General features: G+C 47.2%; 3 protein-coding genes across 3 annotated transcripts in view; 1 reads left to right on the top strand and 2 right to left on the bottom strand.

Annotated features, from left to right (window-relative positions):
* Nucleotides 1-988, bottom strand: part of EI90DRAFT_2205154 (uncharacterized protein) — a 1,271-nt gene extending 283 nt beyond the window's left edge. The window contains exons 1-2 of the mRNA XM_039052691.1: nucleotides 850-988; nucleotides 1-754 (exon numbers count right to left, since the gene is read on the bottom strand). The exon at nucleotides 1-754 is cut by the window's left edge and continues 51 nt beyond it. Coding sequence (XP_038911970.1) covers nucleotides 1-669 — 669 coding nt within the window. The 5' untranslated portion in view covers nucleotides 670-754; nucleotides 850-988. The remainder of the gene's footprint in view (nucleotides 755-849) is intronic.
* An 832-nt stretch (nucleotides 989-1,820) lies between these two features.
* On the top strand, nucleotides 1,821-4,422 carry EI90DRAFT_3074043 (uncharacterized protein). The gene is made up of 6 exons (XM_039061473.1): nucleotides 1,821-1,940; nucleotides 1,990-2,325; nucleotides 2,374-2,737; nucleotides 2,785-2,944; nucleotides 2,997-3,611; nucleotides 3,664-4,422. The coding sequence occupies exons 1-6, from the start codon at nucleotides 1,929-1,931 to the stop codon at nucleotides 4,379-4,381; spliced, it is 2,205 nt and encodes a 734-aa protein (XP_038911969.1). The 5' UTR covers nucleotides 1,821-1,928; the 3' UTR covers nucleotides 4,382-4,422.
* A 19,557-nt stretch (nucleotides 4,423-23,979) lies between these two features.
* On the bottom strand, nucleotides 23,980-25,060 carry EI90DRAFT_3019303 (uncharacterized protein; the record flags this gene model as incomplete). The annotated part of the gene is made up of 2 exons (XM_039057344.1): nucleotides 23,980-24,525; nucleotides 24,581-25,060. 2 exons carry the CDS (start codon nucleotides 25,058-25,060, stop codon nucleotides 23,980-23,982), a joined length of 1,026 nt encoding a protein of 341 aa, XP_038911968.1.
* Nucleotides 25,061-72,089: the final 47,029 nt, after the last annotated feature.

The raw sequence follows: 72,089 nt of genomic DNA, 5'->3' as shown, positions 1-72,089 counted from the left end.
CCCTTCGGAGCTTACATTAGCTTCCGTCTCGGCAGCCGCATCTCCAACGTAGCCTTCTGGGGTTGCACGTTGATACGGGGACTGGCGCACAGGAACAGTTTCAGATGTAGGTGTAGGTTTCGCAGATTCGGCCTCATCATCGGAGTCAGAAACGAGGTCAATCACAGAAGGCGACCTTGACCTCTGTTTTGGAGTTTCGGTTTTAGAAGCACGACTATAGTTAGAACTCGCATCATTGGTTTGGTTGAGATCCTTAAGTTGGAGTCCGGTGTTGGAGAACTCTTGGCTTCGGGTCGACGAAAGAGGTAGATTGTAAGTCGTATGTTTAAATTGAAACTTTTGACGGATGAAAGTGTCTTCCTCCGTCGCTTCTGTATCTACGACAGAAGATGGAGCTGGTGAAGGCGTCACATTCGAGGAAGGATCAAGCATAACCAAGTGTCTACCGTTGACACTCTCACCACTACCAGCGACATCGAGACTGGGAGCGATAGCTTGTACATGGGAAGATTTGGCGATAGGGGCCGGAGGAAGACTAGGGTTCAATGCATTCCGAATTGCGGCTGCCACATCAGTCACAAAACTGTCAAAAGACGCAGCATCTAATTGATCGAATGGATTGAGGATGGGTGCATTTCGGGAGCGGCGCTCAAGTGGTGGTGAGGACATGTGAAAGCAGTGGGACGCTAAAGGATGAAGGGGAATGTAGAAAATATGTCCAGTGTATGCCAAGTTGGGTGGGTGTGCAAATGAGCTTGAGGTTTGAGTTCAATGCAGAGCGTCCATGATAAGCAGTGAGCAAAGTTCGTCATCAAAATTACTCGGGATACGGAAATACGAAGGGTTTACCTTTTAATGAAACTGTTAAACTATGCGCCTCAGCTGATTGATTAGTGGTGATACACAACCAAGACAGCGAATTCTTGAGGGGAAATGGAACAAGAACGAATTGGTCGCGTTACTGATAACGTCACGCGATGGTGGGGGCCGCATTCAAGACCCGCCAAGCGGCAAGAAATATTACGGCTTGAACTTCCTCCACGCAGGAGGAAGCCATATCAGTGTATCCAAGCACCAGAGAAGTCTGGGAAATGGAAATATGTCTGTTCGGGGTCACTACGGCTTATTCAAACCTTAACGCCGTTAGGTCCGTGACACAAGGTTGGCTTAGCTGCGGAATTTTCCGACTTGATCTGTCACACAGGTTCAACGATGGCTGACAAGATGGAAGATGTGAAATATTTCTCTCCTGCAAGAATAAGTGACAAAGATTTAGATGCGATCCGTCAGGCCAGTGAGCCATTCAGTCCAGCATGGTTTATTCTCCTAGAGATCGCCGAGGCGGATCCAGCAAGGTGGAATGTTCTCCTTGAAAGCATTCTGGGTGCTCTTACTATCGGCCTGGAGAAGGCGTTTTTCGATGTTGTTCCAAACGACGAACAGACCTCGTCGACCATGGAAAACTTTAACAATGTTGAATGTCGGGGATTGATCACTGATGCTCTCAAACAGAATCAGTGGAGGCCCTTGATTGAGTATGGTATGTGCCAACCAGCATTCGAGGCACTGATTGTCATTAATTGATGGTACAGTGGAAGCGAGACTGCGACGCACTAGGGATACCAATTCCCCAAATCTTCGATTGATCGCTAAGTATGCTTGTTCAACATCGACCTTACTTCTTACTCACGTAGCTCTGTTTACAGGCTTCTCAATGAACAAAGTGAGTCTAAAGTTTGTATTTTTTCTAGGGTTCTGATTAGCCGCCAGAGCTTGCTGCCGCATACCGTGCCCCTTTTGTTGGTGGTGCGCCTCTCACTTTCATTAGGCACCTTGACCAACTCGACCGGGATCCGGGAAACCGCAACCGACCACGTTATGCCAAAGCCATCTCAGTAGTCCAAAGCTCTGGGGTTGGGAAATCGCGTATGCTGACGGAGGTGTGTTTGTCCTCTGATCCTGAAAAAGGAATGACCTTATTTGCTCTAGGTTGGTAGACGAATCTTTACCCTCCCTATATGTCTTCGTAGACCGGATAATCCTGGTTACCCGTTATCGGACGAGCCCGTGTCCACCTATTTTGGGGAGCTCAAGACCAAGTGCGGCAACAATAGCATTAACATCAGTACACTTTCGGGTATCGCTGATTTCCTTGCAGCTGCGCATGAGACTATGGTAGGGTCTCTCGAAGATATTGTTGTTGAGCTTGGACAAGAGAATTACACAAGGGCAGAGGTTCTTGGTCGTTGGCATCAGAAAATGGAGGAGGAAGGCCAACGAGATTTTCGGGTGGAGTTCTACAAAAGGGTGATGGAACGCGTCCAGGTAAATTTCCGTTCTTGTCCTCTCTGCTGAAGCTGATAGATGGCTTAGCTACATTCAAGTGATGATGCAAAACCAGGGAAAAGTCCCAAGCTCGATGGGGTAACAAAGGAAGGAACAGAAAAGGCCGTCGGGCTCGCCCCGACCTATTATGAGCGTGCAAAGGAAGCGGTTGAGAACCTTATGGCGTTCATCAAGAACCTTCCCAGCGAACCACCTTCCGATGATCTACCCTACGACGGCCTCCCCCAGGGCCCACTGTGTGTCACATACTTTGATGAAGCTCACGAGTTGGGAATGTGCTTCTGGATTATGTTACGTTTATTGCAAAACCAAGACGAGTCCGTAAGAATGTGGTATGTTTTTATGGGGACGAAGGCAAGCGTAGCGTATTTTGCACCTCGTTCTCAAGACAGTGAGTGTTTATGTAGTTACCTAGCTAGACCTTATTGTTTCGCACAGTGGTTTCCGCAAGACTCAGAGAGGAACAACTTCGCCTAGACCCCCCCTACTTTGCTCTTGGTTTTGATCAGTATGCCAGCGAGCATGCCAAATCCCTGACACCTGCTAAGATCGGTTATTTCGAAACAATGGAGCATATCAGCCAATATGGGCGGCCATTGTGTGTCCTTTCCTCCAGATCACGAGGGCAATTACCCACTCACTTCTGCTAGGTGGCGCGCCATGTTACCCAAGAAAGGCAATGAACTGGTGAATATTGCGGCTTTCAAGCTCACTGCCGGTGATAAGGGAGGATTCCATCCCCACGATAAGCGCCATGTTTTCGCTGTGCTTTCACAGCGGCTTTGCCTTGATCCTGTTATAGCGAATCGTGAGGCCGTCATGTTAGCCAATCGGAGCGTCTCGCATCACATGAGGCTCCTCACGGGCCTCTCGGTTGACAACGCGTTATACTACACTCATTCACCCTCGGAACCGGTTCTGGCCTTGGGTGCTGCACTACTCTTGTACGATCATCCTGGGCAGTTACCTTTGGCTCTGGATACGTTGAGCCAAGATTTGTGCCTTGCTGGTCTGGTCGAAAAGGGTCTTATGGGTGAACTTGCTGCCCGCTTCCTTCTCCTCACCGCGCGCGACTATGCGGCTCCATTTGACGCCGAGGGGCATCGAAACCTGCTGAAACCTGTTCATCTGTTGGATGTCCTTCAAATCCTTTTTGGCAAGGACTGGTGTAATGATGATGATTTCAAAACGGCTTTCAGTGGCGCATTTGTCAATTTCACACATTGGGGTGCCAGAGACTTTTCCTTACCTGAGCCGCCTCCTCGGTAGTTATTCCTTGCATACTCCTTCACGTGTTCGCTGACCGAGGCTCCTCAGAAATTTACTTTCTAACCTCTGGGCTCGGGGGGTCATAATGCAGTGCTGCTTTAATCAAACATCGATCGATTTCTTATGCCCGGTTTACTTTGGTTCCGTGGATCCTGGGGCTAATTTTGATTGCGACCAGCTGTCGGGATTTGTTATTCAAGTCAAGAACAAAAAGAAAGGAGATACTGATACTGGTGCCCAAAGGAATCTGCGACCCAATGGAATTATCCGTGATCCTGAAGACCCACTCCCCTATCTTGCCTTGCTGATGGAGCTTGGTACCGACTCCCAGTATCGAGAAGCAGAGTTCATCACTTACTCCCTCCCAAAGCATTCTAAGTCCTTCCAATATGGTGCCTTGAAGAGGGAGCACCAGAGTGCTCTAGATAGGCTATTCACGCATAGAAACCAAATTCCCAAGGGCAAAAAAAGAAATCCTGAGGACAACAAACAGTTGAAGGTGCTGGAGGTGGATGTTCAAGACAAAGAGCTGCAAAAGGATTTATATAATCGCTACTTGATCTCTGCCCGAGGTGCAAGCCCTAAGACCTATGACATACTTAGGAGAGCAGGAATTGAGCAGCAGTTTGAAACCTTTCTTGGCATTGTCCTGCCTCAGGAATTGTCTCATGGGGATGAAATTGCTCAAATGTGGCCCCTGAATCACATGGAGGATCATGACTCGTGGATTACCAATTATGCAGAGAATATGTCTGATGAAATGTAGATTAAAATGTGATTCCAAATGTATTTTTGCTTATTGACCCCTTTGTCTTCCATGCATGCAATACAATCACATTAGATATCACACCCAACCCTTACACACCACGCTTTTATGTATATATGTGTAAGGTGGGTGTCCTAGAACCCAGCTGTGAGTATCAAATATATGTGATTCACAGTGGGTAGGATGATAGTGACCAAGGGGGGTCGATCTGGGAAATGCTGAACACCATGTTAGGGGGGGGGGTCTGCCTTGATGGTGTAAGCAGGCTAGGGATCTAACCCAGCAGGCAAACAGGAAAGGATGGGGACCGGATTGGTATCCAGCAGGTCAGGGAAAAGTGGTAATAGTATTGGTGAATATGGTCCAGTGCAGTGCATGGGTGGCTCTAATCAATCTCTCACCCCACCTCTCTGGGTGACACTAAAGTGAGGACTGATCTAGAGGTCTTCTTACTGATCTTCTTTGTCATACTACTAGTCAATGCATCAGGTTTGGCACCGAGTTTTCCAGGGCGGAAGTGGACTATCATGTTGAATTGTGATAGAAACTCAGACCAACGGGCTTGACACCACTGAAAGAGGGCTTGCGGCTCTCTATGCTGACTAAGCTCATGGGAGCCAAACTCCCAAAACTCTACTAAACTTCGCTATGCTCTTGATCCTTAACTCCAGTGTGGGTTCTCTGGGATTCCGCAAGGTTCAGGCTCAACTAATCTACTACCCACTCGTTGTGGGCTAGACAGTTGCCCTTATTCCTACTGTTGGATTCCTAGCACTCACTCCAACTCTAGTACATCCTAGCACCTTAGAGAAATTGGGGGAGAATTGATGGGAAATATTGGTACCATATGGCACCTGGGTACCTTATTAGGCGAAATAATAAAAAAGGTAACAGTAACAATAAAGAATATCAATCAATAACTGAAATGATGGTGAAATATGAAAATATAAGAAATAAGCGATATCTCAACGGATTTACGGAATTAAAAGCCAAAATTGAAAATGAAGCCGGAGATAACTCTCATGCAGCCAATAAGCATTTTTACCAATTTATTAGACGCCATGGGAACGAGTGAGGCTGGAATTCTGGGTTGCCGCTTGAGATTCCCATGCCTGCACATGCCTGTGACTAGCTTGCCCAACATAGGACTCTGTCAAGTCTCCACCAATTGGGACTTTCTTGGTATCGTCAGAATCGTACGAATTAGGACTATTTTTAGGTACCAAATCCGTACCAAGTCATCGTGTGAATAGAAGTGGTTTTCTAATCGTGGAAGTGGGTATCTGAGCCGGCTCTGCATGTGGGTGATTATCCCACCTACACCGCATCAGGAGCTTCATAGTGGAAAAGTATTTGAGGTTCTTGTGATTGGTGACAACGTTGATTGGATCTCCAGATTCTTCTAAATAATGACGCCAGCCCTTAAATGCCTTGTGTATAGTGAGGAGCTCCTTATCATGTGTAAGGAGTGGTAACCCCACCCTTTACTTTCTTATCTTATTGTTCATTTGTCTCACGTTAAACATGTACAAACAATGTAATTACAATAACATGGGAATTTGGGAAAAGGGAATGAAGCTTTTTTCCTTCCCATTGTTGAATAATCATAGCTCTATACAGCTTAATATTTGACAAACTGAGGACTGAGGCTAACTGGGGTTGGAACCTACACCAACCCCTTACATTGTGGGTGTCATAATTCAACTCTGGCAGGGACAATGTACACAAGTGAAAAGTGACAGGGTGTATCTCACCATCAGAACAACAGATGGAGAGGATCCCTGATACTGCATAATTGGAAGCATCTGTCTCCACAATGAGCAGAGCATCAGGCACCCAATGAGTAAGGATGGGGGCAGAGGTGAAGGCATCTTTAAGAAGACAGAAAGTGGAGCAACATTCGTTGGAGAAGAGCCATGGAGTATCCTTATGCATGAGCCGCATCAAGGGTACTACAATGTCAGAATACTTGTGGATGAAACGCCAATAGAAGTTTGCAAAGCCGAGGAAGGACTGGACATCCTTAACCTTACAGGGCTCAGGCCAGTCCTGAACAGCCTTAACCTTTTCTGTTGACATGGTGAGTCCAGCTGGAGATAAGCAGTAGCCGAGATACTCCGTAGTATCGGTGTGGAATTCACATTTCTTTGGATTGGTGTAAAGGCCGTTAGTGTGGAGTCTCTGGAGAACCTGTCAGGGCATGCCGCCGCTGCCGCTGCCGCTGCCACCTCCTTTCCTTTCATCTCATCCTCTTTTTCTCTCTTCTTTCCATCTTCTCTTTTTCTATCTTTATGCAGACAACCTCTCTCTTTCTTTCCTACACTTGTAGCACAGATGCGCCCAACACTGAGCACCCCGTAGGGGCACCACCATGCTGGACACGCTGCGCACTCCTACTTGTACTTCCCCTCCAACACTCAGGATTGACTGTGGAGCCACCTGCGGTAACCTGGCTTCGTCCGAAGGTGACGTGGCACTTCCACGTGACCCATTCACACATGTATATAAACTAAGCTGAAGCAGGACCGAAGAAGTAACCTTCTTCTCATTTCCCGCTTCAGGCAAGTACCCTAGTTTAGTCTAGCTTCCCACCCTAATAACAATACATTTCCCGCTTCAGCCTAAGAAGCCACACAGGGACGTAAGCCCGAGTGAGGGCTGCCCACTATACGGTCTTACCGCCCCACCACCGTCTGGGCCGCTAGCGCCGGGCGCTATGCCGCTACCTCTGCCTCCCTCAAGCCGTCCCTGACAGCAGAAGAAGGTTTCAACCTAATCTCCCCCACCTCCTCCAGCATGGTGACCGAAGAGCAGTACCAGGACCTGCTGACTAGGTTTCAGGAACTGCAGGCCATCCTCGAGAGCCATGTTGCAGGCAGGATAATCGCCCACGCACAGACTCGGCTCGGATACCCACTTCCACGATCAGAAAACAACTTTCATTCACGCGACGACTCGGTACAAATTTGGTATCCAAAAATAGTCCTAATTCGTACGATTCTGACGATACCAAGAACGTCCCAATCGGTGGAGATTTGACGGAGTTCCGTGTTGGAGAAGTTAGGCACAGCAGGTCACGGGCATGTGTGGGCGTGGGAATCTCAGGCAGCAACCCAGAATTCCAGCCTCACTCGTTCCCATGGCGTCTAATAAATTGGTAAAAATGCTCATTGGCTGCGTGAGAGTTATCTCCGGCTACATTTCCAATTTAGGCTCTTAATTCCGTAAATCCATTGAGATATCGCTTATTTTCATATTTTGCCATCATTTCAGATATTGATTGATATTCTTTTATTGTTACTGTTACCCTTTTTTATTAATTTGCCTAATAAGGTATGCAGGTGCCATATGGTACCAATATTTCTCATCAATTATTCTAAAAATAATTGTTCCTTATATCCTGTACATACCGGATTTTGGAATAGAAGTTCTCCCCTCCCCCATTTTCTCTAAGGTGCTAGGATGCGCTAGAGAGGGTGTGAGTGTGTGGAATTCCAACAGTAGGAATAAGGGCAGTGATTTAGCTCACAACGAGTGAGTAGTGGACACTGAGCCCGGACCTTGCGGAAATCCCGGAGAACCCACCACAGAGTTTTAGGATCGAGCGTAGCGAAGTCAAGAGAGAAAGTAGAGGTTTTGGAGAGTTTGGCCCCACGAGCTTAGTCGGCATAGAGAGCCGCGAGCCCTCTTTCAACGTCCAGAACCCACTGGCCCCCCCTGCACCCACACCCACACCCATGCCCAAGCCCAAAGCACCCAAGGTTGCCCCCCCCCACCGCCTTCGCTGGAGCAAGCGAGGACCTCGACCGCTTCAAAGTGGAATGCGGAATCTACTTCCATGTCCGTGCCACGGAGTTCCCCGACACCCTATCCCAAATCCTTTTTGTCCTGTTGTACATGAAAGGAGGAGCTGCAGGAGCATGGGCAACACAGTGCACGATCACACTGCTGACGGCAGGATCCCCTGCGATCACTATGGACGAGTTCATGGCAGAGCTAGATGCCATGTTTCAAGACCCCAACCGGGAAGCCACCGCCAGGCAGAAGCTCGCCGCTTTACAGCAAGGCACTGACTCCATGGATAAAATCATCCAAGAGTTCGAAATCCACGGTCCCGCTTCATGGCTAGGTGATGTAGGGTTGGTAGACTGCTTCGAACAAGCGATCAACGCCCGGCTCCGTGAGAGCATCTACCGTCTGCGCCCCATGCCAAGGACCTGGGCAGAATGGAAATGAGAGGCCACCCTCCTCGACAACCAATGGCGGCGCTTCCAGGCGACTCAACCCCGACTCCCCCTGTTCAAGTTGCCCCTCCCCCCGCCAGACCGTCGCTGTCACTCTCTCAGACCCCCCTGTGCCCGCCACCAGGGCCACTGCCATGACCTGCCACGACCCCTACTACCCCCACAACTACAGCCCTGCTGCCTCAGCCGATGGACCTCGACCGCTCAAGGGCAGACCGACGACGAGGGCTATGCCACAATTGCAATGCCCCCGGGCACTTCGCACGAGACTGCCCCCTCCTGAAGGTCCACCAAGTGCACCGCATGCACCCGGAAGACCTCCGTGTACTCGCAGAAGGGCTGAGGAGCCAGCTGATGGGGACACCTGAGGGGAACGAGGAGGAGAGGGAGGAAGGGAACCCCTCTGTGGATTTTCAAGAAGGCGACCGGTGAAGGATGCATCCTGGCCGCCTGCAAGCAATGATACCCAGTGTAAATACAGAGATACGCGTGAGTCTGCGCCGCTGTCCAAATTCCACCGGGTGATTGCTAAGAAACAGAGGAAAATCGCACCCTCGACCAGAAAGAGCACCAAAACCGCTAGCCTACCCTCTGAGGTGGCCATCTCCCCACCTGCCATCTATGTGCTTGCCAAGCAATCCCCCGCTCCCTCAATATGAAAGTGAAGGTGACTGCCCTACCGTCCCTTGCTGCAGTCACCATGTCGGCGCTGCTAGACTCCGGTGCGACCAGGAACTTTGTGAACCCAGACTTCATCCAGAAGCATGGGCTCGAGATGACCCCGCTCCCCCAACCCATCCCAGTTCGCAATGTGGACGGGACACCTAATGAGAATGGAGCCATCACAGAGGAACTAGAGGCCTTGTTGACGTTCGGCCAACATAGGGAGCGCACCTGCTTCGCCGTGGCGAACTTAGGGCAGCAGTCCCTCATCATTGGGCACTTGTGGCTGTTACACCACAACCCAGAGGTCGACTGGGCACAGCAGAAGGTCATCATGTCCCGCTGCCCCTCCTCCTGCCAATTGCCGCGAGCGGATGTCAGGCAAGCCCTCGAAGTAGAGCCCAGTGACGGAATCTATGCTGCTGTAATCCCACCAGGGTGGGGACACAACCTAAGGGCAACCACAATGCCATCCCAACACCTGGCGGAGGAAGCCCAAGACACAGAGGCAAAGCCGCTGACGCTGGAAGAGCTAGTACCTGAGCATTACAGGGACTTCCAGGATGTGTTCTCAAAAGAAGCCTTCGATGTCCTGCCCCTGTGAAAGCCCTGGGACCATGCCATTGACCTGACCCCTGATGCCAAGCTACCCAGAGGCAAGACATTCCCCCTATCCTGGCCGGAGCAGAAGGAACTAGACGAGTTCCTGCGCGAGAACCTGCGGAACGGGCACATATGCCTGTCGAAGTTGCCGATGGGCGCCCCCGTATTCTTCGTCAAGAAGAAGGACGGGTCTCTGCGCCTGGTCCAGGACTACCAAAAGCTCAATGAGATAACGGTCAAGAACTCATACCCCCTCCCACTCATTTCTGACGTCCTTGCGCACCTTCGCAATGCAAAGTATTTCTCGGTGCTGGATTTGCGCTGGGGGTTTAACAACGTGCAGATCAAAGATGGCGATGAGTGGAAGGCAGCATTCGTGACCAACCGAGGCCTGTTTGAGCCCATGGTAATGTTCTTCAGACTGTGCAACTCCCCAGCAACCTTCCAAACCATGATGAACGACATTCTTCGGGATTTCATCAACTGAGAAGTCGTCATCTGTTACATGGATGACATCTTGATCTTCATGTCCACCCTAGAGGAACACCGGAAGGTCATGTGGGAAGTGCTGGGAATGCTGCGGAGGAGGAAACTCTTCCTCAAATCAGAGAAGTGCAAGTTCAAGTGATGCTGCATTGAGTACCTCAGACTTGTCATCTCCGAAGGCAATGTGGCCATGGACCCAGTGAAAATCCAAGGAGTCCTTGACTGGCCGATGCCGATGAAGGTGAAAGAAGTGCAGTCCTTCTTAGGCTTCATAAACTTCTATCGCCGCTTCATCAAAGACTTCTCCGAGACAGCGCGCCCGCTCCATGTGCTAACCCGCAAAGCAAAGGTCTGGGAATGGGGAGAGAGTGAAGAAAACGCCTTCAACACTCTTAAGAAAGCTGTCACCTCTGCCCCTGTCCTTGCCTTCCCTGCCAACAGCGGCCGCTGAAGGAGGAGAACAGAAATCCTATAAAAGGCTGTTCTTTCTTCTGATACTTATATGTTAGTATTGGTACTTTAACTCAACCACTGTAGCGTTTTGGTTGCTTTGTGTATTGATATTTGTATGTGTTACTAATTGTTTGTGTGTGTATGTAACTCTCAGGGTTCAATTCACTTGTCTACCTGATTGTTCCACATGAAAATCGCACTATAGACCTACTATTTTTAGTTGTTTCACCTCTGTCTTGTCACTTTTAACTCGGAGCAACTCCAACTGACTTGACTCAACGTCACTATTTCTTAACTTCTTCTTAACTTTCTACTGAGGGTTGATCACTTTTACTCAGATGTGATCTGAACTGCACACTTATACTAATAAACTTAATTTTTATTAGGACGCCTTATGACCTATGAGCCAGAGCATGTAGGGGAGAGGAGTAAAGAAGGAAGAGGGGTCAGACCAGAAAATGTGGTCTTTTATACCTTTCCTAAGGGCTCTGTTTTCACATGTCACTTTACTATTTACATTGCTGAGTAATCTTATATTGAGCTTAGCAATCCTCTTATGTAAGTGATCAGCATCCCATTCTGCTTCTAGAACTTTCTGGAAGTTTTGGTGTGGGAATTAGCCAATTGCATTGCCTAACACCCATCATGACCTTGTTTACCATTGTTTACTCACTTTATTCTAAGTCACATGTCATGGGGTTATTTGTTAGCTTAAGGGTGTAGCTTTCCGTCAATATAAACAACAGTAAACTACGAGGATTATTTATGAAGATATGAATTTTTCAAGATTTAATTTTGAGGTTCTCCAGATTGCTTTGGCATTAGCTCATCCATTTTCTTACAATTAATTCTGGATAAATTATGCCTCGTTCCTGGACTCAAACTCTTTAGTTTCGCATTTCTAGCTCATCCGTTTTAACCACAAACTCAGGATGTTTGAGCCAGTCTTCTCTGCAAGTGTGTTTTAATCTTGTTAAATCCATTTCTCCCTCAATTCTTCAGATTTTAACATGAAATCTTTTCGTACACAGACCTATACTTCACCTCTTTAAGACCGACAAAGATTCATATTTTTTCCTATTTTCCTCGTATAGATATTTCCAATTCTTTCATCTTTTCCTCGTACCCGACCATTTTTCATTATGTGAATTCCTTGATTTTCTTCCGATTTCTCTTTGTCATTCGTTTCGTACGTTCGTAAAACTATTTTCCCACGTTGCCACGAATTTCTAATATTTTATTTGATACAGGAAACCTTGTTTTTGTTTTCATGTGAGTTTATTTGCTGTTTTTCTTCATTTTCTGAACCATCTTTTAATCCCTAGACTTGAAAGTTCGCGTAGATACTCAATCCATCGACTCTGTTCTTCAGTATTTTTCCGATATTTTATTTCAATTCATTTTGTTGAGTTATAATTTTATTCCTATTTTTATTTCTGGTCCGCAGAGGTTGTATGATTTTTATCCAATTTTCTGTGATGGTTTCTGGTTGTTTTAGTGTTGCAACTTCTATATTCCTACACCACTACAAACTCGAATGCAACGCCTCCAACTTCGCCACTGGCACCGTCCTGTCCCAGCTCCAAGCCGATGGCGAATTCCACCCCGTAGCCTTCATGTCCAAAAGCTTCACTGAGGTAGAACGAAACTATGAAATCTACGATAAGGAAATGCTCGCGATAGTCCGAGCGCTAGAAGAGTGGCATCACTTCGTAGAAGGAGTGGAAGAAAAGGTCGATATCTACACTGACCACCGTAACTTGGGCTATTTCTGCACTGCACAGCGGCTGAATCGCCACCAAGCATGGTGGTCACTCTTCCTATCCCGCTTCCACTTCACCCTCATCCACCGCCCAGGAAAGCTCATGGGGAAACCGGACACCCTCTCATGCCGCGCTGACCACCCGAAAGGGAAAGGCGACAACGAGAGCTTGACCCTCTTACAGCCAGAGTGGTTTGAAGCCCGTGTGATGGAGGCTGTCACAGTGGAGGGAGAAGAGATGACCATCCTGGAGAGGATATGCATGGCGAAGGACTGCGACAAGAAAGTGGTGAAGGCACTGAAGGAACTAGGAGACAGAACGCTCAGGTCAGATGAATGGAGCAAAGACGGCGAACTGGTCCTCTACCAAGGAAAGGTGTACGTCCCGAAAGACATGCAACTCCGCCACGACCTGGTGTGGCTACACCATAATGCGCGGGTGACAGGACACCCAGGGCGATGGAAAACTGTCATGACTGACAAATCCCGGGGCTCCGTCAGCAGTGAATCAATGCTGACAGGCGATTCCTCCGACCCGAACCCATCCATACCAGCCCCAACCCGATGTCTGTTCTATCGACCATGCACCACTTCCGCACCTTCTGCAACCTCTGTCCATTTCTGGTTGTCCTTGACACCTCTGGTCAGGTCAACACTCCCCTCCATATCTTGCTGGCCATCATGCTGTCCTTTTATGACAGCACTGACAGACCACCTTCTGTTGCGGACTCATCAGCACCATGCTGATTCCCACATCCCTTTGCGGACTTGTGTTGGCATCGCACCAACCCCGCATCCTGATTTGCGGACTTGTATCGGTGCCGTGCGCTGACCTCCGCTTTTCCTCTGGCCATTTGTCACTTGGCAGCTTATCATTCATTCCTTGCTGAGTGCCATTTATTGTTTGCTTCCCTGCCAATATCAGCATTTGATCCCCTCTTTATTGGCACTAGGTTATTGATCTCATTCAGTTATTCATCAATAACCCTTGCCACTTATTGTTTATTGATCTGTTCCTTGTTCCAGTTCCCAGGCTCTTGTCCTTATTTAGTTTGACAATCCCCGCTTATCTCCGCGCCGGACCGCGCCGGACTGACCAGCCTTTCTATATTCCCTCTTGCCTATTTATATACCTTGTAAATACTTTTGGGGACCTCAGTCTGAAATCAACTAGAGTACCCCCCTGTCTGTTCTGAGTCCCTCCTTCTGCAAAGGGGGCTTCCCCCCTCTGAGTCCGTGCTTGCAGAGTCTGCGCTCCTCCTACAGGTCCGCTCTGCCCACAAGTCTTGTTCGAAGTCCACTGTGAGTGTCAGTCTGTAAATACAGGATCTCCCCCAAATGTCAAGCTCAGGGCACAGCACTCCACCTGAGTCGCTGAGGCCGCGATCCCACTCTGCTAACCTTGAACAGCGCTTCTGGACGTGCCGCATATTTCTGCCCGCATATCTGCGCACGCGCTCCAACAGACCTCTGCATCACCTCCGACCTCAACTCAGACAGAACCCAATCCGCCTTCCATCCGCCTTCTGACAGTGTTCCGACTCTGACAGTATTCCGACTCTGACAGCATCCCAGTCTCTGACAACATTCCAGATCTCTGACAAAAACCCTGGAACTCATCTCCTGCGACTACTGGTGGCCCCGGATGGCAGAGTACATAGGCCGCTACATAGCGGGGTGTGACACCTGCAACCGAGTCAAATCGTTCCCTTCACAGAAGGTGGGGAAACTCATGCCGAACAAGATCCCCACCTGCCGCTGGCAGGTAATCTCTGTAGATATGATCGGGGAGCTCCCCGAGTCAAAAGGTTACAATGCCATCCTGGTTGTAGTAGATCACCTCTCCAAGCGCATCCATGCAATCCCCACAGTCATGATGGTGGACTTGGCGGGAATTGCCCGACTTTTCCTTGAACATGTCTGGAAGCATCATGGCCTCCCTGAGGAAATTCTCAGTGACAGAGGGAGTGCCTTCGTCTCCCAGTTCTCCAAAGAACTGGCAGCCCTGCTAGCGGTCAAATTGACCCCCTCGATGCCCTACCACCCACAGACAGACAGGCAGACAGAGCGGGTAAACCAAGAGATAGAAGCATACCTCTGAGTGTTTGTTAACCACCATCAAGATGACTGGGCAGATTGGCTCCCGCTAGCAGAGTTCTCCCATAACAACCGCATCCACGCATCCACCCACCGCACCCCCTTCAAGCTCGACACCGGCCAGCACCCCAGAATGGGGACAGAACCTATGCGCACATCAGAAGTCGAAGCCACAGATGCATTCACCTCGAGGATGATGAAAATGCAAGAGGAGGCGAAAGCGGCACTCGAGTATGCAGCAGAGGAGATGGCCCGCTACTATGACCGGAATCGGGAAGCGGCGCCTGAGTACAAAGAGGGTGACCAAGTCTGGCTCAGCACCCAAAACTACACCACAGACCGCCCAACCAAGAAGCTGGACCACAAATGGACAGGCCCCTTTAAAATTCTCAAGGTTGTATCCCCCACTGCCGTCAAGCTCCAACTTACAGCACGGCAAAAGGGAGTCCACCCAGTGGTGTCAGTAATGAATATCCGACCCCACCGCCCAGACGAAATCGCCGAACGACCTGCCGACCCTCACCCAGGCCCCAAAATCATAGATGGGGGGGAAGAGTACGAAGTTGAGAAGGTCCTCGACTCCTGCTGGCGCCGCAGGAAGCTCTGGTATTTGGTAAAGTTCACAGGCTGGCCAAACTCCGAGAATGAATGGCTCCCCCTTGACAACCTGGCCAATGTGTGTGACCAAATCGAGGAGTTCTACAGAGCACACCCAGACGCCCCCAGGAGAGAACGAGGGAACCCCCTAGCCACTTTGAGGCGAAGTGGCTTAAGGGGGGGGTGATGTCAGGGCATGCCGCCGCCGCTGCTGCCACCTCCTTTCCTTTCATCTCATCCTCTTTTTCTCTCTTCTTTCCCTCTTCTCTTTTTCTATCTTTATACAGACGACCTCTCTCTTTCTTTCCTACACTTGTAGCATGGACGTGCCCAACGCTGAGCACCCCATAGGGGCACCACCATGCTGGACGCGCTGTGCACTCCTACTTGTACTTCCCCTCCAACACTCGGGATCGTGTCAGGGCATACACCCTGACCTAGCCCATACCGCATCCACACCCGCACTCGCACCCGCACCCGTGACTGCACCTGGCTGTTGCACTCCCCGCGCGTGCCCTGTGCCAGATGCTCAGTGCGGCCGGATGGCCCGGACCTCGGGTCTCGGGTCTCATGTGACTTCCGGATATCTCCGGAAGTTTTCGATGTATTGTGGCCACTGTGGGAAGATGAGAAGTTAACTTCCTTCTCATCTCTGACCCACAGTAGGCAAGTTGTATATACTTGCCTCTCTTTTATATATCATCTCTGACCCACAGTAGGTTGTGCCCTGGACAGGGCTAGTTACACCTAGGACTGTGGACCATAGGGGAGGGTCATGGGGACCCGGGAGTCGTCCCCTGACAGATCGACTGCGGAGCCACCCGTGGTAACCCGGCTTCATCCGAAGGTGACGTGGCACTTCCACGTGACCCGTTCACACATGTATATAAACTAAGCTGAAGCAGGACCAAAGAAGTAACCTTCTTCTCATTTCCCGCTTCAGGCAAGTACCCTAGTTTAGTCTAGCTTCCCACCCTAATAACAATACATTTCCCGCTTCAGCCTAAGAAGCCACACAGGGATGTAAGCCTGAGTGAGGGCTGCCCACTATATGGTCTTACCACCCTGCTGCCATCTGGGCTGCTAGCGCTGAGTGCTAGGCCGCTACCTCTGCCTCCCTCGAGCTGTCCCTCACAGAACCTCACAGACATGCTCCTAGTGAGAAGCATTGTCCTCAGAGTAAGTGAGGATATCATCCAGATACACAACCATGGAAACGTCCAAGAGGTCAGCAAAGATCATGTTGACGAATCGTTGGAAAGCCGCAGGGGCATTAGTCAGACCAAACAGCATGACTAGCCATTCATAGGATCCAAGGTACTCTCCAAAAGTGTAATCCTGTGTCATGAAATCATGAGGAGTCATGACATGTCATGACAATTGAATTGAATCAGACATTTTTTACATTGAAAATTTTGGATTTCATGACAGTTCATGACAAATTGTCATGAACTGTCACCAAATTTCATGAACTGTCATGAACCGTCATGTGCTGACAAGGTTCATGACTGCTGGTGACACAATATGACATGATGCCTCATGGAGGTTCATGAATGGTCATGATATTCATGAGTGTTCATGTTGTTATGTAGCTCTCAGCGGGGACACTCGGATAACAGGGAACAACCAACTTGATATTGTAACCGCACAGCGGTATAAGTAGTTAAAGTAATAACACAGATATCAGACAAAAGTGATAAGAAAATGAGATACGCGACAGCGCTACATGTGGAAGACAATCAACAGTGAAACATGAAACACATGGTAAAAGGGTATCATATTGGATAGCCGATATGGGCATGATATGCATACCTGCGCGTCGTCATGTCTTGCTCAAACAACAGTTCATGAACCTTCATGACCTTTCATGACAGATCATGAAAGGTCATGGAGTGTCATGGAGTGTCATATGTTTATTTTGACCTTCCCCCATCATGTAAAATGCTATAATGTCCCATGATGCATCATGGACATTCATAATGCTCCATGAACATGTATGATGAGTCATCAGCATGCATGAATATGCATGAGATGTCACAAGCACTTATGTGACAGACCTTCAGCACTGACTGATCAACCTCCAACTCATGGACTTGTGTTGGCACTGCACTGAACTCCACTTTTCCCCCAGCCACCTTTGCTGCTTGGTGTCAGAAACAGTGTTCAAGGGTATTCATGGGAAGTGGAGTGGAGTATGGCATTGTGAGTGATCACTTAGCTGATAGGTTACTCCATTGCCAGGTGTCAGGGGTTGGGATGTTGGTCCCAATGACTCAGTGGGAGCATTGTGCCACATGCTCTAGGCTATCCTGTATTTCAGGTGTAGTGGGGGGAACCTGGTGTAAGTACCTAATACATTTATCTATTCACTTAACTCACCAATATTGGCACTTGATTTGTTTACTTATTCATTTTTCACATCCCATTACCTGGGTTCTTGTCCTTGATTCAATTTAACAATCCCCACTCATTTCTGCACTGGACCAACTGGCCCTTCCCATGATTTCTCTCCCTTATTTATACCTTGTAAATACTTTCAGGGACCTTAGTCTGAAATCAACTAGAGCAACCCCCCCTGTTTGGCAGAGTCTCAACTTCTGCAAAAAGGGGGCTTCCCCCCCTCTGAGTCTGTCCCTGTCAGGGCTTGGCCTTGGACTTGGGGGCTCCCTGACCTCCTCACACTATGTGGGGCATGAGATGAGAAGAAGGGTAAAGGTCTCATCTCCCCACATGGTTGCTATATAAAGGGATGGGTCACATGCCCACAACTATACAGTTCCTAGAGTTGTATAATATGACCTGGAGGGAACATCCAGGTGGCAGTGCCCAGAGTGTGGGAAGATTCTGGGCAAGCTGCTTGCTCAGAAAGTTCCCATACTACCCATGTGCATGGATACACAACACACAGAAGCAACAACAGGGCAACAATCAAGGAATGGGAGGAAGGGAGTGGTTGGGGAGTCTGGGGCACCCTAGGGCAGGGTGCTGAACCCTGACAGTCCCCACTGAGTTTTGCCCTATCTCCAACAGGCCTGCTCCATCCACAAGTTTGCTCAAAGTCCACTGTAAGTCTCTGCTCCACAAATAAGGGAACTCCCCCAGATTTCAAGCTCAGGGCACAGCACTCCCCTTGAGTTGCTGAGGCTGCAATCCCATTCTGCCAACACTAAACAGCACTTCCAGACACACCACTTGCTTCCACCCATACCTCTGCACATGCACACTCTGACAGATGGAATTCATGACTTTCTTATGTGATGCTTTCATATCACTTTCAACTTAAGGGTAACATGTAATTAACCATTATGCCCCCAATTGTCATTGTTGTACCAAGAATCCTAATTTATGATCAATCACAATGATTCTTGGGAAGACTCATAGTGATTCATGGAGGTCCATGAGGGTCCATGAGGGTCCATGAGGGTCCATGATCCTTTATGAAGCCCCATGAAGGCTCATGACACTTCATGACACTTCATAGACAGGCATGTAACCACTCAACACCTGCCTGGAAGAACCACTTAAGTCATGAGCAATCATGACCCCCCATGTAAGTTCATGACATCTCATGAAATTCCATGATGGTTTGTCATGAACCAGCATGACTGTGTATGACACTTTATGCTGCTTCATGAAGTTTGGTGACCATTCATGAAATGTCATGACTTCCATGACAGTTCATGAACCACCATTACACTTTTTGCAAGTTACTGTAGGATCCATAGTGAGTGTGAAAAGAAGTCTTCCACTCATCGCCTGCAGCAATATGGACCAAGTGGTATGCATGGTGGAGGTCAAGCTTAGTGTAGACTTGGCATGGCTAGGAGCATCAAGGAGGTCTGATATGTGGGGAAGCGGATAATGATCCTTCTTTGTGATCTTGTTCAATCCTTGGAAGTCGACGCAAAGGCAGAGTGAACCATCCTTCTTGTGGACAAAGAGAACTGGTGCTGCATGGGTGTCAGGGACTGACCCGGGGTTGAGAGCGTCTGGGTATATCGCCTGGGGCTGAGGGCCCGGTAGGGTGTGGCACAGGCATGCATAACAATGGGCCCGAAGCAGACAAGGATTGGGAAGTGTGTTATTATTATTATCAAGGGGAATGTAACCTACTTGCCTAAAGTGGGAAGTGTGAGAAGAAGGTTGCTTCTCAGTTCCACTTAGGCTGTGTTTATATACATGTAGTTAAGGTCATGTCATCTGCACACACAGCCATGTCCATCCAGGTATCTCCACAAGAGATCCCAGGAGCACCCAGTGTGTGGGAGGCTGCCCGGCAGGTCTGGGTGTGTTGTACTGTAGCCGGGCCAATGGTACACTGATAGGAGGGAAGTCGTCCATGTAATAAGTGAGGAAAGAAAGAAAAGAAAAGAGAAAGGAGGGAGAACAAAAGGAAGAGAAAAGGGAAGAGGAAGTAGGGAAGGAGTGGGTAGCGGGGAACTGGGTCAGGTGGGTGTGCCCTGACAATGGGAGGATGTAGCAGGGCGGATGAAACTGGAAGCCAAGTGTTCCTCCAAGAACACATGAAGAGCTTCAAGTTCCAGGGGAGAGAGGGAGTAAAGGGTTCCTAGGGGTGGTGATGTGCCTTCCTCCAGGTCAATCTTCAAGTTGTATTCATGATGCAGCGCTAGTATGGAGGCTTTGCTCTTGCTAAACACATCCACAAAATCATGGTACTGCTCTGGAATGGCCGAAAGGTTGACAGCTTCGGAGGCTGAAGAAGCAGCATGGAGCTTAGCTTCTATTGGGAGTGTGCTCAGGCTATATGAAGTAGAACCTTTGAGTTTGCACAACTTTGCGAATGTGGAGTGGCTAATGAACTCGATGGAGGGAGCCTGGCAGTCAAATGCAATCAGTATAATCGGGGTAGGGGAGTCGACAGGTGGAATGAGTTCCAGATGTGATGGAGGGGTGTGTGGAGGTAGGACTGGTATGTTTGGAGGTTCAGAATGAGATACTGCTCTTTACCCAGTCAATCAATGGATTGTGGCAGGTGAGCCAGTTGTGTCCTAGAACCATGGAACAAGTACCATCCAATGAGGTGACATAGAAACTCATCTGGGTGATGTTACCGGAAGCAAAATGGAGTTTAATGTCTACTGCTTTAGTGATGACGGAATTTGTGGTCCCATCAAACAAGCGGAGAGACAAAGGTAAAACTGGATAGGTCGACAGGTTGTTCTTAGTCATGAACTTTTTGTCAATGAAACAATCCGACGATCCTGAACAACAAGAGCTTGGTATTGCTCATCGGGGGTGTTTTTATTATTGGGAGGGACAGAAGTAACAGGCAAAGGAGAAAAAGGAAGTGAGGACAGAGGAATTGGAGCAACAGATGATGAAGGAGGTAGACCATTTGGAGAAAACAGTTTTCCTGGATCAACAACAGAAGGGAGAGAAGGAGGAGGAGAAAATAGACCATTTTCAAACAAAAGAGAAGAAGAAAAACAAACAAAAGAAATGGGAATGATGAGGGAGGATGTTTCAGATATTGAGGCAGCACTCAAGCAAACCTCTTTGATAGCATGCAAGGGAGTAATGCAACCCCGGGTTCGTGCTGAGTCCACAGAGTTGTGAACTAATTTTTTGGCTCTACAGGAGGAGCCATAGAATGCACAGTTTGGGCAATTTGTGCCTTAGAAGCATGAGAGGATGATTTTGGGCAGTCCTTGACCATATGCCACAAAACATACAAAGATTCCCATTGAAACGGTGCTTACACTCTTCCAGCATTAGCTTGCCATTTTCACCAAGTTTTGAAGAGAGGTCCGGTTTGGCCACAGGGCATCCTTCAGACTTCTTCAGGAGGCTTCACAACCACAGCGGAGGTGGAGGTGGAGGGAATAGAGGAAGGACGTGTCATATCCACCTATGGCCATTGCCCTCCACTACCTCCAATCCTTCTGGACTACCTCCACTCCTTTGTCACTAACCTCAGAGCCCCTGTATTCCACAATCACCTCCAACTCCCTCAATGGTCACCACCCCCTCAATTCAATATATTACCTTCCCTAAGTACGGATCCCCAAAGGCCTCCAAACAGTTCCGACATCCACTAGCACACTCCCACCCCCGCTGGGCAATTCACTTGCTTGCCCTGCAAGTCTACCTTTGGGCCTATCCCTCCTTTCCATTTCTGGGTTATAGCCCGCCATTCCGCTAACCCTGTAACCCGACTTGTTGGTAATATTCAGTCAGCTAACGTTTAACTCCATTAGCTCCACTCCACTTGGTCCCACCATTCACAGGCCCGCCCTCACTGTAACTATATATATATAACTTGTAGATAGGTTACACCCTAGTGATAACATTGACTAGAGTTAATCCCCCTTTTTAGTTCTCGCTGCCAGTAAGTAAATTAGGGCACAGATGTGTAACTAGGCACAGCACTCCTGGTCTGAGTTGCTGAGGCTGAAGCCCTCCACCATGGAGACATTTCCTTCATCTCACATCCAGTCTCTAACACCTTAGCCAATTCACGCACCCTTTGTGCAGGAGGCCCAACCACATTTGTAGATTTATGGATGGTTTTCTGGTGCTTGTGCTCCTGCAGCCATTCCTGAATCTGGCACTTGGGCCATGACATCTCAGCAATGGGAATTGAGATCGCATTCTGGTTGTCAGGTGTGCACTAAACAATTTCTCCTTGTTAGAAACAGTGGTGATCTCAGCAAACTGACATTCTCCACCTTCTCCCTACTTGCCACCACCTCTGCTTTGCTCACTGCCACCTCCACTTTGCTTGCCACCACCTTCACTCGGTGTCAGTGCTGTCATTTGTGAGCCAATGTCCGACTCCTCTCCTCCCAAGGGGTGTCACTTTGGGAAATACCAAAACCAAAGCTAGGGAGGGGGGGTTGGCTTGATGTGTCAAAACAAGTTTTTGCCATGTCAAAATTTTTGATTCAAATATCATATATACAGGTCTAAGACACCTTGATTATACTCTATTTCTGTGCCCACTTCGTGTTGCATTGCTTGTTGTGGGACCCACAAGTCCAATTTGGCAGTATGTAAGTATCGAGACCTTGACATAACCTGTGGAACTAAGGATATTTATGAGTCACAGCTGCATTCTCCATATGCTGAACTTACCCAGACAGTCTCGCATCCAGCTGCAGTACACCTGAGCCATCCTTGATCTCTGCTGGAGACTTGAGAAGTACAACACATGAGCAGACTGGTAGCCTGTTTGGGTGTGAAATGCATTGGGCAGCCACTGGCACATATTGCTGGTTGTACAGAGGCATCAGCCACATCGGGAATGTGTAGCATTGCAGCTGTAGTAATTGGATCATGTGGGAGTTGGGTGGGGGAAGCTGGCAAGGTGTCGTGATCCATATCTGGACCGCTATTGCCAATATCACTGACAAGTTGTGAGTTTTCCAGTGGAGACTCATCTAAGTCTGTAGTACTGGTAGATAGTTCCATGTTAATTCCATTATAAAATATAATGTGAGACATACTGAAGGGAAAAGTGGGAGCTGTGGGCATCAGAGATGTCCAACTTCGCTGCTACAAATCTCCTTCTCTGTCATATCCATACAATCCCGACCTCTGCTCTGGCTCCCGGAACTCCGAACCTGACTTCCGTAGTCCTACTTCCCTTCCGTCACCTCCTCCTTGCCAACTCCCAAGAGGTTATCCCACCTCTGGCTCGGACACCACCTTCGGTCTGACTCCGGAACATTCCGGGTCTGACCCCAACCTCGACACCTTCCAGATGAGTACGCAAAACCTATGCTCCCAACTCTGGACCTCCACTCCGGAATCCCATTCACATCTCTGTCTCCGGAACCTCCGGTATTAGCTCCGACCTCGGACTTTGACCCCACCTCCGCTTATACCCATTGTATTGGTTAGCTCATTCCATTTAATTACGTTTGCCAATATTCCGGAGTTTAGCTTCCAAGTTCGGACTTTCTGGACTTATGTTGGACCTTGCAACTATTGCATTGCTCCATTCAATTCCGCTATTCTCCCTCTTGGGCTGCCGCTTCCTTTCTATTCAGTCAACTAGCCATTCCCCACTCCCAACCTCCTTCATTCCTCCTTGGGCCTTGGCCCTTCATTCCTCCTTTGAGAAACACCATTGAGTCAAACCCTTGACCCTTGGTGTTGTTCCTCTTTCCATCTCCTTTGTCTCCTTTTGTCCTACCCTTGCTCCTTTTGATCCCGGACCCCTCCTTATATACAATGTACATAGTAACTTGTAACCTCAGTCTGAAATCGACATGAATTCCCCCCAAGAGACTTTCCCTCTGCTAGATCCGAAATTAGGGACCCCTAGGACAACCAGCAATGGCACAGCGCTCCGCCTGAGTCACTGAGGCCAAGGTCCTTCCACGCTAAGTCTCCGATTCCACTCCGGAGTCGTCCAAATCCACCCGGTTCTAACATTCTCCTAGTTTCTGCTTGGTGGAGGTGGCAAAGGTGAGTATTTCTTGGCATAGTGGGCTGTCATATTATACTTCCACACCGAGTTAGCCCCCTTGGGACACAGAGGGCATTTGACTGGGATATTAGCACATGGATTTGAGGGCAATGGTTGACTGGCAGCAGCATAGGAGAATTTTACACAGGTTGAATTTGGATAATGTGGGGGTATTCCCAAGTGCATGTTGGATTAACTGAAATGGCAACTGCCATACCTTGGCAGCCCCTGAATGAATTGAATAGGGAGGGGGGTCCTTTCAAAGCTGCTGAAACCTGAAAAGGGACATCAGGTGAGATATTTCCCTAAGTGACCCCCCTTGCTCCTCCCTCTTTTCCACCACATGTGACCTTTGCACCTGTGCTTCTTCAGATCTTTCAGCAATTCTCTTGAGTTCAACCAATGATTGCCCCTCATATTCCTCACGACTTGCATGGCTGAAAAACCGCAGCAGTCCATGCCCCTCATCCCCCTCCTGAAAGGTGAGGTCCAGCTTCCATTTTCCAATTGGTTTTTTGGCATCAGGGTTGGGCAAAATGGTTGTCGGGGCCAGGGTGCCTGTCTGCACAGTAGGTTCTACCACCATTGGCTCCATTCTTGGTACTGACATCACGATCACCTTGATTGGCATTGTTGCTACTTGGGTAAACATTGTTGATGGGCTGGCCTTTGCTATGGGGATTGTTGCCACTGGTGGCACTGTCACTCTGACTGGCATTGTTGTTGCTCCAATGGCTGCCACTGGGGTTGCTACCACTGGGGCAGCTGTTGTTATTGGTGTGATCACTTCAGGGCCAGGTGTTCCCTGGTTATAAGGTGGTGAGTCTCAATTTTGTCAATGTTGCACTCAATTCACTTACATGTGCAGCATGATGATCAAGGATTGACACAAGAAGCTTGATGCATATCATCACCATATCATTGCCGGTGCTGAGGGAGTATTGGGATGGAATGAAATGGTGCATCAGTGCATTGAGTGCAAAGATGCTGCATGAGAAGAAGTCCTTCTGGTAAGCAATTGGCAGCCTCACAATCCGGAATGGAGAGACTGATTGATTTGAACTCAAATACAATGCGTTGAGCCACCACTGAAGAGTAGCGGCTGCCTCCTTGACTCTGGCAGGTGGCCCATTGTTCCCCATTGGCCAGTGTAAGGAATCAGCGATGAAGATGGTCGATTCCCTAGAGGAGATGACAAATGCAGTCCAGTGGTTGTTAGTGTGGGTAATTCCACCAAATTGAGAAATGGATCCAGATGAAAGCTCAGAGCCAAATTGGTGGAGAGTTTTGCAGGTACGGTCATGGCAATATCTTTTCAACCCATTTCCATCTGGTTGCATGGCACACCCTGTCAGGTACTGGATGTCAAGAGGGCTGAAAAGTCTAGCCTTTACATCATTGGCATCCAAGGCCCTTTCCAGAAGTTGGATATGGTACAAGATATTGGTGGTCACAAGGCTGTCAGGGACCGACCCGGGGTTGAGAGCGTCCGGGTATACCACCTGGGGCTGAGGGCCCAGCAGGGTGGGGCACAGGCGTGCGTAACAACGGGCCCGAAGCAGGCAAGGGTCCCTGGCCACTTAGACTAAAGTGGGAAGTGTGTTATTATTATTAGCAGGGGAATGTAAGCTACTTGCCTAAAGTGGGAAGTGTGAGAAGAAGGTTACTTCTCAGTTCCCACTTAGGCTGTGTTTATGTACATGTGGTTGGAGGTCATGTGGGGAGTGCCACGTCATCTATGCACACAGCCACGCCCGCCCGGGTATCTCCGTAAGAGGTCTTGGGGGCGTCCGGTGTGTAGGGCATCACCTGGTGTGTCCGGGTCTGGGCGTGTTGCACATTAATGGTACATCGAGCAAGGAAGTCGTCCGTGTAGTAGAAAAGGAAAGAAGGAGAAAGAAAGGAGAGAAGAAGGAGAAGGAAAAGGGAAAGGAAGGAGGAGAGAAAGGAGGAGGGAGGATGGGGGCAGTGGGTGAGGATAGTGGGATTGGGTGGGGTCGGACCGGGTGGAGTGGGGTCAGGCGGGTGTGCCCTGACAAAGGCATGAGAAGGTGAGGTGACGGAGCAGTCCCCCAATGGAACTCGATGTTGATTTTGAAAATCCAAGGACTCTAGCATTCCAGTTGCATGATAAGAGCTGCTTTTGGGTGGTGATGACAGCAACATGGTGAGTAGGCTGACAACCTGCCAATGCTTCAACATGCGCCTCTGATTCTTTCCACATTTTTTGGATACTTTGTATCTGAAATAGGACTTCCCAGATTCATAGAATGTTGATAGGGACATAATGTGTGCCAATTTTAATGGAGCAAGGAGGGTTGAGATCATTGGGATCATAGTTGTAAATTAGACTTTTGATTACTGGGCAGGGAGGCAGAGCATGCTATGGAGGTCACTCTCTGTCAATTCTTGGGTGGATGGTGGGCAATGACTGAGACATGCAGATATTATCTGTAAATTTCCCTGGAGTGATGGAAGCTTAAATTTGAGAAAGTCGGTGACCAACAGGGTTTCATTTGGGAAATAGGGTCCAATAAGAGTGCTTGGGATACCACTGTATAAGACAAGCTCATCTGTGCAAGAGCAGATATGTCATGCAAGAGCAAACCTGTCCATGGATGGTGACTGGGAGTAAGAATTTTTTTACAAGGGAGTACAGCAAACATGTTTTCAAATTTCCCATCCACCACTTTCCTTTTGAAATAAAATACATTTGGCTAACTCCGGTAAATAGAGTAGAGGCCTGGCCGGTCAGGTGTCATGCATCAAAATGAGCCAGCAGTCCATCACACATGTATCCCATGCAGGACCCTGGCAGTTGTTGGTCAGTGGAGTACAGTAACCATAACAACAAGGGCATCGGAATGCCACTTCAACAGTACCTTGTCCTAGCTCCAGAGCAGACTCATGAAATGGTGAAGGCCTGAGGCTGTGCTTGTCCGTGGGAGCAATATGGGCAGGTAACCAGCCTTAGGAGCAATATTGAAGCAGCATTGTCAGGGGATGACTCCCGGGTCCCCATGACCCTCCCCTATGGTCCACAGCCCTGTGGTGTAACCAGCCCTATCCAGGGCACTGTCAGGGATGCCACTCTGCTCTGCGCTGCACCCTCCCATTGCTCCTCTTTCCTTCTTCTCCCTCTTTCCCTTTCTCCTTTGTCTTCCTTCTTTCCTTTCTTTCTTTATATGGACGACCTCTCCCCTTACCCATGTAGCACGGACATGTCTGGCACTGAGTACCCTGTGTGGATACTGCACTGCTGGATATGCTGTGCATCTTCATTTGTACTTCTCCCCTCTGACACTTGGGATCACCTGCAGAGCCATGCACGATAACCCAGCTCCACCCAGGCTGATGTGGCACCCCCCATGTGACCCATTCCCACCTGTATATAAACCGAGCCAAAGCAAAACTGAAGAAGCAGCCTACTGCTTCAGGCAAGTGTCTTACTTTGGTTTAGTTTAGTCTTTCATCCCAATAATCACTACTGCTTCAGCCTAAGAAGCCAGACAGGGACACAAGCCTGAGTAAGGGCCACTCGCTATACATTCCCGCTACTCCACCACTGCCCGGGCCGCTAGCGCTGGGGGGCTACGCCGCCGCTGCTGCCTCTCCTGTACCGTCCCTGACAGGCACAATCTACTGTGGGTAAGAAGATGTATAAGATAAAGCAGTAGGTACATGTGAGGTCTCTGGGGTGGCTCAGCACACAGAGCCATAAGTGATACAAATGTGTGTATTTTATGGTAGTGTGTAAGCAGTTACCTGGAGGTTCCTGCTTACCCATGTGACTATATGTATCTAATTACATGTGGCTTGGGGTTCAGGGCTATTGCCCTGACAGTACACTTGCCTACTGTGGGTAAGAAGATGAGAAGGAAGCTAAGTTCTCATCTTCCCACAGTGGCCACCATATCAGGAAAACTTCCGGGGATACCCGGAAGTCACATGAGGAATAGGAACCGGGCCCGGAGCATGTGGTGCATGGAGCGTGTGGGGTGGAGCACACATGTGGGTCCGGGTCCGGGCTAGTCAGGGTGTGTGTGCCCTGACACCTTTTCTGGTTGGATGAATGGCCTGTTCTTTTGACCTGAATCCACAATGAACCTGTGCTAGACCAAGAATATTGTATCACTGCCCAATCTGGGTTGCACATGCATTTGAAGTGGCCAAAGGTGTCATATCCATCCACAGCCATCACCCTCCACTACCTCCAGTCCTTCATCACTAACCTTGGAGCCTCCAGATTCCGCAACTACCTCCAACTCCCCTGATGGTCACCACCCCCTCAATTCAATATATTACCTATGCCTCCCTAAGTATGGATTCCTGAATGCCTCCAGATAGCTCTGATGTTGTTGTGGGGACAACTCCGTTGTAGGAGAAATAATATTCAAAGAATAAAACAATGATCTATCAGAATAGTCAACGAACAGGTGACAAGTTCAGATGTTTAACAGATCTCATGATCTTTATGAGACTGGACAGACATTAGAGGATCATTATAAATTATCTACACCCATGTAGCATGAGATTTAATCTACTACAAGCATGCCTAGAACCTGGCATAGGTGTAATATTCAAAGAATATATCCCTACAACAAGAAAATAGCACATAGACAGCAGAATAAGAAGGAACATTGGGAAGGAAATGTAAATATCTCGGGAACCAGTAAACTTTTGACTGTAATATTTTGACCATCTGAAAGGACTGTTTCTAAACTTTATCCACGGTTTTGTTTCATTTTAAAAGCTTCAAAACTGACGGAGAAATCGCTCAAACGGCGAAACACCTTATAATTCATATATATTTATTTGCTAATTTTTATAAAAAGTAATGTGACTCAAGGGAAATATATTGGCGCCCGGAAGTCTGGCAGACCAAATACCATATGACAGAGTATTCCCCGGCGCGGGCGGACAGTTTTTGATCGCATCAGAAGAGGAGAAAATGCTAAAAAACCGGATCTTGTATATTTTCCCATGATTCATCAAAATCTTTTGATTTTAAGCTCAAGAAAATCGGAACAAAGGAATGATTGATGATCTGGATTTTGTATCATAAGCATGAAGTGATTCAGAAGTCCACGGATCAGTTAATTAATTGGGAAAGCTCTAGAACATTAGTAATGATGTGGCTTCACAAAAAGGGGTCAATTAGAGAACAGTCTAGAAAGTTCCTTTATAGCCGAGTCATTTCTAAAGATAACCGTTCGTAATTAAGGCAGTGTAGATCATAGCTTCAGCGCCACAAGACCCCGCTAAGATCGGCCCAAAAAACAAAGAACTGAATTACTTATTGCTGAGTCATGTCCTAAGTCCATTATTAAGCTTACACAGCCCAAGCCCCTATATCATTCTAGAACTATCTATAATACAAATGTAGCACATGTAACTAGTGCAAGGCGTGGGAGTAGAGAGGCCTCTGAAAAGCATAAAAGGCCGCCGCTTCTGCCCCCTCTCAAACCTCAGGTAGAAATAAAAGTTTAATTCTCCTCACCAGTGGTTGGTTCGTTTGCTCCAAAAGATAAAAGCAAATATTAGTTGTTAGCTAATATAAAACTAACATGTCACTCTAAGCGTGAGTTAGGGTCAGTTAGACACAGCTGAACAAAAGTGTCATAGTGAGAATTAGTGAGAATTTGGTGGAGGGACTTCTTAATTGAATAATCTCTCAGTTATCACACCACAGAAGAAAAGTGAGCAATCCTGAACCTGCTAGATAACTAGCACGCACTCCAAGCGATAGAAAGAGCAGTTTGGTCACTCCTGTATTGAGTAACAATTATTGCGGAATTATTTCATTAGTAGTTTTCCTTCAGTAAATTATCAGGAAAATCATGTCCTACTGAAAAGTGGTAAATCTAGGTGTAATATTGACTAGAAATCATAGTAAAGTCAATATAGAATTTAATCCATAGACAATCTATACAAAAGGTGAGATCGTTGGGGGGTGTTTATTGTTGTTTAGACAGTGAACAATTATATATTTGGCAACCAAAACACGGTCAGTATGCAGATCAGCACAAACTCTAATATTGTTATTGGACATAGGAAACTGGTTACATAAGGTGATCCAGCTCCGCTCCTTCACTGTTGAAGGAGAGAACGAAGGAAGGTCAGTTGGGAGGCTCAAATGAGACCACCACCAAGCTGTTCCCTGGTTCTTTAGTTAGGATGGGGAAGTGTACTAGCATTATTTGTTGGAAATATAGTACCAATCCGAGTGTTTTGGCTAATTATATTTTTATGGGTTAGTCTAAAGTTTCTGGGAATTGACTTACAGATAAACTGGGCCCTGTGGAGCTGTTTCTTTGTTGAAATTTCTTAATTTGTCTAGGTGTAATTCAGTGTAGAGTTGTTTGATTTGGAATCTAACTTGAATTAAATCTTCTACTTGGTGAAGTTTCAAAGATTCTACTCAGTTAATGGATTTGGATTGTGTCTGGAGTGTCCCTTGAGTTTGTTTTATTTTTGTCTTATTTTATTGCCTGTTTTAACAGTAGCAAAATAACTGTTTTGTGTTTACACTTTGAAATCTGGAGTGTTAACCAGCTCTCCTGTTGAAATATCTACTTAATATTTCTCTCCTTAATTGCTGCCTTTTACTACAGTGGCAATCTTAACTGTATATCACTTTTTCGCACTGGAGTGACAACCAGACATGTGTGAGAAAAATAATACTCTATTTTCTTACTTCTCTAAGGGGGGTGAAAAGTCACAGAAAGGGTCTCCCTTTTATACTCCTTGGGTTGCCTTCCTTTTTCATGCTCTACCTCGTATTTACAGGATTTATTTACAGTGTATTTTTTCTCAAACTGAATAAAAAATGAAATTTTCATGCTATAGTTCTACTGCGGTCAGACTGCGCCTAGAATCCTTATTGTCCTCCCTTGCCTAAGCTATTTTAATGGTTAATTAGAACTTGACTGTGCTGCATTTGTCGCAGTTACCTATTTCAAATCCCTCATATATACCATTAAATTTGCTATGACTCAGTGATTCTGAATTCAAACTTTGCATTACTATGCGTACAGCTGCACTGAGACCTTCAGCTGATTTATTCCATTTTTATTCAGCGACATTTAGTTAAAATGAGACTTGAAATGGTAAATGAGTGAATTATTCAGGTTTAAAACCAAAAGAAAAAGTTGCTACTAGTCAAGAATTACTCAAACGAATGTATTGTAGCTCTCCACTTCATTAGAATATCGTTCCCTAAAATTCCCACCATGGTCCATCATTGTCAGGGCACACACCCTGACTAGCCCGGACCTGGACCCGCATCTGGACCCGCTTCCACCTGCCATGCTTCCCACATGCGTGCACGCTCTACGCACCGCATGCTCTGGGCCCAGTTCCTACTCCTTCATGTGACTTCTGGGTATCCCTGGAAGTTTTCCTGATATGGTGGCCACTGTGGGAAGATGAGAACTTAGCTTCCTTCTCATCTTCTTACCCACAGTAGGCAAGTTGTATCTTACTTGCCTTCCTATCTATTACATCTTCTTACCCACAGTAGATTGTGCCCTGGATAGGGCTGGCCAGACCTGAGGCTGTGGGCCATAGGGGAGGGTCATGGGGACCTGGGAGTCGTCCCCTGACAGTCATAGTTTAGTGGTTTTCATGAATTTCGTTCATCTTCCCTGATTCCCCTTTGTATTATCACATCCTAATCCTCCATATGTATTGTTCGTTGTTATAGTAGGTCGTCCTTGAAGATATCATATTTTTATTTGTTTTATTTAGGGCTCTGGACCTCTTGAAGCTGTCTTCCCACGCATTTTCAGGTTTCTAACTTCATGTCCTTGTATCTCATTCATTTCTGGATGGTTTCTCACGTTCTTGGTATCATAAATTTTCATTTATTCCCACCTTTCCAATGGTACTAAAGTTGTGTTTTATTTCCTGGTATTCGTTGAGTTAGCAAAAGTTCGCACGCACATTTGGTAATCACATGCATCGTTCCCATAGTCGTTCGTATGCGGGCGCTGTTTCCATTTAATTGTTCAGGATTTATGGTATGCGTGGGTGTCTATATCTTTCATATGGGCTTCTGTGATTTATTTCAGATTTTTCCCTCATGATCTAAGGTTGTTTTGCACTTTCCATGCTTTGTTTTGACCAGGCTCTTCCTTATTTGGACGGAAATTGGTCTTCGGATCTGCCAAAGTGCGGATCTCAGTTCCGATGGCCGGTTCCCTTTGCATCACCACCCTCACATGTCATTAAACATGATGCGGATTTCTATATTCCCGTCATGGGTATAACTTCACAACGGCTGGACCATTTGGGCTGAAAATTTGCATAACTATAGTTCCCTATTTTTCATAATTTCCGTGTAAATTTCGTTGTATGTTTTAATTACGGATCCTACGTAAACATCATCTTTTCCCTGAGCTCGGACTTTTGATGTCGCTATTCCCATTATTGGATATCTCATTAATGCATGATCCTTTTATTATGAAAATTTGGGTGGATTAAGATTAGATCCCTTCCTTTTCAATGGGATATTAAGCTCGTCTCGGTCGTTGCTGGTTAGTCTTCGTGCTTGCTTTTTAAATGTTATCCTCATTCTGCAGGAGTTTTAGTCATATCTCCGTCGTTTATGGGTAGTTTTCCCTGTAATTGCTTTCATTGGGTTCGTTTGGGGGACATTTACATTTCCTATTATAGACACGACTTTGAATTTTGCATTAGTTCCTGAGGAATCCTCATTCCATGGCACTTCCATCCTTGGCTACATGTGCAGATGTGGGAAAGTAGTTTCTGTGGAGGTTCTCTGATTGTTTTAATAGTCAAATCTTGGTCGAGTGTCCTAATGCTTTGTTTAATATTTGCTATAAACTCCCCCAAGAATTCCGTCTTGTTGATGCTAAGCTTAAAGTATTTTTGCTAATTTTCTTTCTTTCAATTTATTGCGTATGGTCATAATAATTCGTAAAAATTCGTAAAAATTCATTAAAATTCAGGTCCTTCTATTTTCTCATATCTACTTGTCGTATGGGGTTTTGTGATTTATCTGGCATATTTCCATAATGGGTTTCCATAGTGTGACCGTTATTTCTCCTACACCGTGCACCGCAAAAAGTCAGATTCTGCGGAATTTGGCCACCAACATACACCACATACCCTCTGACGCTCCCAATGCTCATTCCATTACTATCCAACACTCCATAAACTCATTCCTTATTTTTCCTTATTTTCCCCATTGTTCCTGACAACCCCAAGCAAAATTCCCATGCCCAACCACACTGCCAATTTCACCCCCTCTCCAGATCTCCATAACCACACATACAACCCAGCCATTTTCTACCCGATAGTGATGCTCTACCATCCCTCTTCACCCCCGGAGCATTTCCCAGAATGGCAATCCCATACCCAGATGGTTCAGCATGGAGTAGACTCTCATGTGGTCTTGACAGCACCTGTCAATGGCCACATCTCAAGAACTACAGACCAAATGGGACGAATAAGGGCTCGTTGGAAAGCTGGAGACAAGGAGATTGCCGACAGGAGGATAGGTGGGCGCTGTGGCGAAGTGTTGCGGAGTTAACCTTCACAATTCCCATTTCGGACCCATTGTCACATTTTCCGATATTCATCATTTACGGTTACCTAACAGCCCATTTATCCCCCATTCCATTCATTCCATTTCAAACATATATAAACTAGATAACAGCTTGTACATAACAAGTTAGCACTGAATAGACCCGTGAAGGGACAAGAAAGAGTTACATCCAAGTGGCAAAGATGCCATCCACTACCCTAACGCCCCCTCTGAGCTAGTTGCTTACGTCTAAGACCCCTCTCATCATAATACTCAGCCTTGACGTCCAAAAGCGACATAGGTGAGTGTTTGTTTGAGGTTTTTGCAGACTCAGTAGCACCCACAGACCAAAACCTGGCCCCACAAACCACATCCATGCACACTACCACCCTCCCCCTTCTCTCTGTCTTGAGTCTAGGTGATAGACCTGTTACAACGTCCACTAGCACACTCCTGCCCCCACTGGGCAATTCACTTGCTTGCCCTGCAAGCCTACCTTTGGGCCTATCCCTCCTTTCCATTTCTGGGTTATAGTCCGCCATTCTGCTAACCCCATAACCCAACTTGTCGGTGGTATTCAGTCAGCTAACATGTAACTCCGTTAGCTCCGCTCTGCTCAGTCCTGCCATTCACAGGCCTGCCCTCTATATACATAACTTGTAGATAGGTTACACCTCAGTGTTAAAATTGACTAGAGTTATCCCCCTTTAGTTCTCACTGCCAGTGTCATGACCAACAAATCCTGGGGCTCTGTCAGCAGCGAACCAATGCTGATAGGCAAATCCACCAACCTGAAACCTGTCCTAACCAGCCCCCAACCTGATGTCTGGCCCCCTGCCTTATTGCGTGAGACTTGGCCAACAATCAGAACTGTCATATCCATGCATACCCGATCCCAACCCGACTTCCGGACCTCCTCCTTCCCCACCTCTGGAGTCCTACCCTACCGCTGTCCATTCCGATACTCACCTTCGGTCCTGGCAACACACCTCCTTTTACCTCCCATGCCACCTCCACTCCTCCTTCCCTCTCCGACCCTATCTCTGTCCGCTCCAATACTCACCTCGGACCAAACACCGCCCCTCTCGCCACCCTCCTACTACTCCTCCTCCTACTCCTCCACTCCTCCCTCACAACACCTCCACCCTTCCATCATCCTCCTACGCTTCTCCCATCTGCTCCGATACTCACCTTCAGACCTGACAACTCTCCTTTCCACCACTCCTTCCCTCTTCCCTTTCTCCTCTCTCTACCCTCTGGTACTCTTCTGCTGACCTCCTGCCAAGTTACGACCTTCCACCGCTGTCCTGTACTCCATACTTGGGCACCGCTTGTACCTTGCTCTGAGCCTCCGTCATAGTCCCTACCTTGGACTTTGGCTCCACCTTGGTCTTAGTCCATTGCATTGGTGACCTCATACTACATAAACACCATTGCCAATATTCCTCGGACTTCCAACCCTGCCTCTGTAAGCTCCGCAACCTCTGAGCTTTGCAGATCATCTTCGGCACTTTCACTGCTTGTAATGTATCTCTCGCGTTTTCCCCTCATCCCTATTTGGACTGCTGCTTCTTCCCATTCTAGCCAGTTAGTCATCACCCCCACTTCTCCTCATCCTCCTGCCCTCCCTACCTCCTTTCAGACGTATCACAGGTTCTGCCTTATGACCTTCGGTACCGCTCCACTTCTGTCTACCCTTTGTTCCCATTTGGACGTCTTTGTTCCGATTCGGACCCCCTTCGTTTCCTTGTGCTTTTGCCCCCTCCATTATATATATCGGCGCTTGTACATACTCGTTTTGGGCTCAGTCCGAAATCGACCTGAATGCCCCCTAGAGACTTCCTGCTTGCCTACTGTGAAATTAAGGACCAAATGGACAAACAGCAATGGCACAGCACTCCACTTGAGTCGCTGAGGCCAAGGTCCTTCCATGCTAAGTCTCCGATTCCACTCTGGAGTCATCTGTATCCGCACATCATCATCTCTAACAAGAACCTAGACCCTGCCAGCATTCCAACCTTACCTCCAGTTCCTGAGCCCTTGGTGCTCCCAGCATTCAGTCCCTTCAGTTCCTATGCCTGCCTTGTCTCTATCTGAACCACACTCATTGCTTCCTGCTATGTGGTCACAGCCATGCACCACTTCTGTGCATTCTGCACCCTCTGCCCACTTCTGGTTGCCCTTGACACCTCTGGTCAGGTCAACACTCCCACTCCCCTCTGTACCTCTGTTGGCCTTCATGCTGTCCTTGTTTGACAGTACTGACAGATCAACCTCTGTTTGCGGACTTGTGTTGGCACCACACCAACCCCACTCATTTGCAGACTTGTATCGGTGCCACATGCTGACCTCTGCTTTTGTCCTCTGGCCATTTTTGTCACTTGGTAGCATACCATTCATTCCTTGCCGAGTGCCTATATTGTTCATCCATTCATTCACTTAACTTGCCAATATTGGCACTTGATCCATGTGCTGATGCACTCCTTATTACCTGTCAATATTGGTACTTGATCCACTTTTGCTTTAGTTCATTTCCCAGGCTCTTGTCCTTCATTCAGTTTGACAATCCCCGCTTATTTCTGTGCCAGACTGCGCTGGACTGACCAGCCCTTCTGTGTTTCCCTCCTGCCTATTTACAGTTCTCCAAAAAACCATGTTTGGCACTTTTCACTTGATGGGCTTATAACATTATGGAAACACATTTTAAATTCGCATAAAATCATGGGATATTACCTACTATCTTATTTACAGATCTCCAAATTATTCAAGCAATATGTCCATTTTTGGTAAAGTTATTTAATTTACAAGGCACCCATGTCATCGAAACAGTTTTTTGGAGTGCACCTGGCACAACCTAAAAAACAAAATATCACATGTCAAGTCATGCGACATTGTTTACTGTACACACTAGTAAACAGACTGACATCGCTGGAGCATAAATACCAAAGGATTTTGCATTATAATGCCCCCAAATCTAAAATGAAAGCCTTATCTGCTTCACAAACTGCACAAGTCCTTTCCCTCATTGATTCTGGTCACAGTGCTCGCCAGATTGCATCTACTACTGGCCATGGAGCTTCCACTATCACTCAGCTCTGGTCTCAACACCGTCCTGATGTCCCTAAGCCCAGTGGTGGGCATCCACACAAGCTGTCAGGGACTGACATTCGCCATGCCCAATGCCTCATTAACTCTGGCAAGGCTGACAACTCTTCCCAAGTCACCCAAATGCTCCAAAAAATTACCAACAAGAGCCTCTCACCTGAGACTGTCTGCCTGCACTTGAAGGAAGCTGGTTGGAAAGCAGTGGTGAAGAAGAAGCAGCCTATGCTGAGCAGGGAGCATAGAAAAAACAGAATGGACTTTGCAATCAGCCACAAGGAGTGGACTCTGGAGGACTGGAAGAGAGTGGTGTGGTCAGATGAGACCAAGGTTAATCACCTGGGCTCAGATGGGAGGAAATGGGTGTGGGAGAGGGTGGGTGAGCCTCTCAGTGACAGGCTGGTGCAAGGGACCAAAAAGTTTGGTGGTGGATCAGTCATGGTGTGGTGATGTATGATGTGGGATGGGGTTGGGATGGCATGCAAGATTGATGGGAGGATGGATGGGGAGCTTTACTGCCAAATCCTGGATGATGAACTCCAACAAACCCTATCATATTATGGCAAGAACCCTGCCCATGTCCTCTTCCAACAGGACAATGATCCCAAACATACCAGCATAACTGGTTCAACAATCATGGTATTAGGGTCATGGAGTGGCCCTCCCAGTCCCCAGATCTCAATCCAATCGAACACTTATGGAATCATGTGAAAAGGAAGCTTGGGGAGTTTGAAGAACCTCCAAATAGTGTTCATGAGCTGTGGGATCAGTTTCAGACAAGTTAGAGCCAAGGATTTGTCAGAATTTGATTGAAAGTATGCCTAGGAGAATTGAGGCAGTGATTAAGGCAAAGGGTGGCTATACCAAATATTAATAAATGCTATTTTCTTCTCCCAAAAATCAACTCCAAAAAACTGTTTCAATGACATGGGCACCTTTTAAATCAAATAACTTTACCAAAAATAAATATATTAATTAGATAATTTGTACATCTGTAGATGAGATAGCAAGTAATATTCCATGATTTTATGGGAATTTTAGAACATGTTTCCATGATACTATAAGCCCATCAAGTGAAAAGTGCCAAACATCGAAACTTTTTGGAGAACTGTATATCCTGTAAATACTTTCGGGGACCTCAGTCTGAAATCAACTAGAGTACCCCCCCTGTCTGGTCTGAGTCCCTCCTTCTGCAAAGGGGGCTTCCCCCCCTCTGAGTCCATGCTCACAGAGTCTGCACTCCTCCTACAGGTCCGCTCCACCCACAGTTCTTGTTTGAAGTCCGCTGTAAGTGTCAGTCCATAAATATGGGATCTCCCCCAGACATCAAGCTCAGGGCACAGCACCCCACTTGAGTTGCTGAGGCCGCAATCCCACTCTGCTAACCTTGAACAGCGCTTCTGGATGCACCGCATATTTCCACCCACATATCTGCACGTGCACGCTCCAACAGACTTCTGCCACAACCCCTGACCCTGACTCAGACAGAAACCAGCCTGTCCTCTGACAGTATCCCCATCTCTGACAGCCAGTTAGTAAATTAGGGTACAGATGTGTAACTAGGCACAGCGCTCTTGGTCTAAGTCGCTGTCAGAGTTGGGAATACTGTCAGAAGATGGACTGAAGATGGATTGGGTTTCTGTCTGAGTCAAGGTTGGAGGTTGTGGCAGAAGTCTGTTGGAGCACGCTGAAGGAGAGAATGAAGGAAGGTCAGTTGGGAGGTTCAAACGAGACCACCACCAAGCTGTTCCCTGGTTCTTTAGTTAGGATGGGGAAGTGTATCAGTAATATTTGTTGTAATTATAGTACCAATCCGAGTGTTTTGGCTAATTCTATTTTATGGGTTAGTCTAAAAGTTTCTGGGAATTGACTTACAGATAAACTGAGCCCTGCAGAGCTGTTCCTCTATTGTAATTTCTTAATTTGTCTGGGTGTAATTCAGTGTAGAGTTGTTTGATTTGGAATCTAACTTGAATTAAATCTTCTACTTGGTGAAGTTTCAAAGATTCTGCTCAGTTAATGGATTTAGATTGTGTCTGGAGTGTCCCTTGAGTTTGTTTTATTTTTGTCTTATTTTATTGCTTAAAATAACTGTTTGTGTTTACACTTTGAAATCTGGAGTGTTAACCAGCTCTCCTGTTGAAATATCTACTTAATATTTCCCTCCTTAATTGCTGCCTTTTACTACAGTGGCAATCTTAACTGTATATCACTTTTTCACGCTGGAGTGACAACCAGGAATGCTTGAGAAAAACAATACTCTATTTTCTTACTTCTCTGAGGGGGGCAAAAGGTTGCAGAAAGGGTCTCCCTTTTATACTCCTTGGGTTGCCTTCCTTTTTCATGCTCTACCTCATATTTACAGGATTTATTTACAGTGTATTTTCCTCAAACTGAATAAAAAGTGAAAATTTCACGCTATAGTTCTACTGCGCTCAGCTGTGCTGAACTGCGGCTCTACTGCAGTCAGACTGCGCCTAGAATCCTTCTTGTCCTTCCTCACCTAAACTATTTTAATGGTTAATTAGAACTTGACTGTGCTGCATTTGTTGCAGTTTCCTATTTCAAATTCCTTATATTTACCATTAAGTTCGCTATGACTCGGTGATTCTGAATTCAAACTTCGCATTACTATGCATACAGCTGCGCTGAGACCTTCAGCTGATTTATTGGATTTTTATCCAGCAACATTTAATTAAAATGAGACTTGAAATGGTAAATGAGTGAATTATTCAGGTTTAGAACCAAAAGAAAAAGTTGCTAGTAGTCAATAATTACTCAAACAAATGTATTATAGCTCTCCACTTCATTAGAATATTGTTCCCTAAAATTCCTGCCATGGTCCGTCGTAGTTTAGTGGTTTTCATGGATTTCATCCATCTCCCCTGATTCCCCTTTGTATTATCACATCCTAGTCCTCCGTGTGTATTGTTTGTTGTTATAGTAGGTCGTCCTCGAAGATATCATATTTTTATGTATTTTATTTAGGGCTCTGGACCTCTTGAAGCTGTCTTCCCGTGAGTTTTCAGGTTACTAACTTCATGTCCTTGTATCTCATTCATTTCTGGATGGTTCTTCACGTTCTTGGTATCATAAATTTCCATTTATTCCCACCTTTCCAATGGTACTAAAGTTGTGTTCTATTTCCTGGTATTCGTCGAGTTTGTCACATCCTGGAATCCTGACCCCTGTCAGGGCACACCCGCCTGACCCGGGTCCACCCGGACCCACCCGGCCACACCACACCCGCTCCCCACTGTCTATCCCCCTCCCCCCTCCTTCCTCCCTCTCCTCCCCTTTCTCTTCCCTCTTCTTTCCCCTTTCTTTATTTCATTCTTCTCATCTTCCTCTTCCTGTTTATTTCTTTCTATCTACACAGACCACCTTCCTTTGTATCGATGTACTATTGACCCGTCCGGCCCACACACCCCGGATGGCTTCCCGCTGTGCCCAGCACGCGCGCATGCAGCGGACGCCCTCGGGATCCCCCACGGGGACACCCGGATGCCTGCGGCTGCCCCCGAGGATGACGTGGCACCTGTCATGTGACTCAAGCTGCATGTACATAAATGTACCTGAAGTGGGAACCGAAGAAGTAACCTTCTTCTCACATTCTCCACTTCAGGTACATAGTATAGTTTTCCCCTTTAATAATAATGACACATTCTCCACTTCAGTCTGAGTGGCCAGGGACCACTGTCCCGGATCGGGCCCGCCAGTATGCATGCCCGCTCCACACCCCGCGACGGCCTCAGTGCCGGACATTACCCCCGGGCCCTCTCGACCCCGGACGCGTCCCTGACAACCCCGCGCACTCCCACCACACCACACCTTCCTAACAACTTCACCATCCCCTACACCATGCCTTCCTACTCCCCAAGTCACCTCCCTTCCTAACTGTCTCAGCTCCAGTCTGGTTGCAGCACACTGAACCTTGGCCACTCCCACCCTGGAAGCTCAGTCCCGAGTCGGAACATTTGGAGACTCCGGATTTGCTCTGATATCCTGACGGACCTCCAACATCCCGTGACATACCCCTAAACCATTTCTCCACCCATTTCATTTATTGGAGTCACCCAACATCCTTCAGATACACAACTCCGCTTTCGGAGCTACCCGCATCCTTCGGTGACCCCTCTCACGTCATCTCTTATTAGTCACCTTTCATTCTTAGCACAACTAACTTCTTCTTACCATTCAGTCAGCTAACCCCCTCTTACCCATTTCTCATTCCCACTCATTTTCTGGCCTCTTACTCCACCCTCCTCAACCTGACACCTCGGTTCCCCATTAAAGATATCATTTGAGACCTTTCAGTACCTCTCGGTATCATTCGGCACCTTTTGGTGTTCTTCTATTATCATTCAGACTTTGACTAAGTCCTTTCCATTCCCCCTTATAAATACCTGTAGATTAGAACCTGTAGTTTTCCTCAGTTCTAATCTCGACTAAAATGCTACCCAAAGGCCCTCTGAGTGAATCCCATTCCCTTTCTACAACATACCTCAGACATAAGAAACACAAGGACTAACTGAGACGTAATGGAGGCACAGCGCTCCCTCTGAGTCGCTGAGGCTGCGTCCTTCTTAGAGCCTCTTGTACCATCCAGCAGAACCAGGCTTCCTGGAGAAGCTTCGGTCCACTACCAGAGCTCTCAGATCCCCCTCTAGTTGAGCCCTGCCTGCATTCGGACTCACACATTTTCCCCTATGATCTGGGTTTTTGACAGAGTTAGCAAAAGTTTGTGCGACATTTGGTAATCATGTCCATCGTTCCCATAGTCATTCATATGCAGCCACTGTTCCTGTTTAATTGTTCAGGATTTATGGTATGTGTGGGTGTTTGTATCCTTCATATGGGCTTCCGTGATTTATTTCAGATTTTTCCCTCATGATCTAAGGTTGTTTTGTACTTTCCGTGCTTTATTTTGACCAGGGTCTTCCTTATTTGGATGGAAATTGGTCTTCGCAATCTGCTGAAGTGCAGATCTCAGTTCCAACAGCCGGTTCCCTTTGCATTGCCACCCTCACGTGTCTTTAAACATGATGTGGATTTCTATATTCCCGTCGTTGGTATAACTTCACAATGGCTGGACCGTTTGGGCTGAAAATTTGCATAACTATAGTTCCCTATTTTTCATAATTTCCATGTAAATTTAGTTGTATGTTTTAATTATAGATCCTACGTAAATATTGTCTTTTCCCTGAGCCCGGCCTTTTGATGTTGTCATATCCATACAATCCCGACCTCCGCTCCGGGCTCCTGGAACTCCGAACTCCGACTTCCGGAGTCCTACTTCCCTTCCGTCACCTTCTCCTTGCCGACTCCCAAGAGGTTATCCCACCTCCGGCTCGGACACCACCTTCGGTCCGACTCCGGAACATTCCGGGTCCGACCCCAACCTCGACACCTTCCAGACGAGTACACAACACCTATGTCCCCGACTCCGGACCTCCGCTCCAGAATCCCGTTGGCGTCTCTGTCTCCGGAACCTCCGGTCTTAGCTCCAACCTCGGACTTTGACCCCACCTCCGCTTATACCCATTGTATTGGTTAGCTCATTCCATTTAATTACCTTTGCCAATATTCTGGAGTTTAACCTCCGAGTTCGGACTTTCCGGACTTACTCCGGACCTTGCAACTATTGCATTGTCCATTTCAATTCCGCTATTCTCCCTCATTCCTATTTGGGCTGCTGCTTCCTTTCCATTCAGTCAGCTAGCCATTCCCGACTCCCATCCTCCTTCCTTCCTTCTTGGGCCTTGGCCCTTCATTCCTCCTTTGGGAAACACCATTGAGTCAAACTCTTGACCCTCGGTGTTGTTCCTCTTTCCATCTCCCTTTGTCTCCTTTTGTCCTACCCTTGTTCCTTTTGATTCCGGACCCCTCCTTATATACAATGTACCTAGTAACTTGTAACCTCAGTCCGAAATCGACTGGAATTCCCCCCCAAGAGACTTTCCCTCTGCTAGATCCGAAATTAGGGACCCCTAGGACAACCAGCAATGGCACAGCGCTCCACCTGAGTCGCTGAGGCCAAGGTCCCTCCACGCTAAGTCTCCGATTCCACTCCGGAGTCGTCCGTTTCCGCCCCATTCTAACAGATGTCGCTATTCCCGTTATTGGATATCTCATTAATGCATGATCCTTTTATTATGAAAATTTGGGTGGATCAAGATTAGATCCCTTCCTTTTTAATGGGCTATTAAGCTTGTCTCGGTCGTTACTGCTTGTTCTTCACGCTTGCCCCTTAAACGTTTTCCTTGTTTTCCAGGAGTTTTAGTCATATCTCTGTCGTTTAGGGGTAGTTTTCCCTGTAATTACTTTCATTGGGTCCGTTTGGGGGACATCTACATTTCCTATTATAAACACGACTTTGAATTTTGCATTAGTTCCTAAGGAATCCTTGTTCCATGGTACTTCCATCCTCAGCTAGGTGTGCGGACATGGGAAAGTAGTTTCCATGGAGGTTCTCTGGTTGCTTTTATAGTCAAATCTTGGTCGATTGTCCTAATTCTTTGTTTAATATTTGCTATAAATTCCCCCGAGAATTTCGTCTTGTTGATACTAAGCTTGAAGTATTTTTGCTAATTTTCTTTCTTCCAATTTATCGCGTGTAGTCGTAATAATTTGTAAAAATTCGTTAAAATTCAGGTCCTTCTATTTTCTCATATCTACTTGTCGTATGGGGTTTTGTGATCTATCTGGCATATTCTCATAATGGGTTTCCATAGTGTGACCATTATTTCTCCTACAGCGCATGCGCGGATATGTGGGCGGAAATATGCAGCACATCCGGAAGCACTGTTCAAGGTTAGCAGAGTGGGATTGCGGCCTCAGCAACTCAGGTGGAGTGCTGTGCCCTGAGCTTGATGTCTGGGGGAGATCCCATATTTACAGACTGACACTTACAGTGGACTTCAAACAAGACTTGTGGGTGGAGTGGACCTGTAGGAGGAGTGCAGACTCCGCAAGCACGGACTCAGAGGGGGGGGAAGCCCCCTTTGCAGAAGGAGGGACTCTGACCAGAACAGGGGGGGTACTCTAGTTGATTTCAGACTGAGGTCCCTGAAAGTATTTACAGGATATAAATAGCAGGAGGGAAACACAGAAGGGCTGTGTCAGGGCACACACCCTGACTAGCCCGGACCCAGACCCGCGTCCGGACCCGCTTCCACCCACTGCGCTTCCCGCATGCGCGCACACTCTGCGCACTGCATGCTCCAGACCCGGTTCCTACCCCTTCATGTGACTTCCGGGTATCCCCGGAAGTTTTGCTGATATTGTGGCCACTGTGGGAAGATGAGAAGTTAGCTTCCTTCTCATCTCCTTACCCACAGTAGGATTGTGCCCTGGATAGGGCTGGCCAGACCAGAGGCTGTGGACCATAGGGGAGGGTCATGGGGACCCAGGAGTTGTCCCCTGACAGGCTGGTCAGTCCAGCACGGAAATAAGTGGGGATTGTCAAACTGAATGAAGGACAAGAGCCCGGGAAATGGGAGGCAATGAAACAAAAGCAAAAGCAGATCAAGTGCCAATATTGACAGGTAATAAGAAGTGCATCAGCACACAGATCAAGTGCCAATATTGGCAAGTTAAGTGAATGAATGGTATGCTGCCAAGTGACAAAAATGGCCAGAGGACAAAAGCAGAGGTCAGCATGCAGCACTGATACAGGTCCGCAAATAAGCGGGGTCGGTGCAGTGCCAACACAAGTCCGTGAACAGAGGTTGATCTGTCAGTACTGTCACACAAGGACAGCATGAAGGCCAACAGAGGTACAGAGGGGAGTGGGAGTGTTGACCTGACCAGAGGTATCAGGGGCAACCAGAAGTGGGCAGAGGGTGCAGAGATGGGCAGAGGGCATGGAAGTGGCCAGAGGGTGCGGAATGCATGGAAGCAGGGCATGGCTGTGACCACATAGCGGGAAGCAATGAGTGTGGTTCAGATGGAGACAAGGCAGGCATAGGAACTGAAGGGACTGAATGCTGGGGGCGCCAAGGGCTCAGAAACTGGAGGTAAGGTTGGAATGCTGGCAGGGGGCCAGACATTGGGTTGGGGGCTGGTTAGGATGGGTTTTGGATTGGCAGATTTGCCTATTGGCATTGGTTTGCCACTGATGGAGCCCCGGGATTTGTTGGTCATGACAGTCACTGAGGCTGAAGCCCTCCGCCACAGGGATGTCTCCCTCATCCCACATCCAGTCTCTAACAAAAGGGCCTTACCTTGATGTGCAGATTTCAACTTGGCAACCTCCAGAGGTCCCAAAAGTCACCAAATTTTGTGCCCAAATTTCTCTTCCATGTCATAGTCTCATTGCATTGCATATGAATTAAAAGTTTATTCTATTGGCCTTACCTAGGTATGGGTAGAGGTAGTTTTCTAATTTAGCATCATCTTTCTTGTTTTTTTTTTTTAGCTGATTGTCACTGATATCTCAGTAATGAAGCATATTTAAAGAAAAAAAGGTCTAAGGCGCACTAATATAGCTCACTAAGAACAACATTCCTTGTTTTATCACATGCTAACAGAGGAAAATGTCCCACCATTGGGGAAACAGCTAGCACAGCCACAAAGCATGGGCAGTCACAACCTTTGGTTGCTGACCCCCACAAAATATAGCTCTTTATGCAATGTTCTCATGTTCTGTATTCAATACAAAAGATCACATGGTATGGAGTTAAACACATAGCTGATCACCTACTCCGGAAATTTGGATGTGGCACTTTGCTCCAGTGGGGGAAAAATGTAGTATGGCTGTGCTCCAGCACTGTCCAGCCTCTGTCTTCCCATGGCAACCAAGCTTGCTTCAAGGTTCTAATCATCACAGAAAAAAATCCAAAACAAATGTAGTAGTTACCCCCACCCAAAATTAACCCAGCCCAACCCAACCCAACCTGATTCATCTGCTTCTTGCCCATAATGTGCTAAAATTATGTTGGCATCTTGTATCATGCACTCAAAATATTCTTTTTTATGGAATAATCCACCAATGAAAAATCCTGACCCATGAAATGAGTTCCTGTGCACTTAAACATTGGCACTTTCCACTTAGTGCTTCTATACTTAATATACTTAACATATTTGGACATTGATCACATGAGCTTTCTATTGTCAGGGCACACACCCTGACTAGCCCAGACCTGGACCTGCATGTGCACCTCCGCCCCACATGCTCCGCATGCTCCAGGTCCGGTTCCTATCCTTCATGTGACTTCCGGGTATCCCCGGAAGTTTTTGCCATATTGGGCCACTGTGGGAAAGTGAGAAGTTAACCTTCTCACTTTCTTACCCACAGTAGTTATGCCCTGAGATGGGCTGTGTTTACAGGCTAGACTGTGGACTGTAGAGAGGGGTCATGGGGACCTGGGGTCCGTCCCCTGACATCTATACATCATTGAATAATATTCTTATTGTGGAAGGACGATTAACCTTACTTCACTATGATTGGAATTATAGTGATGCTGTTATTTCTTTATTTATTTGTGCCAAGATATGTAATTTACATATATATACCTCGGAGTAGTTGTAAAAGCCTGGTACCCTTTTACCTCTACCCCATTGAATATACAGCCCATCCAAGCTTATATTTAGACAGACCATCTGTCAGGGATGCGTCCGGGGTCGAGAGGGCCTGGGGGTAATGTCCGGCACTGAAGCCGTTGCAGGGTGTGGAGCGGGCGTGTGTACTGGCGGGCCCGATCCAGGACAGTGGTCCCCGGCCACTCAGTCTGAAGTGGAGAATGTGTTATTATTATTAAAGGAGAAAACTACACTACTTACCTGAAGTGGAGAATGTGAGAAGAAGGTTACTTCTTCGGTTCCCACTTCAGGTACATTTATGTACATGCAGCTTGAGTCACATGACGAGTGCCACATCATCCTCGGAGGCAGCCACAGGCATCCGGGTGTCCCTGTGGGGGATCCCGAGAGCGTCTGCTGCATGCGCTCATGCTGGGCACAGCGGGAAGCCGTCTGGGGTGTGTGGGCCGGACGGGTCAATAGTGCATTGATACAAGGGAAGGTGGTCCATGTAGATAGAAAGAAATAAACAGGAAGAGGAAGATGAAAAGAAAGAAATAAAGAAAGGGGAAGGAGAGGGAGGAAGGAGGGGGGAGGGGGATAGACAGCGGGGAGTGGGTGTGGTGTGGCCGGGTGGGTCCGGGTGGCGGGTGTGCCCTGACAACCACCAGTACCAGCCATTGAGCTATGGCTTTGCACCAAAGTTATATCCTAGTATGGTTACAGCTGTCTCAGTACAATCAAACATCGTTGAAAGGTTTGCTTACTATTTGGGGACAGTAATGTTCCATTCCCCCATTCGCTTCAGGCCTCAGATGGTGTCAGGGCACACCCGCCTGACCCGGGTCCACCCAGACCCACCTGGCCACACCACACCCGCTCCCCGCTGTCTATCCCCCTCCCCCCTCCTTCCTCCCTCTCCTTCCCCTTTCTTTATTTCTTTCTTTTCATCTTCCTCTTCCTGTTGATTTCTTTCTATCTACATGGACCACCTTCCTTTGTATCGATGTACTATTGACCCGTCCGGCCCACACACCCCAGACGGCTTCCCACTGTGCCCAGCACGCGTGCATGCAGTGGACGCTCTCGGGATCCCCCACAGGGACACCCGGATGCCTGCAGCTGCCTCCGAGGATGACATGGCACTCATCATGTGACCCAAGCTGCATGTACATAAATGTACCTGAAGTGGGAACTGAAGAAGTAACCTTCTTCTCACATTTTCCACTTCAGACTAAGTGGCCAGGGACTGCAGTCCCACATCGGGCCCATCAGCACACATGCCCACTTCGTTCCCTGAGTGTCAGGGATGCATCCAGGGTAGAGGGGGTCCAGATGTATTGCCCAGCAGAAGGGCCCTTGTGGGGTGTGAACCGGGCGTGCATGCTGGCAGGTCTGGGAAGGGACAGCAGTCCCTGGCCACTCAGACTGAAGTGGAGAATGTGAGAAGAAGGTTACTTCTTCGGTTCCCACTTCAGGTACATTTATGTACATGCGGCTTGAGTCACATGACGAGTGCCACGTCATCCTCAGAGACAGCTGCAGCCATCTGGGTGTCCCTGTGGGGGATCCCAGGAGCATTGTAGGTGGGATAATTGCCCATGCGCAGCGCCGGCTTGGATACCTGTTTCCACGATTAGAAAACCACCTTTCATTCATGTGATGACTCGGTATGGAATTGGTATCTAAAAATAGTGCTAATTCGTACAATTCTGACGGTACCAAGAACATCCCAAACGGTGGAGAATTGACGGAGTTCTGTGTTGGAGAAGTTAGTCACAGCAGGTCACGAGTATGTGCAGGCGTGGGAATCTCAAGCGGCAACCCAGAATTCCAGCCTCACTCGTTCCCACAGCGTCTAATAAATTGGTAAAAATGTTTATTGGCTGTGTGAGAGTTATCTCCGGCTACATTTTTAATTTCGGCTCTTAATTCCACAAATCCGCTGAGAAATCGCTTATTTTCTTTTATTTTCATATTTTGCCATCATTTCAGATATTGATTGATATTCTTTTATTGTTACTGTTACCCTTTTTATTATTTCACCTAATAAGGTACCCAGGTGCCATATGGCATCAATATTTTCCATCTATTATTTCTAAAAATAATTATTTCTTATAATCCTGTACATACCGGATTTTTGGAAAGAAGTTCTCCCCTCCCCCAATTTCTCTAAGGTGCTAGGACACACTAGAGAGGGTGTGAGTGTGTGGAATTCCAACAGTAGGAATAAGGGCAGTGATCTAGCTCACAACGAGTAAGTAGTGGACACTGAGCCCGGACCTTGTGGAAATGTCAGGGATTGCTCATCAGTCCGAGTCGAATATCACCCAAAAACCTAGTCGTAGACAAAGCTGAGGTTCCAACCCTCAGCAGCACATAGAGCTATATACGTGAGTGACATCAATCAATTGGAAGAGATAGGATCAAAGGAACTAAACAATGATCTGATAGAAAACGAAGTGAATAGAGATAAGGGAACACTTGGATCAGGGGGCTGAGTCAGATCAGGAGAAGGTGAGGGATTTACGATATATGAGGGCTGATGTGGCCACATGTGGTGATATAGTCTTATGCAATATCGATAGGGTAACAGAGAACCGCTTATGCTATGTCCCCTGACAGGAAATCCCGGGGAACCCACCATGGAGTTAAGGATCGAGAGTTAAGCAAAGCCTAGTCAAGAAGTAGGAGTTTTGGAGAGTTTGGCCCCACGAGCTTAGTCGGCATAGAGAGCTGTGAGCCCTCTTTCTGCATCTGCTGCATGCATGTGTGCTGGGCACGGTGGGAAGCCGTCCAGGGTGTGTGGGCTGGATGGGTCAATAGTACATTGATACAAAGGAAGGTGGTCCGTGTAGATAGAAGGAATAAACAGGAAGAGAAAGATGAGAAGAATGAAATAAAGAAAGGAGAAGAAAGAGAGAAAAGAAAGAGGGAGAGAGGGAGGAAGGAGGAGGGAGAGGGATGGACAGTGGGGAGTGGGTGTGGTGTGGCTGGGTGGGTCCAGGTGGACCCGGGTCAGGCGGGTGTGCCCTGACACTGAGAGGGTGTCATATCCATGCATACCCGATCCCAACCCGACTCCTGGACCTCCTCCTTCACCACCTCTGGAGTCCTGCCCTACTGCTGTCCGTTCCAATAATCACCTTTGGTCCTGGCACCACACCTCCTCTCACCTCCTTCCTCCTTCCTCTCTCTTCCCTCTGGCCCTCTTCCATCAACCCCCTGCCAAGTTACGACCTTCCACTGCTGTCCCATACTTCGTACTTGGACACTGCTTGTACCTTTGCTCCAAGCCTCCATCATAGCTCCTACCTCGGACTTTGACTCCACCTCAGCCTTAGTCCATTGCATTGGTGACCTCATACTATGTAAACACCATTGCCAATATTCCTCGGACTTTCAACCCTGCCTCCATAACCTCCGTAAGCTCCACAACCTCCGAGCTCCATGGATCACCTTCAGCACTTTTGCTGCTTGTAATGTATCTCTCACATTTTCCCCTCATCCCTATTTGGACTGCTGCTTCTTCCCATTCTAGCCAGTTAGTCATCATCCCCACTTCCCCTCATCCTCCTGCCCCTCTGGGCTTCGCCCTCCCTACCTCCTTTTGGACATACCACAGATTCTGCCTTATGACCTTCAGTACCGCTCTGCTTCTGCCATCCCTTTGTTCCCTTGTGCTTTCGCCCTCTCCATTATATATATCGGTGCTTGTACATACTCGTTTTAGCCCTTAGTCTAAAATCGACCTGAAATGCCCCCTAGAGACTTCCTGCTTGCCTCCTATGAAATTAAGGACCAAATGGACAAACAGCAATGGCACAGTGCTCCGCTTGAGTCGCTGAGGCCAAGGTCCCTCCTTGCTAAGTCTCCGAGAATCATCTGCCCCCGCCCAGTTCTAACAGAGGGACCTTCTGCCAGGCATTACATCTGGGCCCCCTCCACCCCAGACGTGTCCCTGACAGGTCCATGTAACTAGAAGGAATAAACAGGAAGGGAGGATGAAATAAAGGAGAGGGAAGAAAGAGAGAAAAGGGAAGAAAGGGAAGAAGGAGAAAAAGGAGAAGAGGGAGGAAGGAGGAAGGAGAGGGATGGGTAGTGGGGGAGCAGGTGAGGTGGGTGTGCCCTGACATCACCCCCTCCTTAAGCTGCTTCGCCTTGAAGTGGCCAGATGGTTTTCTCTCTCTCTCCCTGGGGCTTGGGGATGCATCCTGTGGAATTCCGGTCGGGGGCATGGGCTAAGTGGTCCCACTGGAGCCATTGGTTCTCTGAGCTTGGCCAACCAACAAACTTTACCAGATACCTCAAACAAGTGTCAGGGATGTGTCTGGGGTCGAGGCAGTCCAGGCGTAGCATTGTAATGGGTCTATCCAACTAGACTCACAACAGGAAAGAGGGGGGATAAGGATCTCACTACAAGTCAGGTCTGAAGTGGGGTATATTGGTCCTCTAGAGTGTGGTGCTGATACTCTCTACCAAACTGTACAGTGGGTCACGCAAGAGTCTGATAGACAAAATAGCACATGACAATAAGAAAATGGAAACATCGGCCTCTAGACATTGGAAATGGAATCAGGAAAATTAGGAAAAATAGGAAATGTGTATAAAGAGTGTGAGGGGATATAGGCTACATGTGATGGATGTGAGGTGCTTGCTGAGGGTGGTAGAATCGTGGGATTTGGCTCGTTTAGGGTACACCAGCAAATCCCCATTACAGTGTCTGGCACTGAGGACCTCACAGGGGGTAGATCGGGCGTGCGTACTGGCAGGCCCGATGCAGGACAGCAGTCCCTGGCCACTTAGACTGAAGTGGGAATGTTGAGAAGAAGGTTACTTCTTCAGTTCCCACCCCAGGTGTGTTTATATACATGGGGCTTGGGTCACATGAGGTCTGCCATGTCACCCTGCATACAGCTGCAGTCACCCAGGTGTCCCTGTGGGGGATCCTGAGGGTGTATGCTGCACATGTGCGCACTAGGTTGCACCCTAGAGCTGTCCAGGGCATCCAGGGCTGGGCATGTTGTGTGCATGTTGCAGGCAGGTCGATAATACATAGATACAAAGGAAGGTTGTCTGTGTAAGATAGAAATAGGAATAAATAGAAACAGAAATAGAAGAGAGGTAGAAAGGAGGAAGTACAGGAAAGAAGGACACAGGATGAGAGAAGGGGAGGTACTGGGTGAGGTGGACCTGGGTGGGCCCAGGTGGAGGCAGGTTGGGCGGGTGTGCCCTGACAACAAGCAGAGAGACAAAGGTGAAACCAGATAGGTTGACAGGTTGTTTTTAATCACGAACTTTTTGTCAATGAAACAATCCAACAATCCTGAATCAATGAGAGCTTGATATTGCTCATCAGGGGTGTTTTTATTAATAGGAGGGACAGAAGTAACGGACAAAGGAGAAAGAGGGAGTGAGGACAAAGGATTTGGAGCAACAGATGATGAAGGAGGTAGACCATTTGGAGAAAACAGTTTTCCTGGATCAACAACAGGTGGGAGAGACAGAGAGTAGACCATTTTCAGAATGAAGAGAAGAAGAAAAAGGGACGAAAGAGATGGGAATGATGAGGGAGGATGTTTTGGATGGCACTTAAGCAAACCTCTTTGATAGCATGCAAGGGAGTAATGCAACCCTGGGTTCATGCTGAGTCCACAGAGTCGCAAACTAATTTTTTGGCTCTACAGGAGGAGCCATAGAGGGCGCAGTTTGGGCAATTTGTGCCTTAGATGTGCGAGAAGATGATTTTGGGCAGTCTTTGACCATATGGCCAGACAAACCACAAAACATACAAAGATTCCCATTGAAATGGTGCTTATGCTCTTCTGGCGTTAGCTTGCCATTCTCACCAAGTTTTGAAGAGAGGTCTGGTTTGGCCATGGGGCATCCTTCAGACTTCTTATGGTCTTTAGGAGGCTTTGCAACCACAGTGGAAGTGGAGGCAGAGGGAGTAGAGGAAGGACAGAAGGAAGTACTTGCTGATTGAGATGCAGCAGACTTGTCAAAGGTGGTGGCAGAGGAGGGCAGAGGTCTAACATGTCATCCAGCTTCAGCCTTATGCTTCCAATATCATGCATCGAACGTCTGCATGAGTTTTCAGAGGGCAGAAAGTGAAGTAGGTTTGGTGACATGTGAGAAATTGTCCTTGAGACGCTCTGGCAGTCTGTCATAAAAGAACCAACAAAGTGCAGGCTCGCCATAACCATGCAACTGCATAGCATATCGATTGAACTCGACAATGTACTTGTTTATGTGATGTCTGTTGTAGGCAGGATAACCTACTATACCTTACACCATCAGTATTTTCATGGTTTACATTCCTTAAGGATTCCCCATATGCAATGATCACCTACCAATGCCCATGGTGCATAAAAACATTTTATTTCATTTTGTTACAGAGTACAATTGCACATAACATGCTGGTACTGAACTGGTCCAGCCCAAAAACTACACTTGGCGCTACTGGCTGCCAAAAGACGATCAAGGGCTCAGAAAATAGAGAAAAATCATAAATATGGATTCCCTGAATTTCATCCAGATCGACCCAGCCATTGTGGAACAATGGTGGTGACGATTTCTCATCTTACCACAAGGTTCTGCACAATGTCAAAAGGCACATGAGGGTGGTGGTGTTGAAAGTCCCATGCAGCAGAGCTGAGATCCGTACTTCAGGAGATTGTCATATCCATACAATCCTGACCTCCGCTCCAGGCTCCTGGAACTCCAAAACGAACTCCAGAGCCCCACTTCCCTTCCGTCACCTTTTCCTTGCTGACTCCCAAGAGGTTATCCCACCTCCAGCTCTGACACCACCTTCAGTCCGACTCCGGAACATTCAGGGTCAGACCTCCATCTCGACACCTTCCAGACAAGCATGCAACACCTATGCTCCTGACTCCGGACCTCCACTCTGGAATCCCATTCACGTCACTGTCTCCAGAACCTCCAGTCTTAGCTCCGACCTCGGACTTTCACCCAACCTCTGCTTATACCCATGGTATTGGTTAGCTCATTCCATTTAATTACCTTTGCCAATATTCCGGAGTTTAACTTCCGAGTTTGGACTTTCCGGACTTACTTTGGACCTTGCAACTATTGCATTGTCCCATTCAATTCCACTATACTCCCTCATTCCTATTTGGGCTGCTGCTTCCTTTATATTCAGTCAGCTAGCCATTCCCCACTCCCATCCTCCTTCCAGCTCCCTTTGTCTCCTTTCATCCTACCCTTGTCCCTTTTGATTCCGGACCCCTCCTTATATACAATGTACCTAGTAACTTGTAACCTCAGTCCGAAATCAACTTGATTCCCCCCTAAGAGACTTTCCCTCTGCTAGATCTGAAATTAGGGACCCCCAAGACAACCAGCAATGGCACAGTGCTCTGCCTGAGTTGCTGAGGCCAAGGTCCTTCCATGCTAAGTCTCTGATTCCATTCCAGAGTCATCCAAATCTGCCTGATCTAACAGAGATCGCGAAACTGGTTTCAGCCCAAAATGGAAATCACAAGCCATACTGAAGTAAACTAACAACCAAAATGCACTCTGGAGTGCTCAGAAAAATTCAGAAAAATCACAAAGGATGCGTATGAAGATCCAATTGACATGGGGACTCTCATGGACACTTTCTGGGATGTCTAACCCTGTGCACGGGCCAAATTTCACGATTCTCACACTCACCACTTGGTCAAATCTCAACCATTTGGGACAAATTTGGTATCGGGAGAAAGCTATGAACCTGGGGAATTGAATGGAGAGGTCAGAAAGAGATGCTATGGGTAGGAAGAGGCAGATGAGTGTGGTGTGATGGTGGAAATTGGTGGAGGATGGCAATTATTAGCAGATATGGCCCAATAACAACAATCTTTTGTTTTATATTTTCTTTTCATTTGTTTTTCCACATTATTGCTGTTCCATGTGTTTAAAAGCTCTGTAGGAATGGAAAAGTGACCTCCTTTTTGACTACAAAGAGACTGTAGCGCTGAGAGATCCAAGTAGAAAAGAAATTCTAAGCTTGACTCCTTGAGGATTGTAAGGAATCCCTGATGATTGTCCAAGATGGACCAGGGGTATGTAATTCTTAACGAGATTTTGTGATCATTTTTGTTTTGTTAGCACTCAGACTGAACCTAGGACAAGCTTAAGACATCCCAGACTCCCTCCCCACAAATTTGCTTGCGTTTAGGGGGTTAGATCTCTAGCCTGCTGGCAACATAGATGGCAGGTGGGGAGACAGCCACCTCAGATGGCAGGCCAGCAGCTCTCATGTCTTTCCTGGTTGAGGATGTGGTTTTCCTCTGTTTCTTGGCAATTACCTGGTGGAATTTGGATGACAGCATGGATTTGTGCATATCTCGGTATTTACACTGGGTACTATTGCTTGTAGGCAGCTGGGATGCATCCCTCACTGGTCGCCTTCCCAAAAATCCTCTGGGGGGTCCGCCTCCTCTCCCTCTCCATCCCTCTTGGGTGTCCCCATTAGCTGGCTTCTCAGCCCTTCTGCAAGTGCTCAAAGGTCCTCTGGATGCATGCAGCGTATTCAGCGAACCTTTGGGTGAGTCTTGTGTGAAGTGCCCAGGGGCATTGCAGTTATGGCACAGCCCTTGCCGCTGGTCTGCCCTTGAGTGGTCAAGGTCCATTGGCTGGGGGGGTGGGGCTGGAGGGTGCAGGGCTGTGGTCATGGGGGCCATGGGGGTGGCGGTGAGTTGCAGTGGGGGTCCGGGTGACAGGTGTGCAAAGGGTTGGGAGGCTGGTGGTGGTGGCCTCATGGGGGGGAGGGGCAGTTTGAACAGGGGGAGATGGGGTTGTGTCACCTGGAAGCGCTGCCACTGGTTGTTGAGAAGGGTGGCTTCTCGTTTCCATTCTGCCCAAGTCCTTGGCATGGGGTGCAGGCAATAGATGCTCTCACAGAGCTGCACGTTGATCACTTGCTCGAAGTGGTCTATCAGTCCTACATCACCTAGCCACAAGGGGGGGCCACAGATCCCGAACTCCTGGATGATCCTATCCATGGAGTCATTACCTTGCCACAGGGTGGTGTAGGCAGGCACAGCTGGTACCATGCAAACAAACCAATTATTGGAATTCTACCACTCTCATCAAGCACCCCACTTCCGAAACACATCTACCACTGTTCCAGATACCCCTTCCATGTTTCCTATATTTTTTTCCGATTTTTCAAGCCATTCCTGACCAGGACAACCATCAGTTTCCAAATTGGGTAACTGTCACCCGCATATTCCACCACTTCCTCTCTATCTCCATCAATTCTCCACCGATCCGGACGAATTTAATATCGTTGGAAAGCCCTTGTTAACACGAGTCGAACAATGTTACGAGTGACGAAATTGGTTTGGCGGTTGAGGCGATCGCCATGGTTCTTTATTTCCTTAACAACATCAATATTGCTTTGATATTGCTTTTTTCTTATTTGTTCCTTGTGGATCTGTTACCATCCTAAACCCATCGGATCATTCGGATCTTCACGCATACTTTCCTCATATTTATAACTGCCTCTTTCCTGTATTTACAAAAAAGACTCCCCCAACAGAGAGGTGCTCCCCAACAGACATGAAGTTTTAGCAAGAAGCTTACCAGCACCCAGAGCGGCGAATACGAAGCCAAAGAGGCTCAAGATATAGTGCAGGGACAGAGTTCCCATTAGTTTGATTATTAGTGAGATTTATGAGTTTTTTTCATTTTTATCACATTGCACCAGACCATTTCTCCTCCCCCCTTCCTCATCATCCGAACCTCCCCTGAGCACTCCCAACACTTGGCCCCCTCTCTTTCTCGTTAGGGTGGTAGATCCCTTGCCCCCTTACATTTATGGTGGTCCTTACAGGGGCCCAGTGTTGCATACTCACTCAATTTCCTACCTGGCTTGTGGCCATCATACTTTCATTTTATACACGTTTTACACATTTCTACTGGCGTTACAAGATGCACAGACAACCCATGATTTGGTTTGAAACATACTTACCAGAAGTTTTGGCCTGAGTTGCCGCAAAAAGTGTTATTACAGAGTTTTTCCCCAAGTTCACATTAAACGCTGTTCCTCTGACGCGATGCAACAGCAGAGTACCCAGAGGTGACCAGAGAGTCCCTTGCCAGTGACCCAAGACATTTGTTTGGCCAGAGTTGCCTCAAGAGAACCTGCCATTCCAGACTCGCGCATTTCTGACCAGTGTCACCGAGTTTCCTCCTTGTTGTGTCCCCATGATGACAGTGACAGCCACCCGACGAGCCAGACAGCTACCAGACATGGCATTGGTCATCGAGGTTCCATGTATGCCAACCCCTCGGAGCAGGGAAGTGCCCCGGTTCAAGGGGAAGAACATTGACAAGTTCTTACAGGAATTTCGGCTTTTAGCCAAGACTTCGCAGCTCACAGACGAGCAGAAGTGCCTCTACCTCACATCCTACTGCAAGGAGAGGGAGGCTGAGTTCATCAGAACACTTGATGGTTATGAAAACCGTGATTGGACATTGCTCAAAGATGAGCGACGCAGTTTTTATTCCTCTGAGTCCGAGGACTACGTTTACCACATGAAAGACATGTGCAAATTCGTCAAGAAAGAGTGCAAGATCAAGCACCTTTCTCATCTTGAGAAATATCATTGCAAGTTCCAGATTATTGTGACATCACTTGAAGCACGCCACCAGTTGAGTTCTATAGACTGGGATGATTATTTTTATTCTGGACTGCCCAAGAAGTTCAGGAAGAAGCTCAAGAGTGAGCTTTGGATGCAGTGCTTGTGGTCTGACTTGACCAAGCCACCCAAGATGCAGAATGTTGTTCAAGTGGCCAAGTCACTGCTTAGCCCTGACAAATATGATTGTTCTGACGAATCAGACACATATGACGATGCAGATATGTCCGATTCAGACCCAGAGGACAGTTCCTCCATAGCTGACCCGAGCCCAGACTCAGAAGGCGACAATGTGAGTTGCAGCTGCATGCATGAGACCGGAACCAAGTCGATTGCTAGTGAACCAGCAAGTTCAGCATTGAGAGACACAAAGTCTAGCCCACAGAGTGATGCCCAGTTGTCTGCTGATGTTCAGATACCAGCGCCAGCACAGACCCGAGTGCCTACAAAGTCCCTGGTGGACCAGTTGTCAGTGCAGATTGATGAGCTTTCCCTTCAAGTTGCATGGCTCCAGCGACAAGAGCCAGTGCATCAGGAGACGCCAAACAAGAGCTTCAGATGCTACATGTGTGACGCTTATGGCCACAGACTCCAAGACTGTCCAGAGACCAAGGAATTCTTGGTGCATGGTGTCCTCAAGACTGATGTTAACAACAGAATCGTGTTGTCAGATGGATCCTCCCTGCCTTATGCCAGCAGTGGTGGCATGGCTCCAATTATCCGAGAGATTGTCAGCCATAGAGCAATGGCTTCACACACAGAGTTACACCGAGTTTGTGAACCCACAATGAATTGCGAGTTTAGCGACCCGGAATGTGGCGAGTTCCATGCCTGCCCCATAGAGTGTTCAAGTGTGACATCCCCAGAGTACACGATGGCCAGTATGGACAAAATTCCATCGATTTCCAGGCATAGTTCAGACCAGAGTGTGTTGGCTTTGTATATCGAGCCCGAGCCGAGTCTTTATGTGCGGAATCACACATTTGATGAAACACCAATGCTCCCAACAGTCTTGGATGATCCAGATGTTGAAAGACGCGATGTATCTCCGCCAGAGATGATCCCTGAGTCGCAGAGTCGACAGATATTTGAGGCTACACCGACTGTGCCTCCAAGTGCCAAAGTTGTGATAGATCGGATCAGTCCTGATGACACCCAGGCCAGAGAGCCTCAGATGACGACCCAGACGCGTAGTTCGACGTGAAAGCAAGCCACCTGCCAAGGCAATATGGCCCAGAGTCCAGAGGCTGAGCCTGAGATTGGTGAAGTGTTGACACATATCGAGTTTGAGCCAAGTGTGGCCCGGGTGTCTGAGAACTTGCCAGTTCTTGAGCCTTTGATGACTCAGTGAGTAGACGATGGTATAATCGCAGCATTGCAGCCCAATCCTCTAAGCACGATATCACAGTGTCATTAGATTATTATCATCCAGCTCTACACATCGTACTTATATACATTTCTGTGTGGTGCAAATGAACAAAGGCTAAAGTGTTAGGACAATGAAACTTCCCATAAAAGGGAACAATAACCGTAACAACAAGGGCATCAGAATGCCACTTCTGTCATATCTGTGCATACCCAATCCTGACCCGACTCCCAGACCTCCTCCTTCACCACCTCCGGAGTCCTGCCCTACCACTGTCCGTTCTGATAATCGCCTTCAGTCCTGGCACCACACCTCCTCTCACCTCCTCTCACCTCCCATGCTACCTCCACTCCTCCGTCCCTCTCCTGTCCTATCTCCGTCTGCTCCGATACCCACCTCGGACTGAACACCACCCCTCTCGCCACCCTCCTACTACTCCTCCTCCCACTCCTCCACTTCCTCCCCACAACACCTCCACCCTTCCGTCACCCTCCTACTCTTCTCCCGTCCGCTCTGATACTCACCTTCAGACCTGACACCTTTCCTCTCCTCCACACCTCTCCTCCTTCCTCCTTCCTCTCTCTTCCCTCTGGCCCTCTTCCGTTGACCCCCTGCCAAGTTATGACCTTCTGCCACTGTCCTGTACTTCGTACTCGGACACCACTCATACCTTTGCTCCAAGCCTCCATCATAGCTCCTACCTCGGACTTTGACTCCACCTTGGCCTTAGTCCATTGCATTGGTGACCTCATACTACGTAAACACCATTGCCAATATTCCTTGGACTTTCAACCCCACCTCCATAACCTCCATAATCTCTGCAACCTCCGAGCTCCATGGATCACCTTTGGCACTTTTGCTGCTTGTAATGTATCTCTCACGTTTTCCCCTCATTGTCATATCCATACAATCCCGACCTCCGCTCTGGGCTCCCGGAACTCCAAACTCCAACTTCCAGAGCCCTACTTCCCTTCCGTCACTTTCTCCTTGCCGACTCCCAAGAGGTTATCCCACCTCTGGCTCCAACACCACCTTCGGTCCGACTCCAGAACATTCCGGGTCCGACCCCAACCTCGACACCTTCCAGACGAGTACACAAAACCTATGCTCCCGACTCCGGACCACCACTCCGGTATCCCGTTCACATCTCGTCTCCGGAACCTCCGGTCTTAGCTCCAACCTCGGACTTTGACCCCACCTCCACTTATACCCATTGTATTGGTTAGCTCATTCCATTTAATTACCTTTGCCAATATTCCGGAGTTTAACCTCCGAGTTCGGACTTTCCGGACTTACTCCGGACCTTTCAACTATTGCATTGTCCATTTCAATTCCGCTATTCTCCCTCATTCCTATTTGGGCTGCTGCTTCCTTTCCATTCAGTCAGCTAGCCATTCCCGACTCCCATCCTCCTTCCTTCCTTCTTGGGCCTTGGCCCTTCATTCCTCCTTTGGGAAACACCATTGAGTCAAACACTTGACCCTTGGTGTTGTTCCTCTTTCCATCTCCCTTTGTCTCCTTTTGTCCTACCCTTGTTCCTTTTGATTCCGGACCCCTCCTTATATACAATGTACCTAGTAACTTGTAACCTCAGTCCAAAATCGACTTGAATTCTCCCAAGAGACTTTCCCTCTGCTAGATCCGAAATTAGGGACCCCTAGGACAACCAGCAATGGCACAGCGCTCTGCCTGAGTCGCTGAGGCCGAGGTCCTTCCACGCTAAGTCTCCGACTCCATTCCAGAGTCGTCCGAATCCCCGCGTTCTAACACTCATCCCTATTTGGACTGCTGCTTCTTCCCATTCTAGCCAGTTAGTCATCATCCCCACTTCCCCTCATCCTCCTGCCCCTCTGGGCTTCACCCTCCCTACCTCCTTTCGGACATACCACAGGTTCTGCCTTATGACCTTCGGTACCGCTCCACTTCTGCCATCCCTTTGTTCCCGTTTGGACACCTTTGTTCCGATTCAGATCCCCTTTGTTCCCTTGTGCTTTCGCCCTCTCCATTATATATATTGGCGCTTGTACATACTCATTTCAGTCCTTAGTCTAAAATCGACCTGAAATGCCCCCTAGAGACTTCCTGCTCACCTCCTATGAAATTAAGGACCAAATGGACAAACAGCAATGGCACAGCGCTCTGCTTGAGTCGCTGAGGCCAAGGTCCCTCCTTGCTAAGTCTCTGGTTCCCCTCTGGAATCGTCTGCCCTCACCCAGTTCTAACAACTTCAACAGACAAGCACCCTGATAACATCCTGAGCGATTTGAATGCATTGTGCGATTGTGCAGAAGTGGCAGAGGTGATGTGTGAGCTCCCAGCAGACTCAAAGGCTGGAGCAGAGATTCCCCACCTTGAGTGCATAGAACCCATTGTAGGAGAAATAATATTCAAAGAATAAAACAATGATCTATCAGAATAGTCAACAATCAGGTGACAAGTTCAGATGTTTAACAGATCTCATGATCTTTATGAGACTGGACAGACATTAGAAGATCATTATAAATTATCCACACCCATGTAGCATGAGATTTAATCTACTACAAGCATGCCTAGAACCTGGCATAGGTGTAATATTCAAAGAATATATCCCTACAACAAGAAAATAGCACATAGACGGCAGAATAAGAAGGAACATTGGGAAAGAATGTAAATATCTCAGGAACCAGTAAACTTTTGACTTAATCTTTTAATCATCTGAAAGGACTGTTTCTAAACTTTATCCACGGTTTTGTTTCATTCTAAAAGCTTCAAAACTGATGGAGATATCGCTCAAACAGCGAAACACCTTATAATTTATATATATTTATTTGCTAATTCTTACAAAAAGTAATGTGACTCAAGGAAAATATATTGGCGCCCGGAAGTCTGGCAGACCAAATACCATATGACAGAGTATTCCCCGGCGCAGGCGGACAGTGTTTGATCGCATCAGAAGAGGAGAAAATGCTAACAAACTGGATCTTGTATATTTTCCCATGATTCATCAAAATCTTTTGATTTTAAGCTCAAATAAATCGGAACAAAGGAATGATTGATGATCTGGATCTCGGATCATAAGCATGAAGTGATTCAAAAGTCCGTGGATCAGTTAATTAATTGGGAAAGCTCTAGACCATTAGTAATGATGCAGCTTCACAAAAAGGGGTCAATTAGAGAACAGTCTAGAAAGTTCCTTTATAGCCGAGTCATTTCTAGAGATAACCGTTCGTAATTAAGGCGGTGTAGAGCATAGCTTTAGCGCTACAAGACCCCGCTAAGATCGGCCCAAAAAACAAAGAACTGAATTACTTATTGCTGAGTCATGTCCTAAGTCCATTATTAAGCTTACACAGCCCAAGCCCCTATATCATTCTAGAACTATCTATAATACAAATGTAGCACATGTAACTAGTGCAAGGCGTGGGAGTAGAGAGGCCTCTGAAAAGCATAAAAGGCCGCCGCTTCTGCCCCCTCTCAAACCTCAGGTAGAAATAAAAGTTTAATTCTCCTCACCAGTGGTTGGTTCGTTTGCTCCAAAAGATAAAAGCAAATATTAGTTGTTAGCTAATATAAAACTAACATGTCACTCTAAGCGTGAGTTAGGGTCAGTTAGACACAGCTGAACAAAAGTGTCATAGTGAGAATTAGTGAGAATTTGGTGGAGGGACTTCTTAATTGAATAATCTCTCAGTAATATTTGGTTATCACACCACAGAAGAAAAGTGAGCAATCCTGAACCTGCTAGATAACTAGCACGCACTCCAAGCGATAGAAAGAGCAGTTTGGTCACTCCTGTATTGAGTAACAATTATTGCGGAATTATTTCATTAGTAGTTTTCCTTCAGTAAATTATCAGGAAAATCATGTCCTACTGAAAAGTGGTAAATCTAGGTGTAATATTGACTAGAAATCATAGTAAAGTCAATATAGAATTTAATTCATAGACAATCTATACAAAAGGTGAGATCATTGGGGGGTGTTTATTGTTGTTTAGACAGTGAATATATATTTGGCAACCAAAACATGGTCAGTATGCAGATCAGCACAAACTCTAATATTGTTATTGGATGTAGGAAACTGGTTACATAAGGTGATCCAGCTCTGCTCCTTCACCGTGGAAATGCCTCAGATGAGAGCATCAGAAGCAGATGAGTCAGTCCCTGCCTTGGCTGACCCAAATGATGTGACAAAAGTGGAGTGTGCAGTTCCAAGTTCCAGACAAAATGTCTATTTGCATGGAGACAAGTCCAAAACAAGCGAAGTTAGCAATGATTACCAAATGCTAGTCATGGGAAAGAAAGCTCGGCACACCAATGTTCCCAATCCTCCCATTCAACCTATGGTTCTCCTAGATGCAGTGGCCACGATGCCACAGGGGTGTGTGCAAGTTGCAGGTTGCACAGTGATGCAATTGAATGACACAGAGTGTCCACTTGATGCCAAAATGAGTGAGACTGCTCAAGTCTCAGAGTTTCCCAGAGACAAGGAACCGATGACGATCCTAGACCTAGATAGTCAGGTTGAAGAGTCACTCGTGCGAAGTACATGCATAGACTTACCAGACAAAAACACAGTGGGAAGTAAATCGTGGTAAATAACACTGTGCAGCCCAGGTTTTTTTCTAGATCATGGTATTTTACCTATGGCATTTTGCCCCATGGAAAAAACCTGGTTGGCAAAAAACCTGGGTTGTTGTGCCCAGATTCCACACCATCAGTGTTTTACTCAGGGAAACCATGGTTTCATGTTGTCAGGGACAGCTCCAAAAGCGGTGAGGTCCCTGCGCACAGGACTCGGTGGGACGAGTAGTGGCTGTGCGTAGCGGCGATCCCGTCATGGGGTGAGCGTCCCTGACCACTTAAGCTGAAGTGGGAAGTTGGGATTATCATTAAAAGGGAAAAGCTACAGTACTTAAAGTGGGAAGTTGAGAAGAAGGCTGCTTCTTCTGTTCCCACCCCAGGCACTATTATATACATGCGGCCAGGGTCACGTGGAGGAAGCCACATCATCTCCGCACACAGCTGCACCTCCCTGGGTGTCTCCGCAGGAGATCCCGGAGGTGGCCACTCAGTAGGTGGGAGTGTGCGCGGCATGTGCGGCGATCAGGGGGGTGGGGTCAGGTATGTAGTAGTACATGGAGAAAGGGAAATCGACTGTAGAATAGAAATAGAAATAGAGATAGAGAGAAGGGGGAAAATGGGGGAGGGGAGACGGGGAGTGATAATGGGGTAGTGCAGTACAGCATGGGGTGCAGCACGGGGTCAGGCAGATGTGCCCTGACACATGTTGAGTATGGATAATGATGCACTGCAATCAAATATGAAGATGGCATTATTCCTGCTACAGAGTAGCAGGTCTTGAAAGCATGAACTGAATGCTGATGCAAGAGGTCCTCTATTATTGCAAATTACCTGGCTAACCCAGGGTCCATCACTTGTATTCCAAAATCAAGCTAAGTTCCCACATTTGGCTTGTAAGTAGTTCCGCAACCTGCTGTCAAGGGCCCCTTCCAATTCACATGCCCTTTCAACTCCCATCTCCATCTTGCCACCATCACAATCGAACACGTTTTGAAAAACCACACTCTACACCCTCTCAGACTTGTTAACTGCCCTTCAACCTCGTGATAACCAACAGCTATGAACCGTAGCTCCAGACAGACATCAGGAAATGAACACAAACCCCCAATCAGGGCAGCCCTGACCCTGATCTGCAACAGACAACAGTCCCACGGTCACACCCACCTTCAATCAACATACAACGATGCATCCAATTGCATTTGCAGAAAGGAGTTCTTCACCAATGTCTCCAAGCCCAGAAATGCAAGATGACAACAAGTCAAACCTTCCGCAGCCACCTTCTCCCTTGTCCCCCAACCCTCTGGCTGTCAACCTTGATCATAAACATACCACTCCTGAAAGGTGCATGCCCTATTGAAGGCAGCATCATTCAATGTCCCTGCACCCAGCAAACTCTGTGGGACAGCTTACAGAATAGCCTGGAGTGTCGCAGACAAAAAAAATCATGCCTATTGTCCAAGCAGCCATCAAAATTAGCTACCACCCTGCTCCACCCCATGACTGCACAAACCCAATAAGGCAGACTACACTCACCCCTGCTCCTACAGACCTATACAGCTCCTAGAGGTCCATCATTGCTATCCAGCTTTCATACTATGCCAGCCAACACAAACTCCTTCTGGTCACCCAATTTGGAGGAATGAGAGGGAGATCGATCTGCAGAAGACAACACCCTCTCAGCCATCCACGATATGGAGGCAGCACTCAACCACAAACTTATGGCTACTTCACTCACTTTTGACATAACAGGTTTCTTTGATTTTGTCTTGCACCCACATCTGCTCAACACTTTGCATGATAAAAATCCTATAGTCAGATGGGTGGCTTCCTTCCTCAGCGACTGCCACACTGCCCTCATCCTAGCTACATATTTCTCTGCCCCTCTGATTGTGACATCCTTTGTGTCTGTATTCCACATTTACAATGGTGAAAAACCATTTGAGAAACATCCATTCTGTGTCAGGGACAGTACAGGAGAGGTGGGGGTAGCGGCCCGGGCAGCGGTGGAGTGGCAGGAATGTATAGCGAATGGCCCTCACTCAGGCTCGCATCCCTGTCTGGCTTCTTAGGCTGAAGCAGTAGTGATTGTTATTAGGATGAAAGACTAAGCTAAACTAAACTAAGACACTTGCCTGAAGCAGTAGTGAGAAGAAGGCTGCTTCTTCGGTTCTGCTTCAGCTTGGTTTATATACAAGTGGGAACAGATCATGTGGGGGGTGCCATGTCAGCCCAGGTGGAGCTGGGTTATCGTTGTCAGGGTTCAGCACCCTGCCCTAGGGTGCCCCAGACTCCCCAACCAATCCCTTCCTTCCATTCCTTCATTGTTGCCTTGTTGTTGCCTTTCTGTGTTGTGTATCCGCGCACATGAGATAGCGTGGGAACTTTCTGAGCGAGCAGCTCGCCCAGAATGTTCCCACGGGTCACAGCCACAGTTCTGGGCGAGCAACTCGCCCAGAACGTTCCCACGCTTACTGGGCACTGCCACCTGGATGTTCCCTCCGGGTCACACTACACAACTCTAGGAGCTGTATAGTTGTGGGCATGTGACCCATTCCTTTATATAGCAACCATGCGGGGAGATGAGACCTTTACCCTTCTTCTCATCTCATACCCCGCATAGGCAAGTGTATATATAGTCTTTCCTTTTACTATACATCTCATACCCCACATAGTGTGAGGACAGGCCAGATGGGGGTTGAGGTCAGGGAGCCTCCGAGTCCGAGGCCGGGCCCTGACAATCGTGGATGGCTCTGCAGGCGGTCCTGAGTGTCAGAGGGGAGAAGTACAAGTGAAGATGCATGGCATATCCGGCGGTGCAGTATCCACATGGGGTACTCAGCGCTGGACATGTCTGTGCTACATGGGTAAGGGGAGAGGTTGTCCGTATAAAGAAAGAAAGGAAAGAAAGGAAAGAAAGGGAAGAAGGAAGACAAAGGAGAAAGGGAAAGAGGGAGAAGAAGGAAAGAGGGAGAAGAAGGAAAGAGGGAGAAGAAGGAAAGAGGGAGAAGAAGGAAAGAGGGAGAAGAAGGAAAGAGGAGCAGCGGGAGGGTGCAGTGCGGAGCGGAGTGGCGTGCCCTGACATTCTGCCCCCAAATCAAGTCTCTGTTGTATGCATCCAAATACATATCTTAGCAAGTGAAAAGAGTGGCAGGTTCTGCTGCGTCAGGCAGCGATCACCAGTTATTGTAATATACATGCTTTAATCACTAAATATTACTGCGATCAATAATGGCTGGATGCTCCATGTTCAATCTTCTGATGGCAGCATTAAGATCAACAATTTAAATGCTCAGCACTCTAATGGATGGCACAACCAGGTAGGGAGATTCTATCCCTCCAAGTGCATATATGACAACTGCAGGGGGTATCTATGGGGTTTGTCCCAAGTGGAGACTTAGGACTTTGCTTTTCTTCCACCACATCCCACCAGCACTTCCTACTGCACCATACACTACACACGTCTGCAAGGCCCATTGAATGGGGAGATGAGTGACACCCTATGTGAGAAGGCGTTGAAGGAGAGAACGAAGGAAGGTCAGTTGGGAGGTTCAAACGAGACCACCACCAAGCTGTTCCCTGGTTCTTTAGTTAGGATGGGGAAGTGTACTAGTGTTATTTATTGTAAATATAGTACCAATCCGAGTGTTTTGGCTAATTCTATTTTTATGGGTTAGTTTTAAAGTTCCTGGGAATTGACTTACAGATAAACCGAGCCCTGTGGAGCTGTTTCTTTATTGAAATTTCTTAATTTGTCTAGGTGTAATTCTGTGTAGCGTTGTTTAATTTGGATTTAATCTTCTACTTGGTGAAGTTTCAAATATTCTAATCAATTATTGGATTTGGATTGTGTCTGGAGTGTCCCTTGAGTTTGTTTTATTTTTGTCTTATTTTATTGCTTGTTTTAACAGTAGCAAAATAACTGTTTTGTGTTTACACTTTGAAATCTGGAGTGTTAACCAGCTCTCCTGTTGAAATATCTACTTAATATTTCTCTCCTTTATTGCTGCCTTTTACTACAGTGGCAATCTTAACTGTATATCACTTTTTCGCACTGGAGTGACAACCAGAAATGCTTGAGAAAAATAATACTCTATTTTCTTACTTCTCTAAGGGGGGCGAAAAGTCGCAGAAAGGGTCTCCCTTTATACTCCTTGGGTCACCTTCCTTTTTCACGCTCTACCTTCTATTTACAGGATTTATTTACAGTGTATTTTTCTCAAACTGAATAAAAAATGAAATTTTCATGCTATAGTTCTACTGCACTTGTGCTGCACTGAACTGCGGTTCTACTGCGGTCAGACTGTGCCTAGAATTCTTATTGTCCTCCCTTGCCTAAGCTATTTTAATGGTTAATTGGAACTTGGCTGCAATGTATTTGTCACAGTTACCTATTTCAAATTCCCTATATATACCATTAAATTTGCTATGACTCGATGATTCTGAATTCAAACTTCGCATTACTATGTGTACGGCTGTGCTGAGACCTTCAGCTGATTTATTCCAATTTTATTTAGTGACATTTAGTTAAAATGAGACTGAAATGGTAAATGAGTGAATTATTCAGGTTTAAAACTGAAAGAAAAAGTTGCTAGTAGTCAAGAATTACTCAAACGAATGTGTTATAGCTCTCCACTTCATTAGAACATCGTTCCCTAAAATTCCTGCCATGGTCTGTCATAGTTTAGTGGTTTTCGTGAATTTCATTCATATTCCCTGATTCCCCTTTGTATTATCACATCCTAATCCTCCATATGTATTGTTTGTTGTTATAGTAGGTTGTCCTTGAAGATATCATATTTTTATCCATTTTATTTAGGACTCTGGACCTCTTGAAGCTGTCTTCCCACACATTTTCAGGTTTCTAACTTCATGTCCTTGTATCTCATTCATTTCTGGATGTTTTCTCACGTACTTGGTATCATAAATTTTTATTTATTCCCACCTTTCCAATGGTACTAAGGTTGTGTCCTATTTCCTGGTATTCGTTGAGTTAGCAAAGATTTGTGCACACATTTGGTAATCACATGCATCGTTCCCATAGTCGTTCATATGCAGGCGCCGTTTTCGTTTAATTGTTCGGGATTTATGATATGTGCGGGTGTTTATTTCTTTCATATGGGCTTCTGTGATTTATTTCAGATTTTTCCCTCATGATCTAAGGTTGTTTTGCACTTTCCATGCTTTGTTTTGACCGGGCTCTTCCTTATTTGGACGGAAATTGGTCTTTGCGATCTGCCGAAGTGCGGATCTCAGTTCCGACGGCCGGTTCCCTGCGCATCGCCACCCTCACGTGTCATTATACATGATGCGGATTTCTATATTTCCGTCATGGGTATAACTTCACAACGGCTGGACCGTTTGGGCTGAAAATTTGCATAACTATAGTTCCCCATATTTAATAATTTCCGTGTAAATTTCGTTGTATGTTTTAATTATGGATCCTATGCAAACATCGTCTTTTCCCTGAGCTCGGACTTTTGATGTCGCTATTCCCGTTATTGGATATCTCATTAACACATGATCCTTTTATTATGAAAGTTTGGGAGGAGTAAGATTAGATCCCTTCCTTTCTAATGGGCCATCAAGCTTGTCTCGGTCGTTACTAGTTAATCTTCGTGCTTGCCTTTTAGACATTGTCCTTGTTTTGCAGGAGCTTTAGTTATATCTCCATCGTTTATGGGTAGTTTCCCCTGTAATTACTTTCATTGGGTCCGTTTGGGGGACATCTACATTTCCTATTATAAACACGACTTTGAATTTTGCATTAGTTCCTGAGGAATCTTTGTTCCGTGGTACTTCCATCCTTGGCTATGTGTGCGGACGTGGGAAAGTAGTTTCCATGGAGGTTCTCTGATTATTTTTATAGTCAAATCTTAATCGATTGTCCTAATTCTTGGTTTAATATTTGCTATAAATTCCCCCGAGAATTCCATCTTGTTGATGGTAAGCTTGAAGTATTTTTGCTATTTTTCTTTCTTTCGATTTATCACATATAGTCATAATAATTCGTTAAAATTCAGGTCCTTCTATTTTCTCATATCTACGTGTCATATGAGGTTTTGTGATTTATCTGGCATATTTCCATAATGGGTTTCCATAGTGTGGCCGTTATTTCTCCTACAGCATGTACATATGGCCAGACTCTAAAATGCATGTTTTCACTCACTTGAGTCGCTTCTGCTGCCACCCACTCTCTTTCACTTTGCAATCGGCTGCACTCCATGAGCTGCCACATGCACTAGATTATGCTTTAGGTTTACCTGAGAGATAGGCCACCAGAATTATCCCCATCAGGTGGTGGATTGTCATGCAATTGATAGATAGGTATGTGTGCTCCTTATTCATGTACCGATCAGTGGCAAAGCCCCTGGGGTACTATGCTGTCCATTCTGGTGCAATACCACAGCCTTGTCTCATGCTTCTTGTTGTACAGGTACTTTTTCCTTCTTGGACCTTCACTTGTTGGGTGTGTTGCTGGGAATCATGGTGTGTCATGTCATCCATCACTTGAAATATTCATCCTGTTTGCACACTTTCTCTGCTCGCACCATGCTGTATAGCCTTCCTATATTGGCATAAGTAAATACAATATGGTCCTAACATGCTGAATACAGTGATGTCCAAAGTAAGAAACCAAGGAAAAGCCTAGTATGATACCGTGGTTAATCTAAGTACAATACTGCTGCATGCATGGTAAAAAACATAGGTATTCCATTGTTAATTACGTGGAGAGTAACATGTTGCGAGACCTGGAAAACCCTTGGTACAATACCTTGCAGCCACAGGTAAATCCTCAGCAGATCGTGTTTGGGGAACCCCGGTATTTGGCAAGTTTTACTAAGGAGAATCCAGGTTTTAAACGGTGCATGTATTCCGAGTATTTTACCTGGAACCCCAGGCATAATACCGGGGTGTTCCACTGTAAAACACCATGATTTTCACCCGGGTTTCCCAATGTTTTTTTTACTGCAATTTACTTCCCACTTTGAAAATCACGGTGGCTCAATGAATAGTGGCTCAATCCAAGCCAAATCTAGTGTCCATATCCCAGAGTTATCGTCAGAGGATGATGTCCCAGTCTCAGATCAAGCATGAGTCGACTCTGAGTCCTGCGTACCAGAATTGCATATTCATTGCGCACCAGTCAGACCGCCAGAGTGCCTGTGTCAAGCTTCAAGCATTGAAGAGACCACATCAGCGAGGCGAGAGCTGAAGCTAAAAGAGCTAAGGCCTCCTGGCCATCGCCCAAATCCAAAGTTTTGCCCAGAATTGGCTTGTTGCCACATTGCTTCTGCTATGTCGAGTAGCATCACCCAGCCCAAAGATCCTCCTAGCAAGGGGAGTGATCATATCATGTCAGTTGAGGTATTGCTGAGCACTCCAGAGTCACCCAGCATTGACAGCCTGAAGTTGACCATGCTTGATGGCCGAACACATGCATGAGAGTCAAAGTCAAAGGAGCTCAGGCCTCCCAGCTGTCAGGGCACACACCCTGACTAGCCTGGACCCGGACCCGCGTCTGGACCTGCTTCCACCTGCTGTGCTTCCCACATGCATGCATGCTCCATGCACCGCATGCTCCAGGCCCGGTTCCTACTCCTTCATGTGACTTCCAGGTATCCCCGGAAGTTTTCCTGATATGGGGCCACTGTGGGAAGATGAGAAGTTAGCTTCCTTCTCATCTTCTTACCCACAGTAGAGTTGTGCCCTGGACAGGGCTGGTTACACTACAGGCTGTGGACCATAGGGGAGGGTCATGGGGACCCGGGAGTCGTCCCCTGACACCAGCCTTTGCTATAACACAGTTGCGATTCACACAGAGTCATATGGAACTTGACTATGTTCAAGGCTGGGAGGCCTTAGCTCTTTGAGCTTGTGCTCTTTCTTGATGAATTTGCACATATCTTTTGTGTGGTAAACACAGTCCTCGGACTCAGAGGAATAAAAACTGCAGAGCTCATCTTTGAGGAATGTCCAATTGTGGTTTTCATAACCATCAAGTGTTCTGATGAACTCAGCCTCCCTCTCCTTGCAGTATGATGTGAGGTAGAGGCACTTCTGCTCATCTATGAGCTGCAAAGTCTTGGCTAAAAGCCGAAATTCCTGTAAGAACTTGTCAATGTTCTTCCCCTTGAACCGGGGCGCTTCCCTGCTCCGAGGGCTTGGCATACATGGAACCTCGATGACCAATGCCATGTCTGGTAGCTGTCTGGCTCGTCGGGTGGCTGTCATCGTCATCGTGGGGACACAACAAGGAGGAAACTTGGTGACACTCTGGTCAAAAATGCGCGAGTCTGGAATGGCAGGTTCTCTTGAGGCAACTCTGGCCAAACAAATGTCTTGGGTCACTGGCGAGGGACTCTCTGGTCACCTCTGGGTACTCTGCTGTCGCATTGCGTCGGCGGAACAGCGCTTAATGTGAACTTGGGGAAAAACTCTGTAATAACACTTTTTCCGGCAACTCAGGCCAAAACTTTTGGTAAGTATGTTTCAAACTAAATCGTTGGTTGTCTGTACGTCTTGTAACGTTGGTAGAAAGTGTGTAAAATGTGTATGAAATGAAAGTATGATGGCCACAGGCCCAGTAGGAAATGGAGTGAGCATGCAACACTGGGCCCCTGTAAGGACCACCAGAAGTGTAAGGGGGCAAGGGATCTACCACCCTAACAAGAAAGAGAGGGGGCCACAGAGTTAGGAATGCTCAGGGAGGTTCAGATGATGAGGAAGGGGGGGGGGAGACCTGGTCCGGTGCTATGTGATAAAAATGATGAACTCGTAAATCTCACTAAAAATCAAACTGATTGGGAACTCTGCCCCTGTACTATGTCTTGAGCCTCTTTGGCTTCATATTCACCGCTCTGGGCACTGGTAATGTCTGCTAGAACTTCATGTTTGTTGGGGAGCACCTCTCTCTGTTGGGGGAGTCCTTTGTACCATACATGAAAATATGTGCTATAAGTGAGGAATTGCAGGGCAAAGGGGAAGAATAGAAATATGCCTCTATGGCGACACAGAATAGCAAAGAAAGTGATGGAAAGGAAATACAAATAAAAGTAATGAAAACAATATCAGAAACAATAAAATGACTCATGATGGAAATAGTATCCCTCCTAATTGAGCATTCAACAACCTTCTCCTGCCACCCGAACGGACTCTCTTCACTCGTGCTTTCCAATGGCACTAATTTCATCCAAATCCATCCAGTGGTTCTTGAGATATGCCTGGAATTGGGTGGCCGCTACATTGACAGGTGTGGGAATCTTGACTGTAGGGCTGGAAATGCATCAGAAAAATTGGGAAAAATTGGGAAATGGTAGAAAGGGTATCTGGGACCGTGTATAAGGTGGATCGGGCACTAGGTGTTCATCAGGGTGTCAGGATCGCGATTTCTGGGCTTGTTTGTATGGTAGCGGAGATTCCTGCCTACAGCAGCAAGCTTCTGTCAGGCAGTGGCTTCACAATTGGGGTCTTGGAACATGGCATCAAGCTCTGCCATGAACTCGTCCATAGTGATTGTGGGGGATCCCACCATCAGCAATGCGATCATGTGCTGTATCACTGTCAGGGCACACCCGCCTGACCCGGCCCCAGCTGACCCAGTCCCCCACTACCCACTCCTTC

This window comes from Cantharellus anzutake (genome assembly GCF_015039405.1).
Source record: "Cantharellus anzutake strain C23 chromosome Unknown EI90scaffold_56, whole genome shotgun sequence".
NCBI lineage: Eukaryota > Fungi > Basidiomycota > Agaricomycetes > Cantharellales > Hydnaceae > Cantharellus > Cantharellus anzutake.
This window is presented reverse-complemented; position numbering and strand designations above follow the sequence as displayed.

Excerpts from the sequence above, each read along its gene's own strand:
- EI90DRAFT_3074043 (XM_039061473.1), top strand. Across the intron at positions 2,326-2,373 it reads GGGTGATGGAACGCGTCCAG|CTACATTCAAGTGATGATGC; the intron begins GTAAATTTCCGT and ends TAGATGGCTTAG. Across the intron at positions 2,945-2,996 it reads AGCCAATATGGGCGGCCATT|GTGGCGCGCCATGTTACCCA; the intron begins GTGTGTCCTTTC and ends CACTTCTGCTAG.